This window comes from Urtica dioica, chromosome 3, assembly GCF_054948205.1.
Source record: "Urtica dioica subsp. dioica isolate 48M chromosome 3, U.dioica_male_clone48M_v1_H2, whole genome shotgun sequence".
Classification (NCBI taxonomy): domain Eukaryota; kingdom Viridiplantae; phylum Streptophyta; class Magnoliopsida; order Rosales; family Urticaceae; genus Urtica; species Urtica dioica.
The window spans coordinates 6,851,236-6,912,183 of NC_142758.1; the positions used below are offsets into that span (position 1 = coordinate 6,851,236).

Below are 60,948 nucleotides of genomic sequence, written 5' to 3' on the forward strand. Positions count from 1 at the left end.
ATAACTTCCGAGATGAAAGAAATATTTCTGTGTATGTCCTATATACACACCATTACTCAACATTATCGGTACATGGAAAAAGAAAACACTCAGAAAACAAAATCATAACAGGACAAGTACTCCTTTTCTTGCTTTGACAAATGAACTTGAAATGAAACCGATTCTCGTAGCTTCCTGTTCTTCAGTACGAGACTGTTCCACAAACGAGCACAAGGATATTAGAACAGGAAATAATATAAATCAGATGTGTAGTTACAAAATGTTCAGATATAATAAGAATCGTACGCATCGGAGTATGTTCGCTGTGACGACCCATCTGCATCTCACTTGCCGGAAGCTGGAGCATTAACAAAACTCTTTCATGTCAGAGAAATAAGAGAAAAGGGAATCACGAGTATAAGAAAAAAAAATAGTAGATTTTCTCACAGCTCTGGTATAGCGGTGTGAGAAGTTCTGAACCATAGGCGGCGGGTATGGCCCGTAACAAACTCCATTGACGTACTGGTTCCAGAAAGGCTGGTTGAAATTCGCATTCAAGGAAGGATATTGATGGTGGTACGCCTGTGGGACCGGTACCGGGACTGGAAACAAGGAGGAAGAAGAAGAAGCTGCCGAGTTTGAGAGTCGATGATTCTCATGCCTGTCCAAGGCCAATGTGAGAGACCGTCCAGCTAAAATAGATCCTGAGTGAAAACAGAGCCCAGAATTAGTGATACAGTAATAATTAGAGAGACTCAGAATCAGAGAGAGGGTTTTAGTTATTTTACCATTCATTGTCTTGAGAGCCTTATTTGCTTCTTCATGGGTAGAGAAACAGACAAAGGCACATCCCTTACTGTCCCCGTTTCTGCGTCTGCTGTATCTAACAGAGACGATCTCTCCACAGCCTTTGAAATGCTGTTTTAGTTGCTTGTGATCCACGGAAGCGTCGATGTTCCTCACATGCAGATTCGTGGTCTTGAAATTTTCCGGGTTCTTTCCGTCTTTCTGTCGAGCCCTCTCCACGAATATTGTCTTTGAACCTGAACCACAGACTTCATCAGATAAAACAGTTTCAAGAACTGGATTCTGTGATTGAATGAGGTGATTTTTTACCGAGCTGAGAAGTGTTCAAGAGAGCGATGGCGTTCTTGGCCGATTCTGGCGACTCGAAGTTGACAAAGCCGAACCCTTTCGAATTTCCTGTATCATCCTTGATGATTGCCACGCTGGAGACCTTCCCGAGCCGGGAGAAAGCTTTTTCGAGGGCTTCCTCGGTGATGTGCTCGTCGAGATTCTTCACAAACAGATTCGTGAAGGTCATTTCGCCGTTCAAGTTCGCCATTCTTTCGCTTTTCCTGACAAATTTCGAGACAAATCTAACAAGAAAAAAAAAACAGAACCCAAAATCAGAATCGTTAGTAATTTAAAATTATTTATTCTTAAAGGAAATGAAAGATTAGGAAAGAAAATGGCTTACAGATTTTTTCCGTGAACCTCGTAATCGTGGAGAGAATCGATGGCTTTTGCGGCTGATTCCTCGGAGTCAAATTGGACGAAGCCGAAGCCTTTGCTCGCCCCGTTTTCTTCGGCAACCTTGCAAGAGAGAATGTTCCCGAATGCAGCAAACATTACTTGCAACTGAGCACTGGTGATCGAAGAATCGAGGTTCTTCACGAACACGTTTCCGATTCCGGTTTTCCTCAAGATTGGGTCTCTCTGAGACCACATCAGTCTCATGCGTTTTCCCTTCAGCTCAGTGTGATTCAGATAAGCTTTGGCTTTCGAGGCTAATAACGAAACCAATAAAGAAAGAAAGAAAGAAACAATAATATAATCAGACCCAACAATCAACAACGGAAAAGAACGCCCAAATTTCCTGTAGTAAACAGTTCAAGAAACGTAATGAAAGCAAGAAATCAACGATTAGTACTAGAAGGATTCCGGTGGAAAAGAAGAACGCCCAAATTTCTAAAAAAATTACCCTAGATAAAAAGTTGAAGAAAGGAAAAGCAATCGAGCTCCAAAGAAATCAAGAAAAGAGCGCGAAACCTAACCGTGGGAAAATGAGAAGAAGTTAATGTAAGCGTATCGGAGGGACTTTCCCGTGAGAGAGTCGCGGCAGAGCCTGACGGAGGCGATGGGACCTATGAAGCGGAACGCTTCGATCAGGTCCTCCTCTGTGACTTCGGGATCGAGATCGCCGGCGTAAATCGTCGCATTGATGAATATCGGATTGTCGTCCGGCGATTTGGATGGTTTCTCCGGCGTCGGAGATGGAGTCTTCTTGGCCTCCATTGTTGGCGTTTCGGAGCGAATTCGAAAGCTTTGAGTGTGAAAGTGTGTGTGTGTGTGTGTGTGTGAGAGAGAGAGAGAGAGAGCGCGCGTTTTTGGAAAGAGTGCGAGTTTGTTAGAACGGTTGAGAGACTGCTCTGTGCTTCTTGCTTCTGTATTTATAATTGAAACGACTGCGTTTTAGATCGTCATGAACTCTAAAGAGCGGGAAAAGTTTAACTTGCCTGATTGGAGCCTTTGGGCTGGGCTTTCTATTTTCATTCCCAACGTTGGGCCGATATATCTGAAGCCCAAACGTTAACTTCTTACTTCTGGGGGGAAACGACGGCGTTTTGGCTCCTATTGAACTCCAAAGAGTAGATGTAATTGCCTGTTTTTATGGCAAGAATAACATTTTATTATTTTTTTTTACCGAAAAAAGCGTTGTTTTGTACACTTTCATTCTTCGATGTTTACAATTATTTTTAAAATTTGTTTACTATTGGGTGGCCGTATTTAACTTTATTTATTTACTAGTTTCCATATCATTTAAAAGAAAATAATTATTTCCAATTTCAAAAAAAAATATTGTTGAAATAATTTAATATAGCCTGTATTAAAAATGTTACATCCTAAAACCGTTATTTTCATAATTCTCTCGAAAAAGTTTAAATGAGTGATTACAAATTTTGGGGGTTGGGCTTCCTATTTTCACTCCTATCTTGGCCGTTGCATTTGAAGCCCATTAGTTGACAAAGACAATAATAATAAATAAAATGAAAAAATTAATTATCATACGAATTTTTTGTTAATGTCACAAAATGAATCAACACGAAAAACATCTCGCGGTTAGACCCAAGTCCGGACCCTGAGGCTCACGTGAGCTAAATGTGGTAGCCTTCAGGGACTCAACGTCATTGCCCTATCGGAAAGTGATTTTTTATTCTTGTAAGCTGTAAACAGAAAAAAAAAAAAAAAAAAAAAGAAGAAGAAGAAGCTATAACTAAGGGGGTGCATGGGAGTTACCCTCCGACGCATTTTCGACACTCAATATTAGTATGTTTGTTGAGGTGGGGGTCTCATCTTGTTTCTAAGTATAGAGAGGGGAGTTTGAGTTTTGTGGGAGTGATTTAGTATAGCGAGAGAGAGAGAGAGAGAGAGAGAGAGAGAGAGAGAGAGAGAGAGAGAGAGAGAGAGAGAGTTATTTCAAGTTAGAAGACGTTTTGGCTTTATATCATATAGAACTCTTAAGAGCGGGAAAAGTTTAACTGCCTGGTTGGAAACCTTTGGGCTGGGCTTTCTATTTTCATTCCCAACGTTGGGCCGATATATCTGAAGCCCAAACGTTAACTGAGACTGCTAACTTCTGTATTTATGGGGGAAACGATGGCGTTTTGACTCCTCATGAACTTCAAAGGGTAGATGTCATTGCCTGTTTTTATGGCAAGAATAACGTTTAAATGATTTTTTATTGGAAAAAGCGTTGTTTTGTAAACTGTCATTTTTCGATGTTTACAATTATTTTTTAAATTTGTTTACTATTGGGTGGCCGTATTTAATTTATTTATCTACTAGTTTGCATATCATTTAAAAGAAAATAATTATATACTATTTGAAAAAGATTAGATTGTTGACATAATTTAATATAGCCGTTGTATTGAAAATGTTGCACCCTAAAACCATTTTTTTTCATAATTTTCTCGAAAAAGTTTAAATAGCTTATTACAATTTTTGGGGTTGGGCTTCCTATTTTCACTCCCATCTTGGCCGTTGTATTTGAAGTTCATTAGTTGACAAAGACAATAGTAATAGTTAAATGACAATATTAATTACCATAAGATTTTATTGTTAATGCCATAAAATGAATCAACACGAAAAACATATCGGGGTGAGACCCAAGTCCGGACCCTATAGCCTCATTTGAGCTAAATGTAGTAGCTAGCCTTCCTGGACGTATCGTCTTGCCCTATCAGAAAAGGGTTTTTTATTCTTGTGACCTGTAAACAGGGAAAAAAAAGAAGCTATAACTAAAGGGGCGCATGGGGTTACCCTCCAACGCATTTTAGACGGTCAATAAGAGTATGTTTGTTGATGGGGGGTCTCATCTTGTTTCTAAGTATAGAGATGGGAGTTTGAGTTTTGTGTGAGTGATTTAGTACATGACGGAGAGAGAGAGAGAGAGAGAGAGAGAGAGAGAGAGAGAGAGAGAGAGAGATGTGTGTGTGTGTATGTGTGTCAGAGAGAGAGAGAGAGAGATAATTATTTCAAGTTAGAAAGTGTTTTGGCTTTATATTTAGAAGAGTTTACCTGTAATGGAGGAGGAGAAGAAAGCTATCTATAACCTAACCGAAAGAGCTTAGAGACAAAGGAAGCCATCACTTAGAGACAAAGGGATCCATCAAATGAGGGGGAAGGGTTGGTAGATATACCTAGGTTGGTCGATACTTCACGCTGGGGGAGGTCTCGGTACGTTCCGAGCTCCTATCAATCAAGAAATCTTGCTAAAGTTTCGTAGCTCGGGGCCTCAAACTTGAGGTCTTAGTAGTCGAGACCTTGCCCTGGAGGTTTCGTCAACCACAACCTTGAGTGATGTTATATTGAATGAGACCCTATGCTTGAGGTCTCGTTAATTAGGACCTCGCGGTTTGGTCTCATCGTTTTGGGCCTTGTGCTTAAGGTCCCCGGGCTTGGAAGTGGCCTCGTACAAGGGTGTGCACGCGGGTCACAGTGCAATTTCCCTTGGTCATGGTGTGAGGGATCCGAGTGTGGCGCACGACTTACTATCACATCATATTTCATCGGGAACCCAGCCAAAATCGGCATGATTACGTGTTCGTCTGAGATTTCAAAGCCTACCACAAACAAATGGTTTGTGATTCCATTCATCTTTGCAAAGTAATCGGAGATGGACATTGATCTTATCTTCGTCGCCTATAGTTAAACTTTCAAAGGAACGAGACTCACGTTAGACTTCATGAGGAAGAGTCTTTTGAGTTCTATCCATATACATCAAGACATGCCAATTTGTGTTACTCTTCTAAGAATCAACGTGGTTAGAGAGGAGAAAAGTCAGCTCTGGAGAAGCTGATCCACATGATTACACTTATCGAATATAGGATTAGGCTCAGCTGCTTATGGTATTTCCTTCTACATCGATGGAGATGAGAAATCATAGTTTACAACGACACCTACTACTTCTATCCTTATTCAAGTAAATTGTTTTCGGGTAAAGATTGTCTTATTCTCTTATTGGTATTGATATTGTTAGTTTAGCAAGGTTTTACCTGAATTTTTTTTTCTTTTTGCAGAGATGACCAAGAAAAGGACTGCACTCGCCGAGTTTCCGGTCAACCCTAATCGCGAGCGAGTCTCCAACTCCGCGACCCCGAGTCGGTGGCTCAGGCTTCACTTAAGATTGTGGAGCCTTCCAAGTCTCCTTCTGGGAATAAGGTTTCGGGGCCTTCCGGCACTCGAGACCACTTGGTGCCGACCATAGATATCCTTCATGATCACCTGACCACTGACGATGTCGAGCTCATTAAGTCTAAGGCATCAGTGGACCATCTAGTGGCGATCTCGGTACTTATTTGGTCGGTGTTATGGGCTTGGTCAACATTGTTGGGGCCGAGCTCTCCTCCTTAGAGAAACGAAACAATTGTTATATCAAGGAGCGAGATGTCACGAGAGCCGAGGTTGATTTGGTCAGGTCGGAGCTCCAAGCGAAACATTGCGTCGAACTCGAGGCGGCTTATACCGCCACTCGTTCGAAGCCTGTGGAGGAATATAAAGCCTCCAAGGATTTCCGTAGCATGCAGGATGACCTTTATACTGCCGGGATAAATAATGCAGTCAAGATTCTTGGTCCATAGAATCTTGCTCTGGATACTACGGATCTCGATGACGACTCTAAGTCGACCGATGAAACGCACGAGAAGGAGACTGATGATGGGCGGACGCCTGAAGACCGTATCTGGAGAAGAATTTATATATTTATTTTTATATTATTATTTTAGTCTAACCCGAAAAGGTTTTGAACAATGGATCCTTGGTCGGATCTTTTATTTTGTAATAATGATTTTACTTTATAGCCTGCTTGGGTTTATAACAATTAATTCGTGGTCGGATCTTGTATATTTATGCTTGATCCGAGTTTGGATTTCTATGCCTTTCAAAAGCGGATATCGTAATCGGGACTTAAAACATAAGTTATTGGATTTTAGACATAATTTTAAAAATTGCATCCAATCAAAATATAGGGTATTGGACTTAGCCATAAATTTGACAATAAAATCCGAATAGATTATAGATATTGGTCTTGGCCAAAATTTTGAAAATAACTTTTGATCAAAATATTTGAGGTGTAGGTATTCCACCCTCCCTTGTGTTACTTGTCGGCTTAGTGATAAATAAAACAAAATTTCGAAAATTATAGATAGTAACTCAGATCAAGCTATTGCGTAGAATATACTTATATTGGTCTTTGGTTATTATACGTTTGGTAATTGGTTTCGACTAGATAATTGAAGCAAAGCTACAGCCATGGGTTCTTTTCCATTTCCCCGTTTAGGTTTTTTAGTTGGTACGCCTCGTTCCCGAAGTTTTTTTTGTGAGGTATGGTCCTTCCAAATTAGCACCGAGAGCTCTATCTTGTGGGACTTTGGTGTGGAAGAAAATTTTCCTGAGGACTTTGTTGCCAATTGTGATTTTTCAGGGACGGACTTTCCTATTAAAATTCCAAGCAAATCTTTGTTGGTTAGCTAGATTTTTTAATTGTGCTCTTTCTCATTTTTCTTCTCCTAAATCGAGATTTGATTTTAGGTTTTCGAAATTTACCTCTGTTATGTAATTCTCCCTGTGTACGGTTGGAACCGTGATGTCGGTTGGGATAACCGCATCGGAGCCGTACACGAGACAAAGACATTTCGCCAGTTGCGGAGGGGCTGGTGGATCGGTATGACCATAGCACCTCTGGGAGCATTTTCACCCATTCCCATTTGTGGTCGTCCAGTTTTGTCTTTAGACCGTGCTTGATGGTCTTATTGACGGCTTCCACTAACCCGTTGGGTCGTACTGGAGTAGAGAATACTTTGTTAATACCGTATTTTTCACAGAAATTTCGAAATGAGTCACAATCGAACTGAGTTCTGTTATCGGACACAATTTTGACTGGGATTCCAAATCTTGTTATGATATTTTTTCAAAAATATTTTCAATGAAATAGGTAGTGATTTTGTTTCATGGTTCGACCTCAACCCATTTTAAGAAATAATTAATGGCCACAACAACATACCTACATCCTTATTTTCCTGTTTGTAATACCCCGATGGGATCTATCCCCCATTCAGCGAATGACGTCGGACAGGTTAAAGAAAAAATAGGTGACCGAGGGAGACTCGAAATGTTGGAGAATTTTTGACACTTTAGGCACCTCTTCACCAAGTTTCGAGCATTATTTTTCAGGGTGGGCCAGTATAACCCTTGCCTAAGTGCCTAAGCACTTATGCTCCTATGTGGTTTCCTCAAATTCCTTCATGGATTTATCAGAGCTCATATTTTTCCTCGTCTTCATCCAAACACCTGAGCAGTGGACTGGTGAAACCTCTTTTGTAAAGGGTTTCCCCCTCTATGACGTATCGAGCAGCTTGGAACTTGAGATTCCGCACTTCACCTTTGTCTTCCTGGAGTGTACCAGATTTCAGATATTGTTTAATTGGTGTCTGCCATGGCTCTTCCCTGCTTATTTGAAATACAAGGTTTCTCTTCTCAATGCTTGAGTGTTGTACCTGGATGACCGGTATTGAGTTTGAGGTTGACTCTCGAGTGGCGAGTTTTGCCAAAGCTTCTTGGATGAGGCTTCGTGCGATCTCGACATACACCGACATATTTTTGCCTTTTTCCTGAAACTCATTTTGAATTTGATTGATTATAAGTCGAAAGTCCGAGTAGACTTTTAGCTTTTGGATTTCTAAATCTTTGGCAATTTCAAGTCCATGTATCATGGCTTCGTATTCGGTCTCATCATTAGACGCACTAAATGAAAATTTTAAAGAAAATTTTACCTTTTGTCTGTCTGGTCCCATGAATGCGATCCTGATTCCCACTCCTTTTTCATTTGCTGCTCCATCCATATACATCTCCTAGGTAGGGTACTCGACTGGCATGTACGTGAACTCAACGATAAATTCTACCACATCATGTCCTTGGATGACAAGTTGGGGTCTGAACAATATGTCGTATTGAGTTAGCTCAATCGACCATTAGCCTCCCGGATACGTCTGGTTTTTGTGGGACTTGCCAGAGTGGGAAGTTGGTGAGCACAGAAGTAGTCCTTCAGCTTCTTAGACGCAATTACGAGGGCGAATGCAAGCTTTTCTAGCTCCGAGTACCTTCCTTTATCATCGTTGAGGCGTCTTGAAGTGTAGTACATCGGCATGTGTTGTCCTTCGTGTTTTTATCAGTGCTGAACTAACACCGTGTTCTGAGATGGCCAAATAGACTTCTATTGGATCCCGATCTTGTACCTTTCTCAAGGTTAGGGGCCATGCAAAATGCTCCTTCAAAGACTCAAAATGTTTGTTGCATTGTTCGCTCCACTCGAATTCTTTGGAACCCCTCAAGGTGTCGATGAAGTTGATGCTCCATTTAGTTGATCTAGAGAGAAAGCGACTTAGTGTCGAGATACATCCTGTCAGCTTCTGGACTTCTTTGATGCTCCGAGGTGGCTTCATATCTAGAAGTGTCATTATCTTCTCGGGATTTACTTTGATTCCTCGCTCGTGAACAATGAAGCCTAAAAATTTACTTGGAGATACACCAAAAGTGCATTTTAAGGGGTTAAGTTTCATGCGAAATTGACGTAGGATATCAAAGAATCCTCTTAAATCCTCTATATGTTCTCATGGTTTTTGACTTTTGACCAGTAGGTCATCGATGTATGTTTCCTCGTGACCCCGAGTAAGTCTGCGAACATCCGGTTTACCAATCTTTGGTATGTGGCCCCGGCATTCTTTAGTCCGAAGGGCATTACTAAATAATAGTATAATCCCCGGTCTGCTATGAATGCAATATGATCTTGGTCGGGACCATACATGGGGATCTGGTTGTAACCTGAGTAGACGTCCATGAAACTTAAGAGTTCATGTCCAGCATTGGCGTCAACCAGTTGATCTATCCTCGTCATGGGAAAATTATCTTTAGGGCATGCCTTGTTGAAATCGGTGAAATCTACACAATTTCGCCATTTTTCATTTGGTTTCTTATTTAAAACAGAGTTTGCTACCCAACTCAAATACCTTGATCGACTTATTCGAGATTAATTTATCTACTTCTTCTTTTAAAACAACATATCTTTCTGTATTTAGAGCTATTCTCTTTTGCCTACTAGGATTTTCTTTGGGATCTAGATTTATCCTATGACACGTTAGTTTGGGATCTATTCCTATCATATCGGCATGTGACCATGAAAATATATCTAAATTTTTAGATAGAAGATAGATCAAATTATTTTTGGTACCTAACTCGAGGTATTTTTGGGATGATTTCTTCCACTTCATCGCCTAGACCGATTACTCCTAGGTTTGGGAGACATGGGTCGAAATTTGTATCGATTGTCATCACCTTGTTGGCATCTTTGTCTTGGCTATTCTCGATATAGTCGGCGTAGCAACTTCTCGCAAGCGCTTGGGTACCCTGTACTTCTTCGACTCATTAATCGATTAGGAACTTCATCTTCAGGTACTCCACGGATGTGATGGCTCCAAGCGCTTGCAGAATTGGTCTCCCAATGATTGCATTGAATGCTTACTTACCCAGAACTACTACCCATTTGGTCTTAATAGTCTTGGTCCTCGGATTTTCTCCCAAAATTATTGGGACCGAGATGATACTTCTTGGCTGATGGAGTTGCCGTGAATCCATAGTGGTTTTTTTTTGGAGAAGGGGACATGGATTCTTTCTTAAGACCCATCCTACCTAATGTTTCCTCATATAGAACATCGGCAGTGCTTCCGTCATCCACCATGATTCTGTGGACGTTCTTGTTCCCAGAGGGTCGTTATGTGGGAACATTAACCATCGAGCATCTTCTCCCGTGAAGGTTATGGGTTCTAAGCTAGCCTTGAGGATCTTGCTCGGCCTCTGCCCTACTGTGAAAAGGATTTGTCGATGCCCTGCTTGAGCCTCTCTAACATAATTTTGCTGGGCACTTCTTGTGTTTCCTCCTACATGTGGCCCACCCACGATTAACGAGATTTCGCCATATGCTTCTTTCTTTTGCTCAACGTGTTCTTCCTTGTCGGCTCAAAACCTCTTCAATGACCCTCATCGGATCAGAGCTTCTATAGCTTCTTTTAGGTCGAAGCAGTCCGTAGTCTTGTGGCCGACGTCATGATGAAAGGCGCAGTATTTTGTTCTACCTCTCTTTGAGATATTTTTCTTGATTCATTTTGGCTTTGGGAAGTCCTCTTGATCCGGAGTAAGACTAAATATTTCTTTAATTGAAGTATTTAGATGGTGATACTTATCGTACTTGCTGGAGAAGGGCTTTTGTGGTCCTGCTCCTGACCGGATCTTCTTCGGGGGACAAGTGTCCTCGGACTGCTATCCCCTTTTCTATTCTCGTCGAGTCTTCGAGGACTCGACCTTTTTGGCTGTCAACCTTGCTTTCTCAACATTGATGTATTTTTTTAGCTCTCTTCGAGAAATCGTTGTAGTCCCGAGGACTTATTTTCTGAAGTGACCACCAAATTTCTGATTATGAGGTGATTCCGAAGAGATTAAAGTCTTCGTTGATGTCATCTACTTGGAATGCTTGCTCTGAGTAGTGGTTGATGTAGTCTTTTAGTGATTCATGGTTGGCTTGCTTGACTGCCAGCAACCTTTCCTTGGGAGTTTTTCCGGAACTTGAGCCGACGAATTGTTCCATGAAATTTCGAGCTAGTTGTTTCCAAGATCCTACTGAGTTTGGCATGAGCTTTTTGTACCACCTTTCAGCTGAACCTGTAAGGGTGATAGAGAACGCTCGACACACCATGGGACGTGCTTCCTGTAGAAGCATTTACGATGAAAACGTGTCGAGGTGGTCTGCAAGATCAGTCTTCCCATCGTATGTCGGGATGCTTGGCATCCTTAAACGATCGGGTAACGGGTGTTCTATAACTCGTTCCATGAACGGGGAGACTACTTCTATGATCTTTGGAGTCGGCTATTTCTGTCCTAGGGCCACTTCCTCGATGCGACGCTCAAATCTTTTGAAGTGAGTCTCGTTTGTGCTTATGCTGTCTGTAGTTTCTGAATCTTCTTCAGGACCTTTCATTGTCTGGGACATGCTTTTTTCGTTCGTGGGTTGATACCGATCAGGGATCTTTCCCTTACTAGCTTGGTACCCTGTTCATTCTGAATTTTCTTCTTCCCTTTCGTGTTGATCCTTAACATGTTTTCGAGATTCTTAACATATTTCCATGGCTCTTGCTCCATAGATTCTTTTCCTGATCGGTGCGAGGTTTCTTCTTCGGGCATTACTACTGCGCTTCGCAGTGTGACCCTCTTTTCTTAGAGTCTTCCCTCCAATTCTTTATTGCTGGCTTCCAGGGCTAGAAGACTTTTTTGAATCTCCTTGAACTGTTCAGTAAGGCTGGGTTGGGGGAGATATTCAGCAAGTTCCTCCGGTGTGAGCGGCAAGGCGCGGTTGTGTTGTTTGATGTGAGAATCAAAACCATTGTGGTGTTGTTTCCGGTTGGAATTGATGAGCTACCCAATGATCTTCAACTCTACCCCTACCTTCTAATGCCAAACTGTTGACAATAAAAATTAGTACAACAAGTATCTCACGAAGTACAACTTGGTACCGAGAACGCAATCCCCAGAACTCCAAGTAACTAGGCAAGACTTTCTCTAAGTACAGACTAATCTAGTAAAAGAGCGTAAATAAACGAGAGGTGTTGAATGATAGGTGAAGCTTTTAACTTATGCTCTGTGCGTAAAAAAGTCAAGTGTCCTTCTCTAATGAGCTCTTCTACTATTTGTAGATGTTTTGAGTCGAGTACGTGGGGTGAGCCCCAGGTCTTTGACAGTTATCAAATAACCGTTCCCGGGACATGCGTATGTTGGAATAGAACTGTGATTAAGAAAAGATTATCGCTTCTAGCAAGCGGCGGAATATAAAAGTTTCTTTAAAAACTCGTAAAACGTTTTTACTACCTAGACAAAGTGCATGAGCGTATAATTTAAAATTTTAAAACTACTTTGAGTTTTTACTCAGTACCAACCTTGAATGGAGCTTGAGCGTTGAGAAGCCTTAGGAAGGTTGAAATGTTCATCTCTCCATTTAGCTCGCCTCCCTCGAGTCTTCTTGAACCTGTGAGTAACCACGAATGTTTCTACCACTAGAGTCTTTCGAGTGCGGTTACGATTTAGTGTGTGGGCACTTTTAAACACTATGACTCAAGCTTGTCTTTGAGCCAAAGAGCTAAAACAAAACACTAGGTCTAATGAGGACCTAGGTGCCAAAATAAAAGAACAAGAAGAGAGAGAGAGAGAGAGAGAGAGAGAGAGAGAGAGAGAGAGAGAGAGAGAGAGAGAGAGAGAGAGAGAGAGAGAGAGAGAGAGAGATAGAGAGGCGGCCACAATTCTAGAGAGAGAAGCTCTTAATCTCTAAAACTTGTGTCTTACATATTGTGAATGAGGTGAGGTATTTATAGGAGGAGGGTTTGCCTTGAAAATGTAGTTTCTTCTTTTCTATTGAATATCACATATTTATGAGTAAATCATAGTTTCCTCTTTTCCCACTTGGACGTCCAACATGTGCCATCAAGGCACATGGATTTGTTTCCTCATTTGTTTTGCTTCTCTCTTGGCCGCCCATTTTCATTCATCATGGAGCAAATTTGTTTCCTCTTTTTCTTTTGGCAAGTATCTTCATACATCAATGCACAAAATAAACTCTCTTTCTCTCTTGGGATGGACGGTTTTGAGGCTTCTAGAACATGCTTCTAGATGTTTCTTTATTTGTTCATGGCAATATAAGAAAAACCCATGTAGAATTTTCACATAAAATTTCATGAAATGAAAATATCCTCAAGGCCCAATTCACTTAAGTTGGCCATGTGACTAAATTCATTGTCATCATATGACAATGTAAAAAAAACTTATTTATTGACATTCATAACATCTTATGTCCTAATGGACAAAATTACCCTTTAGACAATTTTCGTAAAACTTGTCTAGTTCAACATTTGAATTTGTTTTAACTTAGCTTTCTTGTTTAACTAATCCTACTCTAATGACTTGTGGTAGTGACCTCATGGATCCAAATGAACAAAACTTGAGCTAGCATACTTGAACTCAAAAGTTCACAAACCTTTTTCAAGTTCAAGCTTTATGTCAACTGACTCCACTAAAGAGTTGACACTGAAATCTCTCGATTCAAATGAATATATTTTCTACTAAAAAATTCTACTTAATTTTATGAGTTGATCTATTGAATATTATCTATGTTTACCCTTCATGAATATCATCAACTAGATGGAATTTACAAAACTACCATTTTACCCTTCTAGTTGTTATTTCCTCAACTCTTTTATCGCTTGTGAATAAGTTAAAAACAATGTATTGACGAGGAGCTAACAAGTCACATTGATTCATCCAAAAGAGTCATGACTCAATTTGGACACTGGCCAGTTCATTTATTCACATTCCAAAGAACAAAGCATGATGTGATATACATTGCATTTCAGCAATCTTGTACATGAATCCCATATCTATGAGATCTTCACAGAGTTGTTCATGACATCTTCATAACTTAGTACTTCACCAATAAGTCTTGTCTATATCATACAGTGAATCTAAAGAGTTGACACTGAAATCTCTCGATTCAAATGAATATATTTTCTACTAAAAAATTCTACTTAATTTTATGAGTTGATCTATTGAATATTATCTATGTTTACCCTTCATGAATATCATCAACTAGATGGAATTTACAAAATTACCATTTTACCCTTCTAGTTGTTATTTCCTCAACTCTTTTATCGCTTGTGAATAAGTTAAAAACAATGTATTGACGAGGAGCTAACAAGTCACATTGATTCATCCAAAAGAGTCATGACTCAATTTGGACACTGGCCAGTTCATTTATTCACATTCCAAAGAACAAAGCATGATGTGATATACATTGCATTTCAGCAATCTTGTACATGAATCCCATATCTATGAGATCTTCACAGAGTTGTTCATGACATCTTCATAACTTAGTACTTCACCAATAAGTCTTGTCTATATCATACAGTGAATCTAAAACTCTGACTTTCTTAAATGAGAATACGTAAGCTATGAAATGACATGTCTCATTTCAGGATTGAGGTAAGCATGATGCAATTCATACATAGTGACTCTGAGACAGAAGAGGTTAAATGGTTTGTTCTTATAATGTCTCCAGAAGTGCATTAGTCAATTCAGTACCTTCAGAAGATACCTAGGATGACCGATAGAGTCTCCAACTCTCTATGCCTCATAACCAGACATCATAGATTCTCCTAACAATCATAATGAGATCAATAGCCCTTTGATCCTTAGATTGTGAATATACTGTTTTAAGCAAACCATGAAGGGTTTGTTCATGCTAATCTATATTTGACTCTTCATTTGTTGTTAGGTTTTTTTAAGGACTAAAGACTATAGTTTATCATAAAGCTTCAAACAGACAAGGAAGAATGAATGAAAGTTTCAACTTTTATTAATTATTAAGCAGTTACAAGCAAGAGTCTTCGTGAGACTTTATTACATCAAATGTATATAAGTAATGACTACTACTCTTCTTGTGGGCACTATTGACAACAGTGTAGTGGGTGGTTGTTCCTCGTGTGCTCGACATAACCGTCGAGGAGAGCATTTTGCTTTAATTTTTATTATGTACACGTGTTTGATTTGTTTTGACCAGTCTTTGACCTACCATCTTCTTTTCTCTTCAAAGTTCTGCATGATAAGGTTTGTTCTTGAGTTATGAACGAGTCTCACTTAACCTTCAAGAGTTCTCGGGCCTATTTGACTCGAACTCAGTGTTGGATATCTTCTAATCTAGGACCGTCAGAGTACGTTCTCGAACCCTGCGAATCCCATGAGTAACAGACACTAAATCTATAAACCACCAAAAACAAGAACACACATGTAGTGTAATACGCAATACCTAATACCCAATACCTATAAAAACCAAGGGCTAATGAGAAGAATTCATGGGAGAAATTCAAATCCAAACTTACTCAACTCACGAAAACTATAACAATAAAAAAAAATAATATGTGAATGCAATCCCAATTCTCAATGTCTATTAAATTATCTTTATATTTTATTTTTATTATTTTTTCATTATTTTTACAGCTAACCTTTTACGAAAACTAGTAGTACCTCGGGAGATTCCAACTTCCGAGTCAGGTCCAAGTTTTCAAGCCGCAATAAGTGTAGCTTAGAATCCTCACTTCAAATGACTAGTAATCGGATTTGCATGTCATAAGAAGTGATCACCTAGTGTAAGAGAGTAGAAGATTACAAAACTTTAAACATTTTAATATAGTGAGTCAAGGTATATTTTTCTAGAAAGGTAAAACCTAAATGGTCTCTAATGTAGTAGAGGCATACAGGGAAACTATGGTTTGCTGACTATTCACCATCTCCATTCGGAAGGCATATCCCGGTTCCAAGATTTTCCCACCATATTCTAACCGATCGGGTAGAAGACGACTCTAGGTACTGACTATCACTATGGTAATAGTACTTGGACTAATTAACTATTAGGATACATTGGGTCAACTCACCGCGAGGATCCAAAAAGTTTGCTCATTGGCCAAACAAATATCGGTAGTTAGTGAGCATAGCAACAATGGTTTGTGTACGATAATTGTTCATTAATCTAGAAAGACGTTCTAGATTTTGGCAAGGTGCACTTTAGTTATGTCCCCATAGGGAGACCGGGTGTGAGTAGTAGCCGAAATACCAAAGAAGTTTAAAAACTAGGGTTTCTTTTATTAGTGTCTTACTCCCCGATCTTATAGCTATATTTTGCTTCTGAAACTTATATGTTGAATGTTTTCTTTTCATATTATAATTATGTACTTAATTTTGTTTGTATAGTAATGGCGAAAGACATGTTGACTGGGGAAAACTTCCTCAAATGGAAGTCAAACTTGAACATCCTGCAGTAAGTGAAAGCATTCGCTTCATTCTCACTGAAGAGAGACCATCTACTCCTAATTCCAACTCGTCACGTAACCTCAAGGAGAAATACGACAAGTGAGTGACGGGTAACAACAAAGCCAGGTCTACATGCTCCCGATTATGTCTGATACATTACGAACAAAGATGGAAGGCATGGAGACTGTTGTGGAGGTCCTTGACGCTTTGCAAGCCATGTTTGGCATGCAAAAAAAAAAGCCCGTATTGGGCTCATTTGAAAGTGCACAAGCACTAAGATGACTATGGGAATTCTTGTGAAAGATCATGTCATGAAAATGACTAATTTTTTCACAGAAGCTGAACTCCACGGGGTACAGATGGATGAAATGACTCAGGTGAGAATTACCCTTATGTCTATTTCGAGTGATTTCATACAATTCACATCCAACTATATCGTGAATAAGTTGAGATATGGATTTTACCAACTCCTCAATGAGTTGCAGACTTTCGAGTCTATTCAACGTCATGATAACACTACCCCTTCTAAAATGCCAAAGAAGAAGAATAAGCTTTCTTCTGGAGCTGGTTCATCTAAGGCTGTTGCAAGTACCACTAAGGGAAGAGGTTCCTCTTAAGGGAAATATAAAGATTCAAGAGAAGAGGAAGAAGATAAGAAGGACAACGATGAAAAACGTTTCCCCTGTAAGTCAGACGGACACTAGATGAGAAGTTGTCCTCTCCACCGGTCAGAGCTTGAAAAAAATAAGAATAACTCTGGTATGATTTGAGGATCATTGGTTGTATGCGTTCTTCTTATACTTATAAAGTAGATATTGAGAAAGAATTCGATGAGATAGAAGAGCTTGGAAGAAAGAACTACATTCAAGCCTGGGTCACAGATAAGCTCGTTGATCAACTCAAGGATCTAATGTTCAATTAAATGTTCATTTATGAATTATTTTCATTATCATGTATTTCATACATTTTTTTCGAACATATTGGATGTGTCGATATTTTTTCCCGTTTTATTTCTAGATATTTTGGTCATTGGTACACCTATTTCAGCTATTGCATGAAAATCTTTTATTGAGAGCACTTGATGCGTTTCAACATCTTGAATTTAATGCCTTAAGATATTATGATATTCTTGTCCCATATAGTAGCTATATGTTCTTGTATGATTTAATTATCTTGATTAGATAATTATGAATGTTTAAAATTATTTATTTATTGCCTTTGTAAAATAGCTTTGAGCTGTCTAGTTATCACTATTAATTGTGTATTTTTATTAAATCATTATATGTATATGAATGATAAGTAGTATCTATGAACAAGGATTCATAAAATGATCATCCCGAGTCAAACTTGTTTAACTTAGTGGGAGGCAATCAAAATGAAGAGCACATACTTAGTATGTGGGATGAATATTGATTAGATCTCCGACTGAAGTTCAAAAGGGTACAACACATGTTCATATTGTTACATATGAGATGTGAACAATCATCAAGCTAATCATGTTTAATCGAGATTAGAAAGACTGAGTTACATGGCAAGATGCCATGAATCATATGATATTGAAATATCCGAGTGAATCTTTAGTGGATGAGAATCAATGTCATAAATCACATAGATTCTATCTCCATAATAGGATAAGAGAATTAATCACTTGTCGAAGTGAAGGTAATAATTGGGGTCTGATCCTAAGAATAGAAACAAGTCGGCACTGATTTTGATTTCTATAAAATTATCTAATTCTCGAATGATCTAAGAAGAACTGTCTCCCATGAAAGTTCTTCTTAGTAAATCATTCAAAGATACTCAGAACTTCATTTAAGTTTTAGAGTAATATGATTCATGACGAAGGTTTGGAAAGCAATTGGTTTGCAAGATACTGAAGATTCTTTCTAGAAACTTAGTATAGCCAATCCTAAAATCATTAGGTGTTACGAACTCACGCTTAAAACATAAAAGATTTTAAATAAACCTTTAGTTTATTAAAGGATCAATTTATGCTTGTTCAAATAAATATTCTTGAATATAAAAAAATTATATGTCACTATGAATGAATGCTTATTAACATCCAGCCAATAATATATGACTAGCTTATTGAAAATACAAGCGATTTAATTAAGCTGATCTACTCACGTTATCTCAAATCACTTACCAAGATAAGGTGATGTACTAAAAAGTCGAGGTACGTCTTTGATGAAAGGTGAATTGTCCACCTCTTCATAAAGACTGGTTTTTTTTATTGTCATTGACATTAATAATCTTACAAGTAGTGGGATCAATAAATTTTGCATGAGAAATGAAGATTGACAATTCATTAGCATTTAAGATTATTAAGGTTGATGAGAATTAATGAAACGATGCTTTCCTAAAGAAGTTCATTATGACCTGAATGAACAATGTGCAAGGTATCCAGTTATGGATAGAAACTAAAGGCCGTTAGTTCAAACTCAATACGTCTAGCTCCTGTTCCACATGGACTAAACTAATCGAGTGAAACAAGGATATTGAATGTGTCAAGTCTCGCTTAAAGGTCAAAATATAGTTAGAGCTTTATGTAGCAATCCTGTAATCTTGCAAATTGTTGAAGATGGCCGTTTATGCTTTGGATGAGATCTCGCTAGAAATCTCACCTTCTCATATGGAGAAGATACAATGGTTTCAACAAAAGTCTAGCATAGCTCAAATGGGAGATTGCTAGTCAAGTTTCACTTTCTACGAATTGAGGATTAAATGGTCCTCAGATGTAAAATATGGGAGATAGTTGATGGACTCATTACAGTATTTCATAATCGGTGGATTGAATTACTGTAAGGAGTCCATCAACTCGATGAAAGCGTACCAACGTCAGCTGAAAAATGGACCATGCCTACCAGACCTCGGAATTGACACTTCCATCGCTTTCTTGGAGAACGAAGAATGACATGTAGTCGGGCATCATGACGATGCCCTAATAATAATGTTAGACGTGTTGAATTACGAGGTAGCTAGAATCCTAATCAATAACGGCAACTCGGTCGACATCATTTTTAGAAATACGCATAGAAGAAAGAACACGGATGAGGCCGAGGTCAAAAGGGAAACAACTGACCTGACTGGATTCAGCGGTGCAACAACTCCTTCACTAGGGATAATTAAATTGCCCGTTCAGGCGGATGGAGTGAACAAAATCGTGGAATTCCTCATCCTCGATTGCCTTTCACTTTACAAAATAATCCTAGGGAGGCCATGGATACATGATACAAAGGTTGTGCCTTCAACTTACTGTCAATGTATCCTCTTCCCGACAAGAGACGAAATTCGAGAGATCCGGGGAAGTTAAGAGGCCGCTAGAATTTCTTACATGAGTAGCTACAAATTGAAATCCGGGAAAATAGACGATGACCAATAGCAATTAATGACTATTTGATCGACCGAAATGAGCTCGAGGATGATGAGGAAGAACACCTCGAGAAACAAGACTCACTCGATATTGAGATGACAATCCCAATACCAGGACTCGACACAACTAACCCCGAAAATATGTCGGGATTGGCACCGAGATCAAAGGTAGCAACCGACGAGAATTGATTTGCTTCTTAAAAAGAAACAAATCTACTTTCGCTTGGACTATTGAAGACATGCCTGATATTAGTATTGACAAAACATCCCATCAACGTAATGTCGATCCTTGCTTTCAGCAAGTAAAATAAAAGAGTCGCAAGCTCGGTCCCGAGCAAGCCAAACTCATTAATGACAAATTTGAAGGACTACTTGGTGCTGGCTCCATTTGCAGGTAAAATACATGGAATTGCTAGCAATTACTGTCATAGTTAAGAAAAAGAACGGAAGGTAGAGAGTGTGCATCGACTTCACTGACCTCAACAATACAATATACTATTCTATAAATAGAATAGTAGATAATATCTCCGTGATACTCTCATGAATATTACTATATTAAATATTCACCAAAATCGGATCATATTTAATATATAATATTTATTTCCTATTTGAGAAAAGTCTCAGTCTTATTGGGTTTTGATCAAACAAATCTAAAGGCCATTACCTCATTGTACACGCCATTACAAGCCATTTTGGGGCTTGTGAGCTGATTTAAGTTGCTCTTTTACAAACCCATATAAATCTCAGTGATATTATTAAGTTACTTAACAACTAATAACTTATCCGTAAAATACTTTATTACGAATGCGAAAGATATTGCAAGTTGCAGTAGTGAGTTTACAATCAATTAACTAACTATTACAAGTATCTCTATCCATCTTGTCAGAGCCACCTTGAAGACTATGGACCAAGTAACTGAAGCTCCCACAAATCCGATAAATAGACTAAAACTTTATTTTCGCTTATTTATTTGATTCATCAATCTCGGTGTCACACCACAAGATGAACCGAGATTGCACTCTTCTTGTTACTAGAATTATATTTTACTCAAATGTTCATTACTGTCCATTGATATATTCAGTTCATGAGCTCAATAATCTAGGTTCAACTCGTAATGAGAAAGGACAATTATTGCGTTATACCTTTCTTGATACATATGACCCCAAAGCGTGCTTCACCATCAAAAGATTTTTTCGTACGTGCTTACTACAAAAATGCGCGCAAGCAATCGATTATGGAATCAACCCTTAGGTGAGTGAACATTAACCTTCTTCCAGGAAGACTGAATTCCATATCTTTAAATCACTTTCCTCTCAGATCATATCCCGAACTCCCAAGACATAAGTATTTAGACATCTATATCTATGTTGGAATCGATCTAGGATTAAGAATAATTTATCGCTTCTTGTAAGCGGCGGAAAATAAAAAATTCTTTAAAACTTGTCAAACGATTTTACTACCTAGAAAAAGTGTATGAACATGTAATTAAAATAAAACTATAATGAGTTTTCACCCGGTACCAACCTCGTTTGAAGCTTGAGAGTTGAGAAGCTTGTCGATTGGTTGAATCGCTCGTCTCTCACTTAGCTTGTCTCCTTTGTGTCTTCTTGAATCCGAGCAACCACGATAGTTTCTACCACTGGAGTCTTCGAGTTTGGATAGGATTTAATGTGCGGCCACTACTAAACACAATGACCTAAGAACTAGTCTTAGGGCCAAAGAGCTAATACAAAATGCTAGGTCTAATGAGGACCTAGGTGCCAAAACAAAAGAGCAAGAAGAAGAGAGGGAGATAGAATTGGGCGGCCAAGCTAGAGAGAGAAAGTCTCACAAAAAACTTGTTTCAACATTGTGAATGAGGTGTGGTATTTATAGGAGAAGGGATTGCCTTGAAGAGGTCATTTCCTCTTTTCTATTGAATATCACATATTCATGAGCACAATCTTTATTTCCCAATCCTATCATAATAATACCAAGGTTGGAAATTTGTTTCCCTTTTTTTCTTATTCGGCCGTCCAACATATAGCATGATGCTATAAATTTGTTTTCTCTTTTTCTTTTGGCAAGTATCTTCATACATCAATGCACAAATAATTTCCTCTTTCTTTTGATGGAGGGCCACAAATTTCTCATCTAGAACAAGCTTCTAGATGTTTCTTTATTTGTTCATGACAATACAAGAAAAGGCCCATGGAGAATTTTCACATAAAATTCCATAAAATGAAATTCAATTCTCAAGGCCCAAATACCATACTTGGCCGTGTGGACTTAATTCACATTGTTATCATATGAAAATGTCCAAAATCGTATTTTGACATTTATACCATCTTATGTCCTTATGGACAAAATTACCCTTTAGACAATTTTCGTAAATTCGTCTAGTTCAACACTTGAACTTATTTTGACTTAGCTACTAGTTTAACAAATCCTACTCTACTGACTTGTGGTAGTGACCTCATGGATCCACATGAACAAAGCCTAAGCTAGCATTCTTGGACACAAAAGTTCACAAACCTTTTCCAAATTCCAGCTTAATGTCAACTGACTCCACTAAAGAGTTGATACTGAAAATCTCTCGGTTCAAGTGAATATATTTTCTACTCAAAATTCTACTTAATTGTGATGAGTGGATCCATTGAATATTATCTATGTTTACCCTTCATGAATATCATCGACTAGATGGGATTTATAAAATTACCATTTTACTATTCTAGTTGTTATTTCCTCAACTCATTTGTCACTTGTGAATAAGTTAGAAACAATGTATTGACAAGGAGTTAACAAGTCACATTGATTCATCCAAAAAAGTCATGACTCAATTTGGACACTGGCCAGTTCATTTATTCACATTCCAAGGAACAAAGCATGAGGTGATATACATTCCATTTCAGCAATCTTGTACATGAATTCCATATCTATGAGATCTTCACAAAGTTGTTCATGACATTTTCATAACTTAGTACTTCATCGATAGGTCTTGTCTATATCACATAGTGAATCTAGAACTCTGAATTTCTCAAATGAGAGTATGTAAGCTGTGAAATGACATGTCTCATTTCATGATTGAGGTAAGCATGATGCAATTCATACATAGTGACTTTGAGACAGAAGAGGTTAAATGGTTTTGTTCTTATAATGTCTCTAGAAGTGCACTGGTCAATTCAATATCTTCATAAGGTACCTAGGAAGAACTATAGAATCGCCAACTCTCTATGTCTCATAATCAGACATCTTAGGTTCTCCTAACAATCATACTGAGATCAATAGCCTTTTGATCCTTAGATTGTGAATATACTATTTTAAGCAAACCATGAAGAGTTTGTTCATGCAAATCTGTATTTGATTCTTCATTTGTTGTTAGGTTCATTTAAGGACTAAAGATTGAGGTTTATCATAAAGCTTCAAACAAAAAAGGAAGAATGAATGAAAGTTTCAGCTCTTTATTAATTATTCAGCAGTTACAAGAAAGAGTCTTCGTGAGACTTTACTACATGAAATGCATATAGTAACAACTAATACTCTTCTTGTGGGAACCAATGCCAACAAACTCCTACTTGACTCAAAGAAGATGTGAGTAGTCCTTCATGCCCAATCCCTCTTGATGCTAGTCAAAGACCTTGCTGGCTAAAGCCTTGGTGATTGGATCTGCTATAGGTTCACTACAACAAAAACTGGCAACAGCCGCGACAAAAGTCGTGGCTGTTGCTATGAAAGTCGTGGCTGTTGATACTTCAGCCGCGACAACAGCCACGACAAAAGTCGTGGCTGTTGCTACGTTGCTGTTTATCAACAGCCACGACAAGTCGTGGCTGTTGTCGCGGCTGATTTCGGCCACATTATTTTGCCGGGAAACCTATTTTCCCGCCAATTTTTCTCACACTTTTTTTCCCGCTTTTTTTTTTCAACCAATTTTTTCCGCTATTTTTCCGGGTAATCTTTTTTCCCGCCAATTTTCAATATGTTTCAAATGTAAAAATAATTACACAAATAAAATCTTATACACCAAAATAATATATATTTCATTCATATGATGAATTAATAATTATACTAATAAAATGTCTCATACTAATAAACTAAAATACAATGTACTAACAAACTAAAATATATAACGCTCGCGGCGCTAATAAACCAAAATTACATACTATCAAAGTAAAGTAAATCACTACTCGTACCGAGTTCCCAAAGCAGACCGACCAGTTCTCTTCTTAGCTCTCTTCCGTGCTATAGTAGCGGACTCCCAGAGCCAAATCTTCCTTCAGCTCGTAGTTGTCGTGCTAGAGGGGGTGCTTGAGATGGTCGAGTCCTCAGTGTAGGTGTGCACTCCAAGCCTGGTACTGCCTCAGGTGACCGGGATAGCGGCTAGGCCCGAGACAGAAGCTTGGCACGGGACAATGGTCTGAAATTAATACACAAAGACAAAAATATTCCATTGAAGCCACAGCAAGTTCAGACACTATTTCAGCAAGTTCACAGAGACACTATTTCAGCAGTGCCAATTCATTCCATTACACAGACAAAAATATCCAAGTTCACAAACACACTAAAAAGTATTATAATACATACTTCCAAAAATAATGTGTTGAGTTGCTGACAACATGATAGAAATGCACCGATTCATTCCATTCACGCACACACATTCACGAACAAAAAACCATCACACAGATTCAGAACCTGAATGGAGGAGCAGATGGCGGCGACGAGGCGGAGGAGCAGAGGGCGGCGACGAGGCGGAGGAGCAGAGGGCGGCGACAGCGGAGGAGCTGGACAGTGAGGAGAGCGAATATCTTCTCGCAAGAACTGTAACGAATTTATTTCCTCTAGCAACTGCAAGGTCTGTCTTTATGCCTTTGTGACTAAATTAAACCTTATTATATAATATATATATATATATATATATATATATATATATATATATATCACTGACTAAATCAAACCTTCCCACTCACATCATTTTAGTCGTCCAGCTGAAAATAACAGTGGTATGTTTGGTAGATTTCGTTCAAAACACAACAGAGGAGGATCAATTAATGACGACACACTAAGATGCCTAACAATTGATCTACGTATCTCAACAATGAAAGTAGATGCAGAGGATACAGATTTACAGCTTTGCTTTAGGATAATATCTCCAGTGAAAACTTACACTTTGCAGGTGATATATAACAGCCATATTAGACTGCACTTTTATAACCATTTATGTTGTCCATGTACAAACCAATAGCAATTTTGTTGTGCAAAAGATGTCTAAGGATATACGATCGTAAATTGGTAGTTCGGTTGAATGGGATCGTACCTTGGGGCTTCTCGCTTCTCTTCTCCTGTTTCTTCTCTTGTGTTTTCACGGCACTCAGTTTACACAATTGAAAGCCGAAAAACATACCATCTTCATACTCACAATTGACTATCTGTCTTGAGGTTAGGTGCTCTTAAACTCAGATTTTTTTTTTAACTATACAGAATTACAATAACTCTCTACATCTACAAAAAAATATTTTTTATTTGCAGTAACCAATATGGCTGTATCTTATTGACTATTCTATCTCCTACAAAGGCACTAGGATTCTTAACCTTATCAACTCTCTTACCTTCTCTGCTTGGTTGTATCTTATTGGCTGTATCTTATTGACTTTTCCGTCGCCTAATTGCCCCGCCAACTCTGCACACAATAAAAATACCCAAATCTCTCAAACCCACAAAACCATGGACGGTACATTTTGTAATAAGGTGGGTCAATTCCACAACTGAATCCTATCACATATGTTTCAAAAAAATCAGAAATACTAAACTCAAACCAAACTTTTTCCAATTGGCAGATTCCAAGTTCAACGAAGCATATACAAGAAAATAAAATAAAACAATCACAAAGAACAAAAAATGAAACGAGCAATTTCCAATTGAGAAAAACGACGAGCTAGACGGAAAACTCACAGCGGCGAGGAAGATCGAGGTCGTCGGCATTGTGTCTTTGATCAATATTGTGTCTTTTGATCATACCCGGCAGTGAAGGTGACAAGGTACTAGTTAAATCCTGCAAACACCAGAGATGGCGCGGTGGTCCGAGCGCGGCGGCAGTGGTCGGATTTCTTCTATTTGGGGTTAAAATAAATTGGGTTTCGATTTAGGGTTGATAAATTTCTAGGGCTTCGATTTGGTGGGGTTTGAACTGATTAGGGGTGATTTGGATTTGGTGTGGTCTGGCCATGGTCGGGGATTTGGATTTGGGGGTGGATTTGTAATGGCGGAGCTGGGCGTTTTGGTTGTGAGGGTCGGAGAGTTACAGAGGGTGAGAGAGAGTCGAGAGATACAGAGGGTGAGAGAGAGTCGTGGCCGAGAGGGATGGAATGACGGAGCTGAGCTTTTTTGTTGTGAGAGGGCCGGGTCGGAGAGTTATAGAGGTTGAGAGAGAGATAGTTACAGAGGGTGCTCGTTTTTGTGTTTCGGAGCGTTTTTGTGTTTCAGACGAAATAAAGAAGAGAAGGAAAGTTAAAAATAAATAAACATAATAATAGCCGCGACTTTCCGCGGCTGATGTCGAGGCTGTAGAGTTAAATCCCAAATAATGACCGCGAGAATAAGCCCGCTCTAATAAGAAGTTGAAAATAGCAACAGCCACGACAAGTCGCGGCTATTGTTGAGGCTGTAGAGTATTTAGCCATGACAATTGTCGTGGCTATACTAAAATCCCAAATAATGAGCGCGAGAATAAGGCCGCTCTAATGAAAAGCTGAAAATAGCAACAGCCACGACAAGTCGCGGATGTAGCATCTAAAGTCGCGGCTATTTAGCCACGACTAGTCGTGGCTATTCCCGAGAATAAAAACTGTGGCTGTTGCCACTGTTTGTTGTAGTGGTTGTACACCGTTGGAAGGGCTGAAATCAGCCCAAATGACCTGGCCTTTCCTGAGCTTTCTAAGCTTTTAGTTGAACTCGTCGTTCGCAGAAGGAGCTCGGGATCTCACTAAAAAAATAAAAGTTAACTATCTTTTCAAATAATGAAAGTTAGCGCAGTTTCGACTCTATCTAGCTGGTCTATACCCAGGGTACTGGCCCAGGTTGTCTAAACGACCTGGCCTGAGGACCCAGGGCATACTGGTTGATGGAGCACCAAAAGTATCACCTGCCCTACGCGGTGTCCTTATAAGGGATATTCTCGATCACCTATTTGCCCAGTGACTTCAACAGGTAAAAGCATTTAGGGTCGAGCTTCGATTCGCTTTGACCATGCAAAGACAGAGTAAATCCACTATGAGGCCGACCCTCTGCTCTATCGACAGAGTAATGAGTCTGTTCACCATGCGAACGAAGTTCGAATACATCTGGGTAATTGTAAGCTTGAGGAACTTAAGGTACTTATTAGATGTGGAATCAGAAATCTAAGTCCACACTTCTCAAAGAAAATTTCCTATATCTAGTAGTGGTTATCTATCAGGGTGGCCGCAGTGGGGCCATAAGGCGGAGTAAGAAAATGAATCTTATATGAAATCTGGTATTTCTTATGGAAGAATTCTAGGTCGGAAGAACTAAGGAGTGAAGGCAAGAGAAGATCTACGTTGTCGTTAGGGATCATAGACGATGGCTCGAGATTTTTTGAGTTCAGCATATTCTTTACCTTATTCTGTAAGACATGCAGAATCAAATAATTTCAAATATTCGATTCGCGCCAAAATTTCAAACGAACTCAAGCTTATTCTTTTACTCCTTTTATTATTCTTCGAATATTAAATGCACTAGGGACTAATTGTGGTTAAAGAGTTCGACCCGCTATAATAAAATGTTATTGGGCCGTCAAGTCCGATGATTCATGAAAGCTCATTCAACTTAAATGATTCATAAAGTAACCAAACGACAAAGTCTTTGTCGAAGATGGTTTATTGTCGTAAACATTTAACGAATAATTTGGGCCCAGCCCATATTCCATTGTGAATTCGGCCCATCTTCTCCAGAAGTAGCCACGAAGTCGAAGTCAATGGAACCCGGAGTGTTGACGATTTCCACCGAGCCGATTTAACCAAATAGCACGTCGTGGCAGAGGGAGAGACGATGAAGGACGATGTCACCAACAAGTGTCTCCGGGGATAGAGCATCTCGCCGTAGTATATTATTCTCTTTTTCCTTATTATTGTAACTATTATTCTCTTTCTCTCTTCAATTGTACTCTTTGAGCTTGGCAATCAACATTCGAATTGATCAAGGTCGGCTTGTGTGATTGAGACCATATTACTAGTAAAATCGCTACTTTTGCTCGTTCAATTTCATCTATTTCTTCTTTCGAGTCTATTATTGTTTCTGTACGACGATATTTTAAGACCCACATCCTATAATATATAACCACACATACATATTATAATCTTTATTTTCTCGAGACTATTGAGGTTCGGAAACGACATCAACAATCGTCGCCGAGTATTTGCTCGCCCAAGGCCTCGCCCTCATCTGATTTACTTCGCTTTTTATGTATCTGCTTCCTTTTTTTCCCTTGTTATGAAATTCCATTTGTAATGATGGCTCACAGTTTATTATTATTATTATTATTATTATTATTATTATTATTATTACTACGCACTTGGTTTGAGCTTGTTTGTTGTGAAATGCAATGATGATATTGTAGTTGATGATATGAAAATATTGCTTTATTTGTACACTTCTTGTTACTACTTACTACACACCTTGAGCTGAGAGACCATATACATATTGCTCAGCAAAAATAAAAATTGAATGTTAATGAGCCTAATTGTCAATATATATATACATATATATATAATCTTAATGTGCCAAAACAAATACAGGAATAGCACATTATGACCACCATTATTGAACCTCGGATCATTAGATGATATGAATATCAACACGAAAAAAAATTGCTTTATTTGTATACTTGTTACACTACACAATACACCTTGAGTTGAGAGAAAGTACAAAAGCTCAAACAACTTGAATCTTTATGTACCAAAAGAGAATACAGGCTATAACTTCCGAGATGAAAGAAATATTTCTGTGTATGTCCTATATACACACCATTACTCAACATTATCGGTACATGGAAAAAGAAAACACTCAGAAAACAAAATCATAACAGGACAAGTACTCCTTTTCTTGCTTTGACAAATGAACTTGAAATGAAACCGATTCTCGTAGCTTCCTGTTCTTCAGTACGAGACTGTTCCACAAACGAGCACAAGGATATTAGAACAGGAAATAATATAAATCAGATGTGTAGTTACAAAATGTTCAGATATAATAAGAATCGTACGCATCGGAGTATGTTCGCTGCGACGACCCATCTGCATCTCACTTGCCGGAAGCTGGAGCATTAACAAAACTCTTTCATGTCAGAGAAATAAGAGAAAAGGGAATCACGAGTATAAGAAAAAAAAAATAGTAGATTTTCTCACAGCTCTGGTATAGCGGTGTGAGAAGTTCTGAACCATAGGCGGCGGGTATGGCCCGTAACAAACTCCATTGACGTACTGGTTCCAGAAAGGCTGGTTGAAATTCGCATTCAAGGAAGGATATTGATGGTGGTACGCCTGTGGGACCGGTACCGGGACTGGAAACAAGGAGGAAGAAGAAGAAGCTGCCGAGTTTGAGAGTCGATGATTCTCATGCCTGTCCAAGGCCAATGTGAGAGACCGTCCAGCTAAAATAGATCCTGAGTGAAAACAGAGCCCAGAATTAGTGATACAGTAATAATTAGAGAGACTCAGAATCAGAGAGAGGGTTTTAGTTATTTTACCATTCATTGTCTTGAGAGCCTTATTTGCTTCTTCATGGGTAGAGAAACAGACAAAGGCACATCCCTTACTGTCCCCGTTTCTGCGTCTGCTGTATCTAACAGAGACGATCTCTCCACAGCCTTTGAAATGCTGTTTTAGTTGCTTGTGATCCACGGAAGCGTCGATGTTCCTCACATGCAGATTCGTGGTCTTGAAATTTTCCGGGTTCTTTCCGTCTTTCTGTCGAGCCCTCTCCACGAATATTGTCTTTGAACCTGAACCACAGACTTCATCAGATAAAACAGTTTCAAGAACTGGATTCTGTGATTGAATGAGGTGATTTTTTACCGAGCTGAGAAGCGTTCAAGAGAGCGATGGCGTTCTTGGCCGATTCTGGCGACTCGAAGTTGACAAAGCCGAACCCTTTCGAATTTCCTGTATCATCCTTGATGATTGCCACGCTGGAGACCTTCCCGAGCCGGGAGAAAGCTTTTTCGAGGGCTTCCTCGGTGATGTGCTCGTCGAGATTCTTCACAAACAGATTCGTGAAGGTCATTTCGCCGTTCAAGTTCGCCATTCTTTCGCTTTTCCTGACAAATTTCGAGACAAATCTAACAAGAAAAAAAAAACAGAACCCAAAATCAGAATCGTTAGTAATTTAAAATTATTTATTCTTAAAGGAAATGAAAGATTAGGAAAGAAAATGGCTTACAGATTTTTTCCGTGAACCTCGTAATCGTGGAGAGAATCGATGGCTTTTGCGGCTGATTCCTCGGAGTCAAATTGGACGAAGCCGAAGCCTTTGCTCGCCCCGTTTTCTTCGGCAACCTTGCAAGAGAGAATGTTCCCGAATGCAGCAAACATTACTTGCAACTGAGCACTGGTGATCGAAGAATCGAGGTTCTTCACGAACACGTTTCCGATTCCGGTTTTCCTCAAGATTGGGTCTCTCTGAGACCACATCAGTCTCATGCGTTTTCCCTTCAGCTCAGTGTGATTCAGATAAGCTTTGGCTTTCGAGGCTAATAACGAAACCAATAAAGAAAGAAAGAAAGAAACAATAATATAATCAGACCCAACAATCAACAACGGAAAAGAACGCCCAAATTTCCTGTAGTAAACAGTTCAAGAAACGTAATGAAAGCAAGAAATCAACGATTAGTACTAGAAGGATTCCGGTGGAAAAGAAGAACGCCCAAATTTCTAAAAAAATTACCCTAGATAAAAAGTTGAAGAAAGGAAAAGCAATCGAGCTCCAAAGAAATCAAGAAAAGAGCGCGAAACCTAACCGTGGGAAAATGAGAAGAAGTTAATGTAAGCGTATCGGAGGGACTTTCCCGTGAGAGAGTCGCGGCAGAGCCTGACGGAGGCGATGGGACCTATGAAGCGGAACGCTTCGATCAGGTCCTCCTCTGTGACTTCGGGATCGAGATCGCCGGCGTAAATCGTCGCATTGATGAATATCGGATTGTCGTCCGGCGATTTGGATGGTTTCTCCGGCGTCGGAGATGGAGTCTTCTTGGCCTCCATTGTTGGCGTTTCGGAGCGAATTCGAAAGCTTTGAGTGTGAAAGTGTGTGTGTGTGTGTGAGAGAGAGAGAGCGCGCGTTTTTGGAAAGAGTGCGAGTTTGTTAGAACGGTTGAGAGACTGCTCTGTGCTTCTTGCTTCTGTATTTATAATTGAAACGACTGCGTTTTAGATCGTCATGAACTCTAAAGAGCGGGAAAAGTTTAACTGCCTGATTGGAGCCTTTGGGCTGGGCTTTCTATTTTCATTCCCAACGTTGGGCCGATATATCTGAAGCCCAAACATTAACAAAGACTTCGTACTTCTAGGGGAAACGACGGCGTTTTGGCTCCTCATCAACTCCAAAGAGTAGATGTAATTGCCTGTTTTTATGGCAAGAATAACATTTTAATTTTTTAATTTTTTTTTTTTACTGAAAAAAGCGTTGTTTTGTAGTTTACAATTATTTTTAAAATTTGTTTACTATTGGGTGGCCGTATTTAACTTTATTTATTTACTAGTTTCCATATCATTTAAAAGAAAATAATTATTTCTGTCGAGAATATTAACAGTAATTATTAGGATTGTTATTTAGTATATTTTATTCTATTTGTAATTAATTAGAATCAGAAGTAATTAGCTGTAATCTGTTTTGATAAGATAGGATTAATTAGTTGCTATTTTTATGTAAAGCATTTACTCTGTAATTTTCTAATTAAACAAGCCTAAATGGCTGAATAAAATTCATTCAATTCTGTCATTCTTTTCTGCCTTTATGGTATCAGAGCCTAAATGGCTGAACCCTCTGATGATACCTCTGGTATCGATTCTATGAGCTCTATTCGCTCACCCTCAATTTCCCTAAACACTGAATCTTTCCAAAACCTTTCCATCACTTCTCACAAGCTGAATGGTAATAATTTCCTACAGTGGTCCCAATCGGTGAAACTGTTCATTCGAGGCCGTGGAAAATTCGGCTATCTTACTGGTACCAATGCGAGACCCACTGAGGAAGATGAAGGTTCTGAAAGATGGGAGGTAGAAAATTCGATGATCATGTCTTGGCTCATAAATTCTATGGACTCGAGTGTAGGAAGAACCTATCTCTTCCTACCTACTGCTCATGACATTTGGACTTCTGTGAACGAGACTTATTCTGATCTCGGGAACGCATGACAGTGGTTTGAGCTAAAAACTCGGCTATGGAGGCTAAAACAAGGTGAGAAAACTGTCACTCAATATTATACTGACTTAAAAACCTTGTGGCAAGAGGTAGATATGTTCAGCGATTATGAGTGGAGTTGTGCGAAGGACAGGGCTTTGTTTCAGAAAATGGTGGAAAAAGAACGCGTCTTCGAATTCCTCGTCGGCCTTAATAAGGAATTGGATGAAGTGAGAGGACGCATTCTTGGTCGTGATCCACTGCCGAGTACTAGAGAAGTCTTTGCTGAGGTCAGAAGAGAGGAGAGCCGGCGGACCGTCGTGCTCGGAAGACACTCACCAGCTCACACCGAGCCTTCTGCCCTGTTCTCTAGTCAGCCACCACGCCGCAACGACCGTCGCAGCGATAAAGACCGGCCAATCTTTGAGCATTGCAACAAGCCAGGGCATGTTAAGGCCAAATGTTGGAAGCTGCATGGAAAGCCAGCCGAGAACCCTTTATCTAACCGGAATCCTCGTGATTCAAAGGGTTTTCATGCCTCATCCGAAGACACTTCCAAAGAGCCGAAATCTGCCTCAGAGACGTCTGCCTTCAGCAAAGAACAGTTAGAGCAATTGTATCAACTAATGAGTTCTCATTCCATATCCAACACTCCTAACTCATCATCTTACATTGCCTCTTCTTCTTTAGCTAAAAAATGTACATACCCTACAGCTTTCACAACCGGCTAAATATTAAACCCTTGGATCATAGATTCAGGGGCAACAGATCATATGACTGGTAGTTCCTCCATATTCTCTTCATATTATCCTTTATCTGGAAATTTGAAAGTTAAAATTACCGATGGTTCTCTAACCTCTATTGCTGGAAAAGGCTCTATTATTATTTCTCCATCTCTCACATTATTAAATGTCCTACATGTTCCAAAGCTCTCTTGCAATCTCATCTCTGTTAGTCGTATTATTCATGATTGCAAATGTATTGCTACAGTAACATTTGCTGGATTTGAATTTCAGGACCCTTGTTCGGGGAAGATGATTGACAATGCTAAGGAAGTTGATGGACTCTATCACTTGGTCTCGGAAAATCCTTCAGATGAACAAGTTCAGAAACCAAGATGTTTTACTACCTTGTCTTGTGAGCATGAAATAATGTTGTGGCATTATAGGTTAAGCCATCCCAGTTTTAATTACTTGAAATATTTGTTTCCAAATCTTTTTAAAAATAAAGACATCTCATTTTTTTGTTGTGAAGTTTGTGAATTGGCAAAACATCATAGATTTGTTTATCCTTCTTTGAAGTATATGCCATCAAAACCTTTTTCACTCGTGTATAGTGATATTTGGGGCCCTTCAAGAGTAAAAACTGCCTCAGGTTCTAGATGGTTCATCACATTCATTGATGATCACACTAGAATCACATGGATTTATCTTCGAAAGGAAAAATCCGAGGCCGCAAATGTTTTCAAAACTTTTCACTCTTTGATCAATACTCAGTTTCATACTAATATTCAAGTTCTTAGAACCGATAATAGCCGAGAATATTTTAATGCAATCTTAGGTGATTTTTTGAAAGAAAAAGGAATTATTCATCACAGTTCTTGCGTTGATATTCCCCAACAAAATGGAGTGGCTGAGAGGAAAAATAGGCGTTTATTAGAGGTGTCTAGGGCGTTATTATTTGCTATGAATGTTCCTAATCGTTTTTGGAATGAAGCGCTCTTAACTGCAGCTTATCTGATTAATCGAATGCCTACAAGAGTTCTTAATTACATCACTCCTTTGCAAGCACTAAAGAATATGTTTCCGGAAAATAGATCGTTCACTGATTTAACACCTAAAATTTTTGGTTGCATTGCTTTTCTTCATATACACGGCCATAATAGAGGAAAGCTTGATCCACGGGCACATAAATGCATATTTCTTGGTTTTTCACCAACACAAAAAGGGTATAAATGTTTTGATCCTAAATCTAGAAAATATTACGTGAGTATGAAAAACAACCTTTTTTTTAGAAAAACTCAATTCCGGGGGAGAATGATTCTGAAATGAGTTTTTGGGAACAAATATCTTTGCCAAAATCGGTTGAAAATAGTTCAGTGGAACCAATTATTTCTGTAACTAATCCTAGGATTTCACAACCTATAAATTCACAACCTCGTGAGACCCAGGTAGAAAACAACTTGGAACCACCTACTGAGCTTCGTGTTTATTCTAAAAGGACTCAACCAAGTAATATTCCACCAGCTCCCGAGGTGGGCCAATCATCGGACTCGACCGAGGTCCGAGGTACGACTTCCCTTTCTCCTACTTCTCTTCCAAATTTAGAACCTTCTACAGAATTCTTTGAACCCATAGTCGTACGCAAAGGTGTCAGATCATGTACCGCAAAACATCCAATATCCAATTTCGTATCTTATCATAAGCTCTCACCAGATTTCAAAGCCTTTTCCACTAGGATTACGGATGATGAACTACCTAAGTCGATACATGAAGCTCTAGAGGTTCCGAGATGGAGAGAGGCGGTATTTGAGGAGTTGAAGGCCCTGAAGAAGAATGACACGTGGGATCTTACCTCTTTACCCGAAGGGAAAAAATGTGTATGCAGCAAGTGGATGTTTACCATAAAATATCAGGCTGATGGCTCGGTTGAGAGATACAAGGCTCGACTCGTAGCACGAGGCTTCACTCAGACATACGGCCTTGACTACGAGGAAACCTTCGCTCTTGTGGCCAAACTAAACACCGTACGTGTTCTTCTCTTGTTAGCCGCTAATCTGGATTGGCCTCTCAGACAGTTTGATGTGAAGAATGCGTTCTTAAACGGCAAGCGAGAGGAGGAGGTGTATATGGAAGCTCCACCAGGCTTTGATGAGCTAAAGAAGGATGGCAGAGTATGTAAGCTATAGAAATCCATATATGGATTGAAATAATCTCCGAGGGCATGGTTCGAAAGATTCACGAGAACTGTGAAACAACATGGTTACACTCAAGCTCATTCAGATCATACGATGTTCTACAAACACAATCATGGTAAAATTGCTATTTTAATTGTGTATGTAGATGACATTGTGATGACAGGAGATGACATAGTAGAGTTGGAGTCACTGAAGAACTTCTTATCCAACCAGTTTGAAGTCAAAGATCTAGGACAGCTTAAATATTTTCTTGGAATTGAGGTGGCTAGATCCTCAAAAGGAATAGTTATCTCACAAAGAAATTATGTTCTTGATCTCTTGAAAGAGACTGGATTACTCGGATGTAAACCAGTGGCAACTCCTATCGATCCGAATCAGAAACTCAAAAAAGAAGATGGTGCTGAGGCTGTGGACAAGAACCGGTATCAGAAGCTAGTGGAGAAGCTAATTTATTTGGCGCATACAAGGCCAAATATTGCGTTTGCAGTGAGCTTGGTTAGTCAGTTTATGCATTGTCCATCAGAAAAACACTCCAAGGCTGTTTATCGGATTCTTCATTACTTGAAAGGAAGCCCGGGTAAAGGAATTATATTTTCAAAGAATGGGAGCCGAAGAGTGGAGATCTTCACGGATGCTGATTGGGGCGAAAGTTCTACAGACATGAGATCTACCACCGGCTATTGCTCCTTTGTTTAGGGCAACTTAGTTGCTTGGAGGAGCAAGAAACAACCAGTTGTCTCTCGAAGCAGTGCGGAGTCCGAGTTCAGAGCCATGGCGCAAGGAGTATGTGAGTTGTTATGGCTTCGGAAGATCTTAGAGGAGCTGAAGGTTGAAGGAGATAAACCGATGAGGTTGTACTGCGACAACAAATCGGCAATCAATATTGCTCAGAATCCTGTGCAGCATGACCGGACAAAACATGTCGAAATAGATCGACATTTCATCAAGGAGAAACTGGAAAACGGCGATATCTGCATACCCTTTGTTCCATCATCTGAGCAGCTCGCTGATGTTCTTACTAAGGGACTTTTTACTGCTATGTTCGAAGGGTTTTTATCCAAGCTGGGAATGATCGATATCTATTCTCCAGCTTGAGGAGGGGTGTCGAGAATATTAACAGTAATTATTAGGATTGTTATTTAGTATATTTTATTCTATTTGTAATTAATTAGAATCAGAAGTAATTAGCTGTAATCTCTTTTTTTTAATAGCTGTAATTTGTTTTGATAAGATAGGATCAATTAGTTGCTATTTTTATGTAAAGCATTTACTCTGTAATTTTCTATTTAAACAAGCCTAAATGGTTGAATAAAATTCATTCAATTATGTCATTCTTTTCTGCCTTTAATTTCCAATTTAAAAAAAACAAAATTGTTGAAATAATTTAATATAGCCTATATTGAAAATGTTACATCCTAAAACCGTTATTTTCATAATTCTCTCGAAAAAATTTAAATGAGTGATTACAAATTTTGGGGGTTAGGCTTCCTATTTCCACTCCCATCTTGGCCGTTGCATTTGAAGCCCATTAGTTGACAAAGACAATAATAATAAATAAAATGACAAAATTAATTACCATACGAATTTATTGTTAATGTCACAAAATGAATCCACACGGAAAAAATCTCGCAGTTAGACCCAAGTCCGGACCCTGAGGCTCACGTGAGCTAAATGTGGTAGCCTTCAGGGACTCAACGTCATTGCCCTATCGGAAAGTGATTTTTTATTCTTGTAAGCTATATACAGAAAAAAGAAGAAGAAGCTATAACTAAGGGGGTGCATGGGAGTTACCCTCCGACGCATTTTCGACACTCAATATTAGTATGTTTGTTGAGGTGGGGGTCTCATCTTGTTTCTACGTATAGAGAGGGGAGTTTGAGTTTTGTGGGAGTGATTTAGTATAGATAGATAGATAGAGAGAGAGAGAGAGAGAGAGAGAGAGAGAGAGAGAGAGAGAGAGAGAGAGAGAGAGAGAGAGAGTTATTTCAAGTTAGAAGACGTTTTGGCTTTATATCATATAGAACTCTTAAGAGCGGGAAAAGTTTAACTGCCTGGTTGGAAACCTTTGGGCTGGGCTTTCTATTTTCATTCCCAACGTTGGGCCGATACATCTGAAGCCTAAACGTTAACTGAGACTGCTAACTTCTGTATTTATGGGGGAAACGATGGCGTTTTGACTCCTCATGAACTTCAAAGTGTAGATGTCATTGCCTGTTTTTATGGCAAGAATAACGTTTAAATTATTTTTTATTGGAAAAAGCGTTGTTTTGTAAACTGTCCTTTTTCGATGTTTACAATTATTTTATAAATTTGTTTACTATTGGGTGGCCGTATTTAATTTATTTATCTACTAGTTTGCATATCATTTAAAAGAAAATAATTATTTACTATTTGAAAAAGATTAGATTGTTGAAATAATTTAATATAGCCGTTGTATTGAAAATGTTGCACCCTAAAACCAATTTTCTTTTCTTCATAATTTTCTCGAAAAAGTTTAAATATCTTATTACAATTTTTGGGGTTGGGCTTCCTATTTTCACTCTCATCTTGGCCGTTGTATTTGAAGTTCATTAGTTGACAAAGACAATAGTAATAGCTAAAATGACAATATTAATTACCATAAGAATTTATTGTTAATGCCATAAAATGAATCAACACGAAAAACATATCGGGGTGAGACCGAAGTCCGGACCCTATAGCCTCATTTGAGCTAAATGTAGTAGCTAGCCTTCCTGGATGTATCGTCTTGCCCTATCAGAAAACGGTTTTTATTCTTGTGACCTGTAAACAGGGAAAAAAAGAAGCTATAACTAAAGGGGCGCATGGGGTTACCCTCCAACGCATTTTCGACGCTGAATAAGAGTATGCTTTTTGATAGGGGGAGGTCTCATCTTGTTTCTAAGTATAGAGATGGGAGTTTGAGTTTTGTGTGAGTGATTTAGTACATGACGGAGAGATAGATAGGGAGAGAGAGAGAGAGAGAGAGAGAGATGTGTGTGTGTGTGTGTCAGAGAGAGAGAGAGAGAGAGAGAATTATTTCAAGTTAGAAAGTGTTTTGGCTTTATATTTAGAAGAGTTTACCTGGAATGGAGGAGGGGAAGAAAGCTATCTATAACCTCGCCAAAAGAGCTTAGAGACAAAGGAAGCCATCACTTAGAGACAAAGGGATCCATCAAAGGAGGGGGAAGGGTTGGTAGATATACCTAGGTTGGTCGATATTTTCCGCTGGGGGAGGTCTCGGTATGGTCCGAGCTCCCATCAATCAAGAAATCTTGCTAAAGTTACGTAGCTCGGGGCCTCAAACTTGAGGTCTTGGTAGTCGAGACCTTGCGCTGGAGGTCTCGTCATCCACAACCTTGAGTGATGTTATATTGAATGAGACCCTATGCTTGAGGTCTCATTAGTTAGGACCTCGCGGTTTGGTCTCATCGTTTTGGGCCTTGTGCTTAAGGTCCCCGGGCTTGGAAGTGGCCTCGTACAAGGGTGTGCACGCGGGTCACAGTGCAAGTTCCCTTGGTCATGGTGTGAGGGATCCGAGTGTGGCGCACGACCTACTATCACATCATATTTCATTGGGAAGCCGGCCAAAATCGGCATGATTACGGGTTCATCTGAGATTTCAAAGCCTACCACAAACAAATGGTTTGTGATTCCATTCATCTTTGCAAAGTAACGGAGATGGACATTGATCTTTTCTTCATCGCCTATAGTTAAACTTTCAAAGGAACGAGACTCGCGTTAGACTTCATGAGGAAGAGTCTTTTGAGTTCTATCCATATACCTCAAGACGTGCCAATTTGTGTTACTCTTCTAAGAATCAACGTGGTTAGAGAGGAGAAAAGCCAGCTCAGGAGAAGCTGATCCACATGATTCCACTTATCGAATATAGGATTAGGCTCAGTTGCTTATGGTATTTCCTTCTACATCGATGGAGATGAGAAATCATAGTTTACAACGACACCTACTACTTCTATCCTTATTCAAGTAAATTGTTTTCGGGTAAAGATTGTCTTATTCTCTTATTGGTATTGATATTGTTAGTTTAGCAAGGTTTTACCTGAATTTTTTTTTCTTTTTGCAGAGATGACCAAGAAAAGGACTGCCCTCGCCGAGTTTCCGGTCAACCCTAATCGCGAGCGAGTCGCCAACTCCGCGACCCCGAGTCGGTGGCTCAGGCTTTACTTAAGATTGTGGACCCTTCCAAGTCTCCTTCTGGGAATAAGGTTTCGGGGCCTTCCGGCACTCGAGACCACTTGGTGCCGACCATAGATATCCTTCATGATCACCTGACCACTGACGATGTGGAGCTCATTAAGTCTAAGGCATCAGTGGACCATCTAGTGGCGATCTCGGTACTTATTTGGTCGGTGTTATGGGCTTGGTCAACATTGTTGGGGCCGAGCTCTCCTCCTTAAAGAAACGAAACAATTGTTATATCAAGGAGCGAGATGTCACGAGAGTCGAGGTTGATTTGGTCAGGTCGGAGCTCCAAGCGAAACATTGCGTCGAACTCGAGGCGACTTGTACCGGCACTCGTTGGAAGCCTGTGGAGGAATATTAAGCCTCCAAGGATTTCCGCACCATGCAGGATGACCTTTATACTACCGGGATGAATGATGCAGTCAAGATTCTTGGTCCATAGAATCTTACTCTGGATACTACGGATCTCGATGACGTCTAAGCCGACCGAGGAAACGCCCGAGAAGGAGACTGATGATGGGCGGACGCCTGAAGACCGTATCTGGAGAAGAATTTATATATTTATTTTTATATTATTATTTTAGTTTAACCCGAAAAGGTTTTGAACAATGGATCCTTGGTCGGATCTTTTATTTTGTAATAATGATTTTACTTTATAACCTGCTTGGGTTTATAACAATTAATTCGTGGTCGGATCTTGTATCTTTATGCTTGATCCGAGTTTGGATTTCTATGCCTTTCAAAAGCGGATATCGTAATCGGGACTTAAAATGTAAGTTATTGGATTTTAGACATAATTTTGAAAATTGCATCCAATCAAAATATAGGTATTGGACTTAGCCATAAATTTGACAATAAAATCCGATCAGATTATAGATATTGGTCTTGGCCAAAATTTTGAAAATAACTTTTGATCAAAATATTCGAGGTGTAGGTATTCCACCCTCCCTTGTGTTACTTGTCGGCTTAGTGATAAATAAAACAAAATTCGAAAATTATAGATAGTAACTCAGATCAAGCTATTGCGTAGAATATACTTATATTGGTCTTTGGTTATTATACGTTTGGTAATTGGTTTCGACTAGATAATTGAAGCAAAGCTACAGCCATGGGCTCTTTTCCATTTCCCCGTTTAGGTTTTTTAGTTGGTACGCCTCGTTCCCGAAGATTTTTGGTGAGGTATGGTCCTTCCAAATTAGCACCGAGAGCTCTATCTTGTGGGACTTTGGTGTGGAAGAAAATTTTCCTGAGGACTTTGTTGCCAATTGTGATTTTTCAGGGACGGAATTTCCTATTAAAATTCCAAGCAAATCTTTGTTGGTTAGCTAGATTTTTTAATTGTGCTCTTTCTCATTTTTCTTCTGCTAAATCGAGATTTGATTTTAGGTTTTCGACATTTACCTATGTTATATAATTCTCCCTGCGTACGGTTGGAACCGTGATGTCGGTTGGGATAATCGCATCGGAGCCGTACACGAGAGAAAGACGTTTCGCCAGTTGCGGAGGGGCTGGTGGCTCAGTGTGACCATAGCACCTCTGGGAGCATTTTCACCCATTCCCATTTGTGGTCGTCCAGTTTTGTCTTTAGACCGTGCTTGATGGTCTTATTGACGGCTTCCACTAACCCGTTGGGTCGTACTGGAGTAGAGAATACTTTGTTAATACCGTATTTTCACAAAAATTTCGAAATGAGTCACAATCGAACTGAGTTCTGTTATCGGACACAATTTTGACTGGGATTCAAAATCTTGTTATGATATTTTTCCGAAAATATTTTTCAAGGAAATAGGTAGTGATTTTGTTTCATGGTTCGACCTCAACCCATTTTAAGAAATAATTAATGGCACAACAACATACCTACATCCTCATTTTCCTGTTTGTATGCCCCGATGGGATCTATCCCCCATTCAGCGAATGGCGTCGGACAGGTTAAAGAATAAATAGGTGACCAAGGGAGCCTCGAAATGTTGGAGAATTTTTGACACTTTAGGCACCTCTGCACCAAGTTCCGAGCATTATGTTTCAGGGTGGGCCAGTATAACCCTTGCCTAAGTGCCTAAGCACTTATGCTCCTATGTGGTTTCTTCAAATTCCTTCATGGATTTATCAGAGGTCATATTTTTCCTCATCTTCATCCAAACACCTGAGCAGTAGACTGTTGAAACCTCTTTTTTAAATGGTTTCCTCCTCTATGACGTATCGAGCAGCTTGGAACTTGAGATTCCGCGCTTCACCTTTGTCTTCCTGGAGTGTACCAGATATCAGATATTGTTTAATTGGAGTCTGCCATGGCTCTTCCATGCTTATCTGAAATACAAGGTTTCTCTTCTCAATGCTTGAGTGTTGTACCTGGATGACCGGTATTGAGTTTGAGGTTGACTCTCGAGTGGCGAGTTTTGCCAAAGCTTCTTGGATGAGGCTTCGTGCGCAGCGACATATTTTCGCCTTTTTCTTGAAACTCATTTTTAATTTGATTGATTATAAGTCGAGAGTCCGAGTAGACTTTTAGCTTTTGGATTTCTAAATCTTTGGCAATTTCAAGTCCATGTATCATGGCTTCGTATTCGGTCTCATCATTAGACGCACTAAATGAAAATTTTAAAGCAAATTTTACCTTGTGTCTGTCTGGTCCCATGAATGCGATCCCAATTCACGCTCCTTTTTCATTTGCTACTCCATCCACATACATCTCCTAGGTAGGATACTCGACTGGCATGTACGTGAAACTCAGCGATAAATTCTACCACATCATGTCCTTGGATGACAAGTTGGGGTCTGAACAATATGTCGTATTGAGTTAGCTCAATCGACCATTAGCCTCCCGGATACGTCTGGTTTTTGTAGGACATGCCAGAGTGGGAAGTTGGTGAGCACAGTTATTTGATGCACTAAGAAGTAGTCCTTTAGCTTCCTAGACGCAGTTACGAGGGCGAATGCAAGTTTTCTAGCTCCGGGTACCTTCCTTTGTCATCGTTGAGGTGTCTTGAAGTGTAGTACTTCGGCATGTGTTGTCCTTCGTGTTTTTATCAGTGCTGAACTAACATCGTGTTGTGAGATGGCCAAATAGACTTCTAATGGATCCCCATCTTGTACCTTTCTCAAGGTTAGGGGCCATGCAAAATGCTCCTTCAAAGACTCAAAATCTTTGTTGCATAGTTCGTGCCACTCGAATTCTTTGGAACCCCTCAAGGTGTCGAAGAAGTTGATGCTCCAATCAGTTGATCTAGAGAGAAAGCGACTTAGTGTCGAGATACATCCTGTCAGCTTCTGGATTTCTTTGATGCTCCGAGGTGGCTTCATATCTAGAAGTGTCATTATCTTCTTGGGATTTACTTTGATTCCTCGCTCGTGGACAATGAAGCCTAAAAATTTACTTGGAGATACACCAAAAGTGCATTTTAAGGGGTTAAGTTTCATGCGAAATTGACGTAGGATATCAAAGAATCCTCTCAAATCCTCTGTATGTTCTCATGGTTTTTGACTTTTGACCAGTAGGTCATCAATGTATGCTTCCTTGTGACCCCGAGTAAGTCTGCGAACATCCAGTTTACCAATCTTTGGTATGTGGCCTCAGCATTCTTTAGTCCGAAGGGCATTACTAAATAACAGTATAATCCCCGGTCTGCTATGAATGCAGTATGATCTCGGTCGAGACCATACATGGGGATCTGGTTGTAACCTGAGTAGACGTCCATGAAATTTAAGAGTTCATGTTCAGCATTGGCGTCAACCAGTTGATCTATCCCCGTCATGGGAAAATTATCTTTAGGGCATGCCTTGTTGAAATCGGTGAAATCTACACAATTTCGCCATTTTTCATTTGGTTTCTTATTTATAACAGAGTTTGCTACCACGCCATTTTTCATTTGGTTTCTTATTTAAAACAGAGTTTGCTACCCAACTCAAATACCCTGATCGACTTATTCGAGATTAATTTATCTATTTCTTCTTTTAAAGCAACATATATTTCTGTATTCAGAGCTATTCTCTTTTGCCTACTAGGATTTTCTTTGGGATCTAGATTTATCCTATGACACGTTAGTTTGGGATCTATTCCTATCATATCGGCATGTGACCATGAAAATATATCTAAATTTTTAGATAGAAGATAGATCAAATTATTTTTGGTACCTAACTCGAGGTATTTTCCTATCTTGAGCTTCTTTTCTGGTTGCTCAGTGTTTGGGATGATTTCTTCCACTTCATCGCCTAGACCGATTACTCCTAGGTTTAGGAGACATGGGTCAAAATTTGTATCGATTGTCATCACCTTGTTGGCATCTTTGTCATGGCTATTCTCGATGTAGTCGGCGTAGCAACTTCTTGCAAGCGCCTGGGTACCCTGTACTTCTTCGACTCATTAATCGGTCAAGAACTTCATCTTCAGGTACTCCACGGATGTGATGGCTCCAAGTGCTTGCAGAATTGGTCTCCCAATGATTGCATTGAATGCTTACGTACCCAGAACTAATACCCATTTGGTCTTAATAGTCTTGGTCCTCGGATTTTCTCCCAAAATTATTGGGACCGAGATGATACTTCTTGGGTGATGGAGTTGCCCGTGAATCCATAGTGGTTTTTTTTGGAGAAGGAGACATGGATTCTTTCTTAAGACCCATCCTACCTAATGTTTCCTCATATAGAACATCGGCAGTGCTTCCGTCATCCACCATGATTTTGTGGACGTTCTTGTTCCCAACAAGGGCCGAGATCACCAGAGGGTCGTTATGTGGGAACATCAACCATCGAGTATCTTCTCCCGTGAAGGTTATGGGTTCTAAGCTAGCCTTGAGGATCTTGCTCGACCTCTGCCCTACTGTGAAAAGGATTTGTCGATGCCCTGCTTGAGCCTCTCTAACATAATTTTGCTGGGCACTTCTTGTGTTTCCTCCTACATGTGGCCCACCCACGATTAACGAGATTTTTCCATATGCTTCTTTCTTTTGCTCAATGTTCTTCCTTGTCGGCTCAAAACCTCTTCAATGACCCTCATCGGATCAGATCTTCTATAGCTTCTTTTAGGTCGAAGCAGTCCACAGTCTTGTGGCCGACGTCATGATGAAAGGCGCAGTATTTTGTTCTATCTCTCTTTGAGATATCTTTCTTGATTCAGTTTGGCTTTGGGAAGTCCTCTTGATCCAGAGTAAGACTAAATATTTCTTTAATTGAAGTATTCAGATGGTGATACTTATCGTACTTGCTGGAGAAGGGCTTCTGTGGTCCTGCTCCTGACCGGATCTTCTTCGGGGGACAGGTGTCCTCGAACTACTGTCCCTTTTTCTATTCTCCTCGAGTCTTCGAGGGCTCGACCTTTTTGGCTGTCAACCTTGCTTTCTCAGCATTGATGTATTTTTGAGCTCTCTTCGAGAAATCGTTGTAGTCCCGAGGACTTATTTTCTGAAGTGACCACCAAATTTCTGATTATGAGGTGATTCCTAAGAGATTAAAGTCTTCGTTGATGTCGTCTACTTGGAATGCTTGCTTTGAGTAGTGGTTGATGTAGTCTTTTAGTGATTCATGGTGGGCTTGCTTGACTGCCAGCAGCCTTTCCTTGGGAGTTTTTCCGGAACTTGAGCCGACGAATTGTTCCATGAAATTTCGAGCTAGTTGTTTCCAAGATCCTACTGAGTTTGGCATGAGCTTTTTGTACCACCTTTCGGCTGAGCCTGTAAGGGTGATAGAGAACGCTCGACACTCCATGGGACGTGCTTCCTGTAGAAGCATTTATGATGAAAACGTGTCGAGGTGGTCTGCAAGATCAATCTTCCCATCGTATGTCGGGATGCTTGGCATCCTTAAACGATCGGATAACGGGTGTTCTATAACTCGTTCCATGAACAGGGAGACTACTTCTATGATCTTTGTAGTCGGCTATTTCTGTCCTAGGGCCACTTCCTCGATGCGACGCTCAAATCTTTTGAAGTGAGTCTCGTTTGTGCTTATGCTGTCCGTAGTTTCTGAATCTTCTTCAGGACCTTTCATGGTCTGGGATAAGCTTTTTCCGGTCGTGGTTGATACCGATCAAGGATCTTTCCCTTACTGGCTTGGTACTCTGTTCATTCTGAATTTTCTTTTTCCCTTTCGTATTGATCCTTAACATGTTTTCGAGATTCTTAACATCTTTCCATGGCTCTTGCTCCATAGATTCTTTTCCTGATCGGTGCGAGGTTTCTTCTTTGGGGATTACTACTGCGCTTCGCAGTGCGACCCTCTTTTCTTGGAGTCTTCCCTCCAATTCTTTATTGCTGGCTTCCAGGGCTAGAAGACTTTTTTGCATCTCCTTGAACTGTTCAGCAAGGCTGGGTTGGGGGAGATATTCGGCAAGTTCCTCCGGTGTGAGCGGCAAGGCGCGGTTGTGTTGTTTGATGTGAGAATCAAAACCAGTAGTGGTGTTGTTTCCGGTTGGAATTGATGAGCTACCCAATGATCTTCAACTCTACCCCTTTCTTCTAGTGCCAAACTGTTGACAATAAAAATTAGTAGAACAAGTATCTCACGAAGTACAACTTGGTACCGAGAACGCAATCCCCAGAACTCTAAGTAACTAGGCAAGACTTTCTCTAAGTACAGACTAATCTAGTAAAAGAGCGTAAATAAACGAGAGGTGTTGAATGATAGGTGAAGCTTTTAACTTATGCTATGTGCGTAAAAAAAGTCAAGTGTCCTTCTCTAGTGAGCTCTTCTACTATTTGTAGATGTTTTGAGTCGAGTACGTGGGGTGAGCCCCAGATCTTTGATAGTTATCAAATAACCATTCCCGGGACATGTGTATGTTGGAATAGATCTGTGATTAAGAAAAGATTATCGCTTCTAGCAAGCGGCGGAATATAAAAATTTCTTTAAAAACTCGTAAAACGTTTTTACTACCTAGACAAAGTGCATGAGCGTATAATTTAAAATTTTAAAACTACTTTGAGTTTTTACTCGGTACCAACCTTGAATGGAGCTTGAGCGTTGAGAAGCCTTAGGAAGGTTGAATTGCTCATCTTCCCACTTAGCTCGCCTCCCTCGAGTCATCTTGAACCTGTGAGTAACCACGAACGTTTCTACCACTAGAGTCTTTCGAGTGCGGTTAGGATTTAGTGTGTGGGCACTTTTAAACACTATGACTCAAGCTTGTCTTTGAGCCAAAGAGCTCAAACAAAACACTAGGTCTAATGAGGACCTAGGTGCCAAAACAAAAGAACAAGAAGAGAGAGAGAGAGAGAGAGAGAGAGAGAGAGAGAGAGAGAGAGAGAGAGAGAGAGAGAGAGAGAGAGGCGGCCACAATTCTAGAGAGAGAAGCTCTTAATCTCTAAAACTTGTGTCTTACATATTGTGAATGAGGTGGGGTATTTATAGGAGGAGGGTTTGCCTTGAAAATGTAGTTTCTTCTTTTCTATTGAATATCACATATTTATGAGTAAATCCTAGTTTCCTCTTTTCCCATTTGGACGTCCAACATGTGCCATCAAGGCACTTGGATTTGTTTCCTCATTTGTTTTGCCTCTCTCTTGGCCGCCCATTTTCATTCATCATGGAGCGAATTTGTTTCCTCTTTTTTCTTTTGGCAAGTATCTTCATACATCAATGCACAAAATAAACTCTCTTTCTCTCTTGGGATGGACGGTTTTGAGGCTTCTAGATCATGCTTCTAGATGTTTCTTTATTTGTTCATGGCAATATAAGAAAAGCCCATGCAGAATTTTCACATAAAATTTCATGAAATGAAAATATCCTCAAGGTCCAATTCACTTAAGTTGGCCGTGTGACTAAATTCATTGTCATCATATGACAATGTAAAAAAAACTTATTTATTGACATTCATAACATCTTATGTCCTGATGGACAAAATTACCCTTTAGACAATTTTCGTAAAACTTGTCTAGTTCAACATTTGAATTTGTTTTGACTTAGCTTTCTTGTTTAACTAATCCTACTCTAATGACTTGTGGTAGTGACCTCATGGATCCAAATGAAAAAAGCATGAGCTAGCATACTTGAACTCAATAGTTCACAAGCCTTTTTCAAGTTCAAGCTTAATGTCAACTGACTCCACTAAAGACTTGACACTGAAATCTCTCGATTCAAATGAATATATTTTCTACTCAAGAATTCTACTTAATTTTATGAGTTGATCTATTGAATATTATCTATGTTTACCCTTCATGAATATCATCAAGTAGATGAAATTTACAAAATTACCATTTTACCCTTCTAGTTGTTATTTCCTCAACTCTTTTGTCGCTTGTGAATAAGTTAGAAACAATGTATTGATGAGGAGCTAACAAGTCACATCGATTCATCCAAAAGAGTCATGACTCAATTTGGACACTGTCCAGTTCATTTATTCTCATTCCAAGGAACAAAGTATGAGGTGATATACATTGCATTTCAGCAATCTTGTACAAATTCCATATCTATGAGATCTTCACAGAGTTGTTCATGACATCTTCATAACTTAGTACTTCACCAATAAGTCTTGTCTATATCACACAGTGAATCTAAAACTCTGACTTTCTTAAATGAGAATACGTAAGCTATGAAATGACATGTCTCATTTCAGGATTGAGGTAAGCATGATGCAATTCATACATAGTGACTCTGAGACAGAAGATGTTAAATGGTTTGTTCTTACAATGTCTCCAGAAGTGCATTAGTCAATTCAGTACCTTCAGAAGATACCTAGGATGACCGATAGAGTCTCCAACTCTCTATGCCTCATAACCAGACATCATAGATTCTCCTAACAATCAAACTGAGATCTATAGCTCTTTGATCCTTAGATTGTGAATATACCGTTTTAAGCAAACCATGAAGGGTTTGTTCATGCGAATCTATATTTGACTCTTCATTTGTTGTTAGGTTTGTTTAAGGACTAAAGACTATAGTTTATCGTAAAGCTTCAAACAGACAAGGAAGAATGAATGAAAGTTTCAACTTTTATTAATTATTCAGCAGTTACAAGCAAGAATCTTCGTGAGACTTTATTACATCAAATGTATATAAGTAATGACTACTACTCTTCTTGTGGGCACTATTGACAACAGTGTAGTGGGTGGTTGTTCCTCGTGTGCTCGACATAACCGTCGAGGAGAGCATTTTGCTTTAATTTTTATTATGTACACGTGTTTGCTTTGTTTTGACCAGTCTTTGACCTACCATCTTCTTTTCTCTTCAAAGTTCTGCATGATAAGGTTTGTTCTTGAGTTCTGAACGAGTCTTACTTAACCTTCAAGAGTTCTCGGGCCTATTTGACTCGAACTCAGTGTTGGATATCTTCTAATCTAGGACCGTCCGAGTACGTTCTCGGACCCGGCGAATCCCATGAGTAACAGACACTAAATCTATAAACCACCAAAAGCAAGAACACACATGTAGTGTAATACACAATACCTAATACCCAATACCTATAAAAACCAAGGGCTAATGAGAAGAATTCATGGGCGAAATTCAAATCCAAACTGACTCAACTCACGAAAACTACAACAATAAAAAAAGAATATGTGGATGCAATCCAAATTCTCAATGTCTACTAAATTATCTTTATATTTTATTTTCATTATTTTTACAGCTTACCTTTTACGAAAACTAGTAGTACCTCGGGAGATTCCAACTTCCGAGTCAGATCCGAGTTTTCAAGCCGTAATAAGGGTAGCTTAGAATCCTCACTTCAAATGACTGGTAATCGGATTAGCATGTCATAAGAAGTGATCACCTAGTGTAAGAGAGTAGGAGATTAAAAAACTTTAAACATTTTAATATAGTGAGTCAAGGTATATTTTTATAGAAAGGTAAAGGACCGTCACGTGCGGGAAACTATGGTTTGCTGACTATTCACCATCTCCATTCGGAAGGCATATCCTGGTTCCAAGATTTTCCCGCCATATTCTAACTGATCGGGTAGAAGACGACTCTGGGTACTGACTATCACTATGGTAATAGTACTTGGGCTAATTAACTATCAGGATACTTGGGCTCCCGATTATGTCTAATACATTGCGAATAAAGATGGAAGGCATGGAGACTGTTGTGGAGGTCCTTGACGCTTTGCAAGCCATGTTTGGCATGCAAAAAAAAAAGAGCATGTATTGGGCTCATTTGAAAGTGCACAAGCACTAAGATGACTATGGGAATTCTTGTGAAAGATCATGTCATGAAAATGACTAATTTTTTCACAGAAGCTGAACTCCACGGGGTACAGATGGATGAAATGACTCAGGTGGGAATTACCCTTAAGTCTCTTTCGAGTGATTTCATACAATTCACATACAACTATATCGTGAATAAGTTGAGATATGGATTTTACCAACTCCTCAATGAGTTGCAGACTTTCGAGTCTATTCAACGTCATGATAACACTACCCCTTCTAAAAGGCCAAAGAAGAAGAATAAGCTTTCTTATGGAGCTGGGTCATCTAAGGCTGTTGCAAGTACCACTAAGGGAAGAGGTTCCTCTTAAGGGAAATATAAAGATTCAAGAGAAGATGAAGAAGATAGAAGAAGGACAACGATGAAAAACGTTTCCCCTGTAAGTCAGATGGACACTGGATGAGAAGTTGTCCTCTCCACCGGTCAGAGCTTGAAAAAAAAAATAAGAATAACTCTGGTATGATTTGAGGATCATTGGTTGTATGCGTTCTTCTTATAATTATAATGTAGATATTGAGAAAGAATTCGATGAGATAGAAGAGCTTGGAAGAAAGAACTAAAATTCAAGCCTGTGTCACAGATAAGCTCGTTGATCAACTCAAGGATCTAATGTTCAATTAAATCTTCATTTATGAATTATTTTCATTATCATTTATTTCATACATTTTTTTCGAACATATTGGATGTGTCGATATTTTTTCACGTTTTTTTCTGGATATTTTGGTCATTGGTACACCTATTTCAGCTATTGCATGAAAATCTTTTATTGAGAGCACTTGATGCGTTTCAACATCTTGAATTTAATGCCTTAAGATATTATGATATTCTTGTCCCATATAGTAGCTATATGTTCTTGTATGATTTAATTATCTTGATTAGATAATTATGAATGTTTAAAATTATTAATTTATTGCCTTTGTTAAAAAATAGTTTTGAGCTGTCTAGTTATCACTATTAATTGTGTACTTTTATTAAATCATTATATGTATATGAATGATAAGTAGTATCTATGAACAATGGTTCATAAAATGATCATCCCGAGTCAAACTTGTTTAACTTAGTGGGAGGTAATCAAAATGAAGAGTACATACTTAGTATGTGGGAGGATCTTTGATTAGATCTCCGACTGAAGTTCAAAAGGGTACAACACAAGTTCATATTGTTACATATGAGATGTGAACAATCATCAAGCTAATCATGTTTAATCAAGATTAGAAAGACTGAGTTACATGGCAAGATGCCATGAATCATATGATATTGAAATATCCGAGTGAATCTTTAGTGGATGAGAATCAATGTCATAAATCACATAGATTCTATCTCCATAATAGGATAAGAGAATTAATCACTTGTCGAAGTGAAGGTAATAATTGGGGTCTTTTCCTAAGAATAGAAACAAGTCGTCACTGATTTTGATTTCTATAAAATTATCTAATTCTCGAATGATCTAAGAAGAACTGTCTCCCATGAAAGTTCTTCTTAGTAAATCATTCAAAGATACTCAGAACTTCATTTAAGTTTTAGAGTAATATGATTCATGACGAAGGTTTGGAAAGCAATTGGTTTGCAAGATACTGAAGATTCTTTCTAGAAACTTAGTATAACCAATCCTAAAATCATTAGGTGTTACGAACTCACGCTTAAAACATAAAAGATTTTAAATAAACCTTTAATTTATTAAAGGATCAATTTATGCTTGTTCAAATAAATATTCTTGAATATAAAAAATTATATGTCACTATGAATGAATGCTTATTAACATCCAACCAATAATATATTACTAGCTTATTGAAAATACAAGCGATTTAATTAAGTTGATCTACTCACGCTATCTAAAATCACTTACCAAGATAAGGCGATGTACTAAAAAGTCGAGGTACATCTTTGATGAAAGGTGAATTGTCCACCTCTTCGTAAAGACTGAGTTTTGATTGTCATTGACATTAATAATCTTCCAAGTAGTGGGGTCAATAAATTTTGCATGAGAAATGAAGATTGACAATTCATTAGCATTTAAGATTATTAAGGTTGACGAGAATTAATGAAACGATGCTTTCCTAAAGAAGTTCATTATGACCTGAATGAACAATGTGCAAGGTATCCAGTTATGGATAGAAACTACAGGCCGTTCGTTCAAACTCAATATGTCTAGCTCCTGTTCCACATAGACTAAACTAATCGAGTGAAGCAAGGATATTGAATGTGTCAAGTCTCGCTTAAAGGTCAAAATATAGTTAGAGCTTTATGTAGCAATCCTGTAATCTTGCAAATTGTTGAAGATGGCCATTTATGCTGTGGATGAGATCTCGCTAGAAATCTCACCTTCACATATGGAGAAGATACAATGGTTTCAACAAAATTCTAGCATAGCTCAAATGGGAGATTGCTAGTCAAGTTTCACTTTCTACGAATTGAGGATTAAATGGCCATTACCCTCAGATGTAAAATATAGGAGATAGTTGATGGACTCCTTACAGTATTTCATAATCGGTGGATCGAATTACTGTAAGGAGTCCATCAACACGATGAAAGCGTACCAACGTCAGCTGAAAAATGGACCATGCCTAGTAGACCTCGGAACTAACACTTCCATCGCTTTCTTGGAGAACGAAGAATGACATGTAGTCGGGCATCATGACGATGCCCTAATAATAATGTTAGATGTGTTGAATTACGATGTAGCTAGAATCCTAATCAATAACGGCAACTCGGTCGACATCATTTTCAGAAATACGCATAGAAGAAATAACATGGATGAGGCCGAGGTCAAAAGGGAAACAACTGACCTGACTGGATTCAGCGGTGCAACAACACCTTCACTAGGGATAATTAAATTGCATGTTCTGGCAGATGGAGTGAACAAAATCGTGGAATTCCTCATCCTCGATTGCCCTTCACTTTACAAAATAATCATAGGGAGGCCATGGATACATGATACAAAGGTTGTGCCTTCAACTTACTGTCAATGTATCCTCTTCCCGACAAGAGATGAATTCGAGAGATCCGGGGAAGTTAAAAGGCCACTAGAGTTTCTTACATGAGTAGCTACAAATTGAAATCCAGGAAAACAGACGATGACCAATAGCAATTAATGACTATTTGATCGACCGAAATGAGCTCGAGGATGATGAGGAAGAACACCTTGAGAAACAAGACTCACTCGATATCGAGATGACAATCCCAATACCAGGACTCGACACGACTAACCTCGAAAAATATGTCGGGATTGGCGTCGAGATCAAAGGTAGCAGCCGACGAGAATTGATTTGCTTCTTGAAAAGAAACAAATCTACTTTCGCTTGGACTATTGAAGACATGCCTGATATTAGTATTGACAAAACATCCCATCAACGTAATGTCGATCCTTGCTTTCAGCAGGTAAAATAAAAGAGTCGCAAGCTCGGTCCCGAGCAAGCCAAAGTCATTAATGACAAATTTGAAGGACTACTTGGTGCTGGCTCCATTTGCAGGTAAAATACATGGAATTGCTAGCAATTACTGTCATAGTTAAGAAAAAGAACGGAAGGTAGAGAGTGTGCATCGACTTCACTGACCTCAACAATACAATATACTATTCTATAAATAGAATAGTAGATAATATCTCCGTGATACTCTCATGAATATTACTATATTAAATATTCACCAAAATCGGATCATATTTAATATATAATATTTATTTCCTATTTGAGAAAAGTCTCAGTCTTATTGGGTTTTGATCAAACAAATCTAAAGGCCATTACCTCATTGTACACGCCATTACAAGCCATTTTGGGGCTTGTGAGCTGATTTAAGTTGCTCTTTTACAAACCCATATAAATCTCAGTGATATTATTAAGTTACTTAACAACTAATAACTTATCCGTAAAATACTTTATTACGAATGCGAAAGATATTGCAAGTTGCAGTAGTGAGTTTACAATCAATTAACTAACTATTACAAGTATCTCTATCCATCTTGTCAGAGCCACCTTGAAGACTATGGACCAAGTAACTGAAGCTCCCACAAATCCGATAAATAGACTAAAACTTTATTTTCGCTTATTTATTTGATTCATCAATCTCGGTGTCACACCACAAGATGAACCGAGATTGCACTCTTCTTGTTACTAGAATTATATTTTACTCAAATGTTCATTACTGTCCATTGATATATTCAGTTCATGAGCTCAATAATCTAGGTTCAACTCGTAATGAGAAAGGACAATTATTTCGTTATACCTTTCTTGATACATATGACCCCAAAGCGTGCTTCACCATCAAAAGATTTTTTCGTACGTGCTTACTACAAAAATGCGCGCAAGCAATCGATTATGGAATCAACCCTTAGGTGAGTGAACATTAACCTTCTTCCAGGAAGACTGAATTCCATATCTTTAAATCACTTTCCTCTCATATCATATCCCGAACTCCCAAGACATAAGTATTTAGACATCTATATCTATGTTGGAATCGATCTAGGATTAAGAATAATTTATCGCTTCTTGTAAGCGGCGGAAAATAAAAAATTCTTTAAAACATGTCGAACGATTTTACTACCTAGAAAAAGTGCATGAACATGCAATCTAAAATGAAACTATAATGAGTTTTCACTCGGTACCAACCTCGTTTGAAGCTTGAGAGTTGAGAAGCTTGTCGATTGGTTGAATCGCTCGTCTCCCACTTAGCTTGTCTCATTCGTGTCTTCTTGAATCCGAGCAACCACGATAGTTTCTACCACTTGAGTCTTCGAGTTTGGATCAGATTTAGTGTGTGGGTACTATTAAACACAATGACCTAAGAACTAGACTTAGGGCCAAAGAGCTAATACAAAATGTCAGGTCTAATAAGGACCTAGGTGCCAAAACAAAAGAGCAAGAAGAAGAGAGGGAGATAGAATTGGGCGGCCAAGCTAGAGAGAGAAAGTCTCACAAAAAACTTGTTTCAACATTGTGAATGAGGTGTGGTATTTATAGGAGAAGGGATTGCCTTGAAGAGGTAATTTCCTCTTTTCTATTGAATATCACATATTCATGAGCACAATCTTTATTTCTCATTCCTATCATAATAATACCAAGGTTGGAAATTTGTTTCCCTTTTTTTTCTTATTTGGTCGTCCAACATATAGCATGATGCTATAAATTTGTTTTCTCTTTTCCTTTTGGCAAGTATCTTCATACATCAATGCACAAATAATTTCCTCTTTCTTATGATGGAGGGCCATGAATTTCTCATCTAGAACAAGCTTCTAGATGTTTCTTTATTTGTTCATGACAATACAAGAAAAAGGCCCATGTAGAATTTTCACATAAAATTCCATAAAATGAAATTCAATCCTCAAGGCCCAAATACCATACTTGGCCGTGTGGACTTAATTCACATTGTCATCATATGAAAATGTCCAAAATCTTATGTTGACATTTATACCATCTTATGTCCTTATGGACAAAATTACTCTTTAGACAATTTTCGTAAATTCGTCTAGTTCAACACTTGAACTTATTTTGACTTAGCTACTAGTTTAATAAATCCTACTCTAATGACTTGTGGTAGTAACCTCATGGATCCACATAAACAAAGCTTAAGCTAGCATTCTTGGACACAAAAGTTCACAAACCTTTTCCAAATTCCAGCTTAATGTCAACTAACTCCACTAAAGAGTTGATACTGAAAATCTCTCGGTTCAAGTGAATATATTTTCTACTCAAAATTCTACTTAATTGTGATGAGTGGATCCATTGAATATTATCTATGTTTACCCTTCATGAATATCATCAACTAGATGAGATTTATAAAATTACCATTTTACCATTCTAGTTGTTATTTCCTCAACTCATTTGTCACTTGTGAATAAGTTAGAAACAATGTATTGACAAGGAGTTAACAAGTCACATTGATTCATCCAAAAAAGTCATGACTCAATTTGGACACTGGCCAGTTCATTTATTCATATTCCAAGGAACAAAGCATGAAGTGATATACATTCCATTTCAGCAATCTTGTACATGAATTCCATATCTATGAGATCTTCACAAAGTTGTTCATGACATCTTCATAACTTAGTACTTCATCGATAGGGTCTTGTCTATATCACATAGTGAATCTAGAACTCTGATTTTCTCAAATGAGAGTATGTAAGCTATGAAATGACATGTCTCATTTCATGATTGAGGTAAGCATGATGCAATTCATACATAGTGACTTTGAGACAGAAGAGGTTAAATGGTTTTGTTCTTATAATGTCTCTAGAAGTGCACTGGTCAATTCAGTATCTTCAGAAGGTACCTAGGAAGAACTATAGAATCGCCAACTCTCTATGTCTCATAACCAGACATCTTAGGTTCTCCTAACAATCATACTGAGATCAATAGCCCTTTGATCCTTAGATTGTGAATATACTGTTTTAAGCAAACCATGAAGAGTTTGTTCATGCAAATCTGTATTTGACTCTTCATTTGTTGTGAGGTTTGTTTAAGGACTAAAGATTGAGGTTTATCATAAAGCTTCAAACAAAAAAGAAAGAATGAATGAAAGTTTCAACTCTTTATTAATTATTCAGCAGTTAAAAGAAAGAGTCTTCGTGAGACTTTACTTCATCAAATGCATATAATGCCAACAAACTCCTACTTGACTCAAAGAAGATGTGAGTAGTCCTTCATGCCCAATCCCTCTTGATGCTGGTCAAAGACCTTGCTTGCTAAAGCCTTGGTGAATGGATATGCTAGGTTGTACACCGTTGGAATGGTTGAAATCAGCCCAAATGACCTGGCCTTTCCTGAGCTTTCTAAGCTTTTAGTTGAAATCGTCGTTCGCAGAAGGAGCTCGGGATCTCACTAAAAAAAAGTTAACTATCCTTTCAAATAATGAAAGTTAGCGCAGTTTCGACTCTATCTAGCTGGTCTATACCCAGGGTACTGGCCCAGGTCGTCTAAAACGACCTTGCATGAGGACCCACGGCATACTGGTTGATGGAGAACCAAAAGTATCACCTGCCCTACGCGGTGTCCTTCTCAGGGATATTCTCGATCACCTATTTGCCCGGTGACTTCAACAGGTAAAAGCATTTAGGGTCGAGCTTCGATTCGCTTTGACCATGCAAAGACAGAGTAAATCCACTATGAGGCCGACCCTCTGCTCTATCGACAGAGTAATGAGTCTGTTCACCATGCAAACGAAGTTCGAATACATCTGGGTAATTGTAAGCTTGAGGAACTTAAGGTACTTATTAGATGTGGAATCAGAAATCTAAGTCCACATTTCTCAAAGAAAATTTCCTATATCTAGTAGTGGTTATCTATCAGGGTGGCCGCAGTAGGGCCAGAAGGCGGAGTAAGAAAGTGAATCTTATATGAAATCTGGTATTTCTTATGGAAGAATTCTAGGTTGGAAGAACTAAGGAGTGAAGGCAAGAGAAGATCTACGTTGTCGTTAGGGACCATAGACGATAGCTCGAGATTTTTTGAGTTCAGCATATTCTCAACCTTATTCTGTAAGACATGCAGAATCAAATAATTTCAAATATTCGATTCGCGCCAAAATTTCGAACGAACTCAAGCTTATTCTTTTACTCCTTTTATTATTCTTCGAATATTAAATGCACTAGGGACTAATTGTGGTTAAAGAGTTCGACCCTCTATACTAAAATGTTATTGGGCCGTCAAGTCCGATGATTCATGAAAGCTCATTCAACTTAAATGATTCATAAAGTAACCAAACGACAAAGTCTTTGTCGAAGATGGTTTATTGTCGTAAACATTTAACGAATAATTTGGGCCCAGCCCATATTCCATTGTGAATTCGGCTCATCTTCTCCAGAAGTAGCCACGAAGTCGAAGTCAATGGAACCCGGAGTGTTGACGATTTCCACCGAGCCGATTTAACCAAATAGCACGACGTGGCAGAGGGAAAGACGATGAAGGACGATGTCACCAACAAGTGTCTCCGGGGATAGAGCATCTCGCCGTAGTATATTATTCTCTTTTTCCTTATTATTGTAACTATTATTCTCTTTCTCTCTTCAATTGTACTCTTTGAGCTCGGAAATCAACATTCGAATTGATCAAGGTCGGCCAGTGTGATTGCAACCATATTACTAGTAAAATCTCTACTTTTGCCCGTTCAATTTCATCTATTTATTCTTTCAAGTCTATTATTGTTTATGTACGGCGATATTTTAAGACCCACATCCTATAATATATAACCACACATACATATTATAATCTTTATTTTCTCGAGACTATTGAGGCTCGGAAACGACATCAACAATCGTCGCCGAGTATTTGCTCGCCCAAGGCCTTGTCCTCATCTGATTTACTTCGCTTTTTATGTCTCTGCTTCCTTTTTTTTCCCTTGTTATGAAATTCCATTTGTAATGATGGCTCACAGTTTTTTATTATTATTATTATTATTATTATTATTATTATTATTATTATTATTATTACGCACTTGGTTTGAGCTTGTTTGTTGTGAAATGCAATGATGATATTGTAGTTGATGATATGAAAATATTGCTTTATTTGTACACTTCTTCTTGTTACTACTTACTACACACCTTGAGCTGAGAGACCATATACATATTGCTCAGCAAAAATAAAAATTGAATGTTAATGTGCCTAATTGTCAATATATATATATATATATATATATATATATATATATATATATATATAATCTTAATGTGCCAAAACAAATACAGGAATAGCACATTATGACCACCATTATTGAACCTCAGATCATTAGATGATATGAATATCAACACGAAAAAAAATTGCTTTATTTGTATACTTGTTACACTACACAATACACCTTGAGTTGAGAAAAAGTACAAAAGCTCAAACAACTTGAATCTTTATGTACCAAAAGAGAATACAGGCTATAACTTCCGAGATGAAAGAAATATTTCTGTGTATGTCCTATATTCACACCATTACTCAACATTATCGGTACATGGAAAAAGAAAACACTCAGAAAACAAAATCATAACAGGACAAGTACTCCTTTTCTTGCTTTGACAAATGAACTTGAAATGAAACCGATTCTCGTAGCTTCCTGTTCTTCAGTACGAGACTGTTCCACAAACGAGCACAAGGATATTAGAACAGGAAATAATATAAATCAGATGTGTAGTTACAAAATGTTCAGATATAATAAGAATCGTACGCATCGGAGTATGTTCGCTGCGACGACCCATCTGCATCTCACTTGCCGGAAGCTGGAGCATTAACAAAACTCTTTCATGTCAGAGAAATAAGAGAAAAGGGAATCACGAGTATAAGAAAAAAAAAAAGTAGATTTTCTCACAGCTCTGGTATAGCGGTGTGAGAAGTTCTGAACCATAGGCGGCGGGTATGGCCCGTAACAAACTCCATTGACGTACTGGTTCCAGAAAGGCTGGTTGAAATTCGCATTCAAGGAAGGATATTGATGGTGGTACGCCTGTGGGACCGGTACCGGGACTGGAAACAAGGAGGAAGAAGAAGAAGCTGCCGAGTTTGAGAGTCGATGATTCTCATGCCTGTCCAAGGCCAATGTGAGAGACCGTCCAGCTAAAATAGATCCTGAGTGAAAACAGAGCCCAGAATTAGTGATACAGTAATAATTAGAGAGACTCAGAATCAGAGAGAGGGTTTTAGTTATTTTACCATTCATTGTCTTGAGAGCCTTATTTGCTTCTTCATGGGTAGAGAAACAGACAAAGGCACATCCCTTACTGTCCCCGTTTCTGCGTCTGCTGTATCTAACAGAGACGATCTCTCCACAGCCTTTGAAATGCTGTTTTAGTTGCTTGTGATCCACGGAAGCGTCGATGTTCCTCACATGCAGATTCGTGGTCTTGAAATTTTCCGGGTTCTTTCCGTCTTTCTGTCGAGCCCTCTCCACGAATATTGTCTTTGAACCTGAACCACAGACTTCATCAGATAAAACAGTTTCAAGAACTGGATTCTGTGATTGAATGAGGTGATTTTTTACCGAGCTGAGAAGCATTCAAGAGAGCGATGGCGTTCTTGGCCGATTCTGGCGACTCGAAGTTGACAAAGCCGAACCCTTTCGAATTTCCTGTATCATCCTTGATGATTGCCACGCTGGAGACCTTCCCGAGCCGGGAGAAAGCTTTTTCGAGGGCTTCCTCGGTGATGTGCTCGTCGAGATTCTTCACAAACAGATTCGTGAAGGTCATTTCGCCGTTCAAGTTCGCCATTCTTTCGCTTTTCCCGACAAATTTCGAGACAAACCTAACAAGAAAAAAAAAACAGAACCCAAAATCAGAATCGTTGGTAATTTAAAATTATTTATTCTTAAAGGAAATGAAAGATTAGGAAAGAAAATGGCTTACAGATTTTTTCCGTGAACCTCGTAATCGTGGAGAGAATCGATGGCTTTTGCGGCTGATTCCTCGGAGTCAAATTGGACGAAGCCGAAGCCTTTGCTCGCCCCGTTTTCTTCGGCAACCTTGCAAGAGAGAATGTTCCCGAATGCAGCAAACATTTCTTGCAACTGAGCACTGGTGATCGAAGAATCGAGGTTCTTCACGAACACGTTTCCGATTCCGGTTTTCCTCAAGATTGGGTCTCTCTGAGACCACATCAGTCTCATGCATTTTCCCTTCAGCTCAGTGTGATTCAGATAAGCTTTGGCTTTCGAGGCTAATAACGAAACCAATAAAGAAAGAAAGAAAGAAACAATAATATAATCAGACCCAACAATCAACAACGGAAAAGAACGCCCAAATTTCCTGTAGTAAACAGTTCAAGAAACGTAATGAAAGCAAGAAATCAACGATTAGTACTAGAAGGATTCCGGTGGAAAAGAAGAACGCCCAAATTTCTAAAAAAATTACCCTAGATAAAAAGTTGAAGAAAGGAAAAGCAATCGAGCTCCAAAGAAATCAAGAAAAGAGCGCGAAACCTAACCGTGGGAAAATGAGAAGAAGTTAATGTAAGCGTATCGGAGGGACTTTCCCGTGAGAGAGTCGCGGCAGAGCCTGACGGAGGCGATGGGACCTATGAAGCGGAACGCTTCGATCAGGTCCTCCTCTGTGACTTCGGGATCGAGATCGCCGGCGTAAATCGTCGCATTGATGAATATCGGATTGTCGTCCGGCGATTTGGATGGTTTCTCCGGCGTCGGAGATGGAGTCTTCTTGGCCTCCATTGTTGGCGTTTCGGAGCGAATTCGAAAGCTTTGAGTGTGAAAGTGTGTGTGTGTGTGTGTGTGTGTGAGAGAGAGAGAGAGAGAGCGCGCGTTTTTGGAAAGAGTGCGAGTTTGTTAGAACGGTTGAGAGACTGCTCTGTGCTTCTTGCTTCTGTATTTATAATTGAAACGACTGCGTTTTAGATCGTCATGAACTCTAAAGAGCGGGAAAAGTTTAACTTGCCTGATTGGAGCCTTTGGGCTGGGCTTTCTATTTTCATTCCCAACGTTGGGCCGATATATCTGAAGCCCAAACGTTAACTTCTTACTTCTGGGGGGAAACGACGGCGTTTTGGCTCCTATTGAACTCCAAAGAGTAGATGTAATTGCCTGTTTTTATGGCAAGA

At 39.0% G+C, this 60,948-nt stretch overlaps 3 protein-coding genes across 3 annotated transcripts; all 3 read right to left on the minus strand.

The window, feature by feature from the left end:
• Window positions 1-181: 181 nt before the first annotated feature.
• Window positions 182-2,277, minus strand: LOC149402263 (uncharacterized). The gene is made up of 7 exons (XM_089608293.1): window positions 2,037-2,277; window positions 1,460-1,769; window positions 1,096-1,358; window positions 768-1,022; window positions 427-683; window positions 286-337; window positions 182-192 (listed from the first exon to the last, which is right to left on the minus strand). Exons 1-7 carry the CDS (start codon window positions 2,275-2,277, stop codon window positions 182-184), a joined length of 1,389 nt encoding a protein of 462 aa, XP_089464419.1.
• Window positions 2,278-28,837: 26,560 nt separating this feature from the next.
• LOC149402264 (uncharacterized) lies at window positions 28,838-31,049 on the minus strand. The gene is made up of 7 exons (XM_089608294.1): window positions 30,809-31,049; window positions 30,232-30,541; window positions 29,868-30,130; window positions 29,540-29,794; window positions 29,199-29,455; window positions 29,057-29,108; window positions 28,838-28,963 (listed from the first exon to the last, which is right to left on the minus strand). The coding sequence occupies exons 1-7, from the start codon at window positions 31,047-31,049 to the stop codon at window positions 28,953-28,955; spliced, it is 1,389 nt and encodes a 462-aa protein (XP_089464420.1). The 3' UTR covers window positions 28,838-28,952.
• A 27,302-nt stretch (window positions 31,050-58,351) lies between these two features.
• LOC149402265 (uncharacterized) lies at window positions 58,352-60,562 on the minus strand. The gene is made up of 7 exons (XM_089608295.1): window positions 60,322-60,562; window positions 59,745-60,054; window positions 59,381-59,643; window positions 59,053-59,307; window positions 58,712-58,968; window positions 58,571-58,622; window positions 58,352-58,477 (listed from the first exon to the last, which is right to left on the minus strand). The coding sequence occupies exons 1-7, from the start codon at window positions 60,560-60,562 to the stop codon at window positions 58,467-58,469; spliced, it is 1,389 nt and encodes a 462-aa protein (XP_089464421.1). The 3' UTR covers window positions 58,352-58,466.
• Between the last annotated feature and the right edge of the window lie 386 nt (window positions 60,563-60,948).

What these genes read in the sequence shown, in the direction of transcription:
- LOC149402263 (XM_089608293.1), bottom strand. Translation starts at nt 2,277, where the DNA reads ATGGAGGCCAAGAAGACTCCATCTCCGACGCCGGAGAAACCATCCAAA. An exon ending in CTTCTTCTCATTTTCCCACG is followed by an intron (nt 1,770 to 2,036) that starts GTTAGGTTTCGC and finishes TTTCGTTATTAG; the next exon opens with CCTCGAAAGCCAAAGCTTAT. An exon ending in CACACCGCTATACCAGAGCT is followed by an intron (nt 338 to 426) that starts GTGAGAAAATCT and finishes TTAATGCTCCAG; the next exon opens with CTTCCGGCAAGTGAGATGCA.
- LOC149402264 (XM_089608294.1), bottom strand. Translation starts at nt 31,049, where the DNA reads ATGGAGGCCAAGAAGACTCCATCTCCGACGCCGGAGAAACCATCCAAA. An exon ending in CTTGAACGCTTCTCAGCTCG is followed by an intron (nt 29,795 to 29,867) that starts GTAAAAAATCAC and finishes TCTGTGGTTCAG; the next exon opens with GTTCAAAGACAATATTCGTG. An exon ending in CACACCGCTATACCAGAGCT is followed by an intron (nt 29,109 to 29,198) that starts GTGAGAAAATCT and finishes TTAATGCTCCAG; the next exon opens with CTTCCGGCAAGTGAGATGCA.
- LOC149402265 (XM_089608295.1), bottom strand. Translation starts at nt 60,562, where the DNA reads ATGGAGGCCAAGAAGACTCCATCTCCGACGCCGGAGAAACCATCCAAA. An exon ending in CTTCTTCTCATTTTCCCACG is followed by an intron (nt 60,055 to 60,321) that starts GTTAGGTTTCGC and finishes TTTCGTTATTAG; the next exon opens with CCTCGAAAGCCAAAGCTTAT. An exon ending in CTTGAATGCTTCTCAGCTCG is followed by an intron (nt 59,308 to 59,380) that starts GTAAAAAATCAC and finishes TCTGTGGTTCAG; the next exon opens with GTTCAAAGACAATATTCGTG.